The 60948-nt window shown below is 32.2% G+C and overlaps 4 protein-coding genes, 3 long non-coding RNA genes and 1 pseudogene across 12 annotated transcripts; 4 read left to right on the top strand and 4 right to left on the bottom strand.

The window, feature by feature from the left end:
* The first annotated feature begins 1129 nt into the window (after positions 1-1129).
* Positions 1130-2770, top strand: LOC122601070. The gene is made up of 3 exons (XM_043773844.1): positions 1130-1417; positions 1481-2264; positions 2361-2770. The coding sequence occupies exons 1-3, from the start codon at positions 1130-1132 to the stop codon at positions 2768-2770; spliced, it is 1482 nt and encodes a 493-aa protein (XP_043629779.1).
* Positions 2771-8400: 5630 nt separating this feature from the next.
* LOC122601069 lies at positions 8401-10608 on the top strand (annotated as a pseudogene).
* A 6391-nt stretch (positions 10609-16999) lies between these two features.
* On the bottom strand, positions 17000-17648 carry LOC122598950. The gene is made up of 3 exons (XR_006323797.1): positions 17583-17648; positions 17298-17485; positions 17000-17211 (listed from the first exon to the last, which is right to left on the bottom strand). It is a non-coding gene; the product is annotated as an uncharacterized LOC122598950 (long non-coding RNA).
* A 4058-nt stretch (positions 17649-21706) lies between these two features.
* Positions 21707-24308, bottom strand: LOC122600603. 4 transcript variants are annotated; one of them, XR_006324071.1, is made up of 7 exons: positions 24144-24308; positions 23867-23958; positions 23394-23444; positions 23247-23292; positions 22544-22657; positions 22183-22298; positions 21707-22055 (listed from the first exon to the last, which is right to left on the bottom strand). It is a non-coding gene; the product is annotated as an uncharacterized LOC122600603 (long non-coding RNA). The 4 variants fall into 4 exon arrangements; XR_006324069.1 differs by having other exon boundaries at positions 22183-22266; XR_006324070.1 differs by having other exon boundaries at positions 22183-22266; positions 23247-23281.
* A 122-nt stretch (positions 24309-24430) lies between these two features.
* Positions 24431-26902, top strand: LOC122602198. 3 transcript variants are annotated; one of them, XR_006324177.1, is made up of 4 exons: positions 24431-24609; positions 24757-24992; positions 26007-26080; positions 26518-26902. It is a non-coding gene; the product is annotated as an uncharacterized LOC122602198 (long non-coding RNA). The 3 variants fall into 3 exon arrangements; XR_006324178.1 differs by lacking the exon at positions 26518-26902 and having other exon boundaries at positions 24903-24992; positions 26007-26491; XR_006324176.1 differs by lacking the exon at positions 26518-26902 and having other exon boundaries at positions 26007-26491.
* A 2379-nt stretch (positions 26903-29281) lies between these two features.
* On the bottom strand, positions 29282-31254 carry LOC122601067. The gene is made up of 5 exons (XM_043773843.1): positions 30831-31254; positions 30612-30727; positions 30118-30187; positions 29465-29991; positions 29282-29383 (listed from the first exon to the last, which is right to left on the bottom strand). The coding sequence occupies exons 1-5, from the start codon at positions 31252-31254 to the stop codon at positions 29282-29284; spliced, it is 1239 nt and encodes a 412-aa protein (XP_043629778.1).
* Positions 31255-47167: 15913 nt separating this feature from the next.
* Positions 47168-47934, top strand: LOC122601066. The gene is made up of 2 exons (XM_043773842.1): positions 47168-47749; positions 47824-47934. Exons 1-2 carry the CDS (start codon positions 47168-47170, stop codon positions 47932-47934), a joined length of 693 nt encoding a protein of 230 aa, XP_043629777.1.
* Positions 47935-49476: 1542 nt separating this feature from the next.
* Positions 49477-53400, bottom strand: LOC122601065. The gene is made up of 5 exons (XM_043773841.1): positions 52744-53400; positions 51911-52645; positions 51768-51833; positions 49927-50049; positions 49477-49605 (listed from the first exon to the last, which is right to left on the bottom strand). Exons 1-5 carry the CDS (start codon positions 53398-53400, stop codon positions 49477-49479), a joined length of 1710 nt encoding a protein of 569 aa, XP_043629776.1.
* Positions 53401-60948: the final 7548 nt, after the last annotated feature.

Genomic DNA, 60948 nt, shown 5'->3' with positions numbered 1-60948 from the left:
TCTTTTATTTTATTTTTCTTTTTTATTTTGTAAGCAAAGACAAAATGGACCCACAAAATGAAATAGACGCGCGTCTGAAAATGGAACAAACAAAAAAGACATAGCATAAGATGCACTAATGCTAATAACGTCCAAAATGTTGGTGGCGTCGAACGTGGTCTAGACGTTCTTATAAGGACCGTCCTTAGAAAACCCGACACTTGAAACTTAAATAAAGTAGCTCATATAAATTATAATATTATGTATATCAAAATCACAAAATCACGTTTAATTTTTTTTATCTCATGCAACGTTCAATTTACTTGTGAGCATAGCATATATGAATATATGCATGAATTGAATGAACAACAACAAAAAATATTACATTTTGATCTATTAATCGTCAAAGCATAATGACTAATGAGTTTGATTAGTTATATCTTGATTGTCATCAAATAATTATTTCTACAAGTAATAAGTGTAGCCAAAGAGATAATGAGAAATAATACCACAACAGTAAACACAAATGTGTAGTTAATTAATCTCGTTTGGCGACATTTTTCATAACCGTGTGAAGTTATGAGAAAGCTAAGACATCGGGTATATCAAATGCAATCAAATCAGCCCCAAACGGTCACAAAATCAACATATAGGCACACACAAAATGACACAAAGATAAAGCTTTTAGTGTAGAAATATTGAATAATATAGATTAGAAATATTAGAGTTGTTTTTGTTCAAGTTGTAACTGTAGGGGTAGAAAATGTAAATATTAGTTTAGACAGTTATTTCATTATTTAAACTTGTAATTTCATTTCTTAATTCAACTAACAAAAAAAAATATTTCCCCAAATTATCATTTCTCTCTCAAATATGATTCCGCTTATTAATCTTCTATATGGTATCAAAGCACATAAATCATTCGATTTTATTTGATCCGATTAGTTTTTCGATCAATTTAGTCACCGTCGCCATTAATTCCGGCGAACGATCTTGAATTAGCTTCAATTTGATCAATTTTAGGTCAAATTTGTTGTTTTTTTCGTTTTCTTGGCGGTTATTGATCCCGTATTTTTCGAATTTCTTAATTTTGTGTGTTAATTGGAATTAATCGATCAATTTGATTGATTAGTTCATTTTCTTACCTTCAATGGCCATTCCAGATCATGTTGTTGATTCTACAACTGCTAATAGTCCTAATGAAACCCTAAATTCTATTCTTAATTCTGTTAATGATTCGCTTTTCTTGGCCAGTTCTGATCATCCTGGCATGATGCTCACTAATACACCATTTAATGGTGGAAATTTCTTTGGATGGAGCAGAACAATCAAAATGGCTTTAGAAGCAAAACTCAAATTAGGGTTCATTGATGGTACTACTCCAAAACCAGTGGTTACTGATGGTAATTTTGGAAGATGGACTAGGTGTGACTATATGGTCACTTGTTGGATTCTCAATTCTATGACTGCTAAATTGGCTGAAGCTTTTCTTTATGTTTAGTCTGCTCAAGAATTATGGAAAGAGATTGGTGAAAGGTATGGACAGAGTAATGGTCCTCTCATCTATCAGGGTGAAAGAGAACTTAGTAAGGTTAGTCAAGGAGATCTTTCTGTTGCTGCTTATTATAATAAAATGAAAAGATATTGGGATGAATTGACTAGTTTGAATGGAATTCCTACTTGTGTTTGTGGTAAAATTCAAGAGTGTACTTGTGGTATTGCCAAGAAATATCAAGAAATTGAGAGTAAGACTAAACTGATGCAGTTTTTGATGAGGTTGAATGATGGCTTTGAATCTGTTAGGAATCAGATTATGTCTATGGATCATCTTCCTAATATCAATAAGGCATACTATATTGTTCAACAAGTTGAAAAACAGAAGCAGGTTACTACTAGTGTGCCAGATCCTTCTGCTTATTTTGCTAAACAAGGATATAGGAAGGATCATAAAACTAGTGATCAAATGAAAGTGAAAAACTGTACTTACTGCAAACAAGATGGCCATTCATATGAGCAATGTTTTGAAAGGGTGGGATATCATGAATGGTACAAAGGGAAAAGAAATAAGAAAGGAAGTAGGATGGCTGCTCAGGTAGGAGTCGATCTAGGCATCAAGGATTCACCATTTGATTGTTCTTATGAGAATGAATTGCAGAATGATAAAAAGGGTGAGTTTGATCAAAATTTGGTGGCAGCAGTGTGTGCTGAAATGATGAAAATGTTGATAGGTAAACAGATAGAAGTTGTCAATACTGAGGATGTTGGTACTTCTAAGCCACATGCAGGTATTGATATTTCTTTTTAAGAAAAACTTCATGCTTTGGCTTGTCATGTGTATATTGATATTGAGAAGTACTGGATGACTGATAGTGGTGCCACAGATCATATGACTCCCCATTTGCATTTACTTGAGTCTATTAGAATCCTTCCTGTTCCTATTAAGGTGAAATTGCCTGATGGTACTACTAAATTTGTTACTGAAGTTAGGAAGGTCAAAACTAATCCCTCTCTTACTCTTATTGATGTCTTCTATGTTCCTGAGTTTCAAATAAACTTGTTGTCTTTTGGGCAATTACTCAAATCTAACCCTTTAATTGCTATTTTTGGTCCAAACTGGTTTGCTTTTCAGGACCTTTCCACTAATCAGTTGGTGACAGTTGGAAAAGGTCACAACAAGCTTTATGTATACAAGCCTTCTGAAAGTCTCCCTTCTACAAATTTCTCTGCTTCAGTTTTACCTTTGGTTAATATTTTTGTCAATAATTGTAACAACCGTCACAGAAATGCTTAAATAAATTCCTCGAATCGTGCTGTCGCCATTAGAACAAATAGACGGCTCAATTTAACTTAAGTTCTTGATATATTTTAGACTCAAGTATGTGTTTACATGAAGGCCCACTTGATCTTAAACCTTGAATTATTAGACGAGTTCATAATTTATTATGATAAAATACTAGATTTCGAGTCGTAAACGATCGTATTTATGAAAGTTTTAGCCCTAAAATATTCACAAATAGTCCCTACATTTATTAAGATCATTATTATTGGAAAAACTATAAATAGAAGAACTTAGTGAGAGAAACTCACTCCTTCATCTTCTTCATCTCACCTTTCTCTCTCTAAAACACACACTTGCAGCCACATTCACACACACAAAATTCATCTTTTGATTTTGGGTTGTTAAACCAAAATCATTTGTACTTTTAGCATCCTTGTGCTAATCAAAACATATTTCTAGAATCAAATCTCAGGTAACAACAACAAATTTTGAGTTTTTGATCAAATTAAAAGTGTACTTTTTCAAGTTTATGTTCTTGATGATTTGGTCCAATTTGAATGAAAATTGTGTTAATAGTTAATGGGTTTGTGTCTAAATGTGTTTAGTAACATTTTTATAAACAAATTTGGGTCATAACATGCTTTAATCTACAAAACCCATTTTTGAAAATGAAGGGAAACTTGTTCTTGATGTGCCACACCTTGTTCATGTTATAGATGGTTTTGAAATCGTTTAAAGTGTTAATGGTTAATGTTATTGTGCATATATGTACTAGTTCTATGTTCTAACAAGCCCCGAAATCGATCTAAGCCTTTTTGTCGAACTCGTGTCCGTCCTTGAAGTGTTGGACGATCTTGTTCATGAAGCACTAGGACGATCTTGACCCCAAGACCGTCCTAGGGCTGCCATCTTGCACTTCTTTGTGGTTGCTCGTTTGATCTTGCATTGTGATGTTGTGTTGGTACACCTCTTGGGTAACTAATCTTCTAGATTGGTTTTGTTCAAACATTTTTTCTTGGCGCTCGGAAGATCTTGCCAGGAAGATCTGGCAGGAAGATCTTGCCAGGAAGATCTTGGCCAGGAGGATCTTGCCAGGAAGATCTTGCCAGGAAGATCTTGACACAAAACGATCTTGTTTTATAACTTGGCATACTTGAACTTAAATCAATCAGGTCTTGTTCATGTTCGTGTTCTTTAACCCTTAAGACGATCTTGGTCTATGTAACCTTAAAACGATCCTGACCTAGCTTGAGCCATAAGACGATCTTGAGCTTGCTAACCTAAAACGATCTTGAACTAGGATCAGCTAGGACGATTTTGCACCAGAGGGACGATCTTGAAACCCTAAAACCCTAGGACGACTTCGTGCAATCATAAAACAACATGTACATGTTCTATAACACACCATACTTAATCATTTAACACCAAACCAAGTTCATAACATCATTATCATTCGATTAAACACATTTAAAGGCTACTTATTAACATCGAGCTAGTTCATGAGTCGATCTAAAACAACGAACAAAGTGCAAACCCTAATTGAGTACACATAAGACATGTGCTAACTAAATTACTAAAGAACGAGTTCTATGAACAGTTAAATTGAGTTCTCAAGGCTAAAGATCATTATTTAAAGTCACATTCAACTCATTAATGCGATAATTACTTATGTGTGAGTTCTAAGATGTTCATATCAAGTCCAGTACGAGTACTTAAAGTTCATTTAAACACTTTTCGAGTCAAAACGATCAAAGATCATCAAAGAACCAAATCATCAGTTCATCAAGGTTATTTCAGTGAATAATTAAGCACACGAACTAATACATGTGTTCATCTATGATCAATGACTTGTGATTAGGCTTACATCAAGACGTACTTGGATTCAAATAGATATATCTTACTTATATCTGTGCTTGTTTTCTGTGCTTGCAAACTACGTTTGTACCGGATCACTGTGAGTCTTCGTAGCCCCTTTTTTTTTACTTATGTTTTGGGGTGAAAGGAATACTACACATGCTTTTATATGCCGTAACTACTTTTATTATTCTATGGTTGTTTGACTACTTTGTGACATACTAGCCGGTCATGTTGATGACTGTGAATGCTCGATTGATACATATTAGTCGGTCATATTGATAACTGTGAGTGCTCGATTGATACATATTAGCCGGTCATGTTGATGACTGTGAGTGCTCGATTGATATACTTGCCGGTCATGTTGATGACTGTGTGTGCACGATTAACATATGCTAGCCTGGTACCGTAAGTGCACGTTTATACTCAAACACATACTTATGTGCAAAGTTAGTCTCTAGCCACATCATACTACTTTATTCTCAACATTCTATCGACGGCATAAACATATTTATACGACTTGTTTATGTACTCAAACCTACGAACTCACCAACCTTTGTGTTGACACGTTTAAGTATTTCTTTCAAGTAATCAAGCAAATCGTGGCTAGGGTTGGTAGCATGGGACTTTTAGCAGACCGCAGGCTAGGTTTTGAAGTTTGCATGCTCTTGTTTATGCTTGATGGCAATGTGCCTAACCTTTTCCCCTGCGTGAGAACTTATCTCATATCTATTTGAATGCTTGTTTTAACTTGTGTGTGATGATTACTATTATGCTTGTTTGGTTATGAAATTGACTATTTATGCTTAATGTATGCACTCATTTAGTATTCCTATGTAACATCCATGTGCGCGTGTGCTTTATCTTACATTCCGAGTTTTCCGCCGCTGTCGGGGTGTTACAATAATGTTGCAAAAACTTCAAATAATGTTTCCATTGATCTTTTTCATACTAGATTGGGTCACACTTCTGTATCCAAAATGGTTCATGTGGAAGCTTATAAACATGTGAATGTTTCTGATTTCTTTTGTGATACATGTTTGTTATCTAAGCAACATAGATCACCATTTCCAATTAGTCAGTCTCATTCTTTAATCCCTTTTAAACTCATTCATGTTGATCTCTGGGGTCCTTATAAGGTTCCTGCTCTAAATGGTGCACAATATTTTTACACTATTGTTGATGATTTCAGTAGGTGCACCTGGACCTATTTGTTGCACACAAAAGATCAAGTTCTTTTTGATTTGTCCAATTTCATATCCTATATTAAAAATCACTTTGGGAAAACTCCTAAATTTATGAGGCCAGATAATGGGACTGAAATAGTGAACTGGGAGGTTATGGATTTATTTAGGACTCATGACATTGTACATCAAAAGTCTATGACATATACACCCCAACAAAATGAGAGGGTAGAAAGAAAATATAGACATTTATTGGAGCCTGCCAGGTCTTTAAAGTTCAATGTTGGTTTACCTATAAGATTTTAGGGGCATTGTATATTAGCAGCTACATATTTGATAAATAAAATGCCTGTTAAGGTTTTGGGTTGGAAATCACCCTTTGAGAAATTACATGGTAAGGTACCCAATTATGATCACTTGAGAGTTATAGGTTGTTTGTGTTATGCTGCTGTTACTAAGCCTCATAAAGACAACTTTGATCCTAGAAGTGATATAGGTATTTTATTGGGATATCCACCTGAACAGAATGGTTATCTTTTGTACAATTTGGTCACCAAAGAAATATTTTCAAGCAGAGATATTAATTTTCAAGAGAATGTTTTTCCTTTTAAGGAAAAACAAAATGCTACTTTTGACAAGCCAAACAAACAATCATCTCTTATGGTGTCTTTTGCTACTGATGAAGATGAGCTTGAGGTTATTACAAGAGTTTCTACTGAGATTCCTAGTGTTCCTGATCACATGGACAATTTAGAAAACCAACAACATTCTATTACCCAACCTAGTATCCCTCAACCTATTGTTGTTCCACCTTTAAGAAAGTCAAATAGAACCACTAGTACACCTAATTGGTTACAAAATTTTGTTGTTCCAAAACAAAGGAATTTTGTTGCATCCTCTGCAACAGGCATGGTTCCAAAATTCTACACTACTAGAAACATGACTATCCTTGACCCGTTTTTTATGACCCATGCTAATAGATGGCGCGCAAAGTGAGAAGTCATAAACATACTATCATAATTTTTTATGACACACATTTTTTAATGTCATAAAAAAGGTAGGGTAACACGGGACTACAGTGTCTTCTTATTATACAAAATCGCCTTTATTGCTAAAATAACCCAAAAAACCCCAAAATCGAACGCCCCTTCAATCTCTCTCTTTCTTCAAACCCTAGATCTCCGATCTCACATTTCTTCTTAAAAAAAATAATATTAAAATCAAAATCGGTGAGGCCAGAATCCAAGTCGGTAATGCCTGTTGGGAACTCTACTGCCTCGAGCATGGCATTTCGGTATATCATTTCTTCTTCATTTTCAGGTCTATTGCTATATATATATATATATATATGTTTCTGTATCTGTCTGATCTATCGTTTTTTATAGGCTGTTATTGTAATTTGTGTTCATATCTCTCCAGATTTGATGCATTTTTAGCTTTTACTATCGTTTTTAATCTGTATTTATCTGTATATGTATTAATCTGTATTTATCATTTTTAGCTCCAAAAATCTGCTCCAAAATCGATCGATATGTTATGTGACTTTCCCATTGGCTGCCACTTCAAGGGCCTTCATGTAAGTAAGGAACCTTCCGTAATGGTTCTCTAACCTTCCAAAATCGATCGATATGTCTGTTTCACCGCCGATATGTCCTGGGTTGAAGCTGGCCCTGAGGTACATATATTTATCAAATCCTATTTATATCCTTCTATAGATACACACAATTAAGAACTAAGAAATTATATATAATTACTTTTATAAAATATTTAATATTTAATTTTGAAATTGTGTAGATATATTTATATATATGTATGTATGTATACATAGGTAGCTGAAGCACAAGTGAGTAGTTTGTGTGTGCAGGCACAGGAATGTATGGTAGATGGTTTGATTTGGCTTCATTGATGCTTACTTCTGCTGATTTGGTCTTCTCTAAAGCTTCCGAGAAAGGTTTTTATCTTTCGCCATTATCTATTTGTTTTGATTTTTTTTAATTGAATTTTGTTACATTATAGCGTGGTTAATGGTTAATGATATGAATTGATTGTATTTATACTGTAAATTAAGTAAGATGATGCGCGTGAGATAAAGTTTGTGTCGTGATTCTACGTGCTGTTGATGCTTAGTTAGTATTGGAACTCTGAATAAATGTAGGACACCATAAACGTGCTTTAGACCAATTCTGATATCCTGAAGTAGTAACGATAGTTCATCAACATAAAGTAGTGTACAATATAGTTTATATAGTTTTTTGATCTTATGTAAGTAGATCTATGGATCTTAAGTTTTTTGCGATCCGATTTGATTGAGTATCGTGATTTGTATGTAAATCTGTAGCTATGATGTGTTTGTTTGAGGTAGTTTTAAGATTTTAGCATGTAGGATGATTAATTATGTTAAGTATAATTTCGAATTGTAAATATAGTTGACTTAAAGTTTTGTAGGAGATAATTGTTGTTATTCTGCAAAAAGTTGGTTGGATTGATCTTTTCTTTCTGCAATTAATTCCGGATAACTCATGTCATGTTCACTACTTGGTTTGATTTGCATTTCAAGTATGGTGTATTGAAGTTTGATTTTTATGGTGCTACAGTTTATAAAAAATGGTCGATACCGAGGATATTCAGCCCCTTGTCTGTGACAATGGAACTGGGATGGTGATGAAGGTTGGTTCTATGCTTTTTAATGATTAATTTGACCGGGATTGTTACTCTGCTATCTATGCATTCTAAAATTGTTTTTGGCTTGTGATTTATATTAATAGGCTGGATTTGCTGGTGATGATGCACCAAGAGCAGTATTTCCAAGAATTGTTGGTAGATTAGATATACCGGTGTTATGGTTGGTATGGGACAAAAGGATGCTTATGTCGGAGATGAGGCACAATCTAAGAGAGGTATCCTTACTTTGAAGTATCCTATTGAGCATGGTATTGTCAGCAACTGGACGATATGGAAAAGATCTGGCATCATATGTTCTACAATGAGTTTCGTGCAGCTCCCGAGGAGCATCCAGTTCTTCTCACAAAGGCACCTCTAAATCCCAAGGCCAATAGAGAGAAGATGACACAAATCATGTTTGAAACCTTCAATGTCCCTGCCATGTATGTTGCCATCCAGGTCGTGCTTTCTTTGTATGCTAGTGGTCGTACAACAGGTTAGTATATATATACGCTTTTGTTTGGTTATGATTTGCACTGTTATCAGATGATACTTAAAGCAAATCTTTTATTGCATAGGTATCGTGTTGGATTCTGGAGATGGTGTCTCACATACAGTTCCAATTTACAAGGGTTATGCACTATCGATATGTAATTTTTGTCGTTAATTAACTTGTGACTTATCGTGAATTAGTACTTGAATTAACCTCATTTTTTGGATATATATATATATATATGAAATGCGTTATTTTGATATTTGTGTTTTTAATTTTGTATTATCAGGTTTTTAATTCTCAATTAATAGAAAATTAGGAACTGAAAAAAATTATTATTTTAAAAAAAAAAAGGTTATGACACGCAAAAACGCACGTCATAAATGTGTGTCATAAGTGCGCGTCATAGACGGATGACGCGCAAATGCGGGTCATGGAGCTTTATGACTGGTCCTTCCTTGACTGGCATTTGCGCGTCATCTGACCCCTTTATGACGCGCATTACGCGTCAAGAATAGCTGTTTTTCTAGTAGTGCTATATCCTTTATTTAGGCTTTTAGAGATTTTGATCAATATGATCAACATTATGTGGCTTCTTTGGCACATGTCCTAAGTACTGTTGAGCCTTCTACTTATAAGCAAGTTGTTAAGGAAAAGGAATGGGTGGAAGCTATGGAAAAGGAGTTGGCAGCATTAGAACAAAATGAGACTTGGGTTTTAACTAATTTGTCAGAAGGATATCAGGCCATTTCTTTCAAATGGGTATATAAAGTCAAATATAAATCAGATGGGTCTGTAGAAAGATATAAGGCTAGGTTGGTAATAAAAGGTTTTAATCAACAAGCTGGTGTTGATTATAAGCACACCTTTTCTCCAGTTTCTAAGGCTCTCCAGTTGCTAAGGCTGCAATTGTTAGGGTGCTAATTGCAATTGCAACTGCCAAAAATTGGCCTTTACATCAACTGGATGTAAATAATGCATTTTTGCATGGTTATGTGGATGAAGAAATTTATATGAAGCCACTTGAGAGATATACAAAAGCTTTGCCAGGCCAAGTTTGTAAGTTGACAAAGTCATTGTATGGATTAAAGCAAGTTTCAAGACAATGGGATTAAGAATTATCAAAATTCTTGATTTCCATGCATTTTGTTCAATCCAAACATGAGTATTCTCTATTTGTCAAAGCAAATGACAATGGTTTTACTGTTGTCCTTGTATATGCGGATGATATATTGATCGCAAGGAATTCAGAAATTGAGATCAAGATTACTAAATTGTTGCTTGATCAGAAGTTCACTATCAAAGATTTAGGGTTGGCTAGATATTTCTTGGGTATTGAATTATGTAGAAATGAGTCTGGCACATATCTAAACCAGAGAAAGTATACTCTAGACTTGTTGCAAGATGCAGGCCTCACTGGTGCCAAACCTGTTTCTACTCATTTGCCCAGCCATCTACATCTTGCCATTGATAAAGGAGAGTTGTTATCTGACCCTGAATCATACAGGAGATTGATGGGTAGACTATTATATCTATCCATGACAAGGCCTGATATCTTATGCAGTCCAACATTTAAGTCAATTTGTTTCAAGTCCAAAATTACCTCATATGAAAGCTGCTATTCACCTATTGAGATATTTGAAGGGGTCAATTTCTAAGGGATTATTCTACCCTGTTCAGAGTAATTTGCAGATCATTGGATTTAGTGATGTAGATTGGGCCTCATGTATTATGACTAGGAAATTTCTTACAGGATATTGTATTTTTCTGGGGCATTTATTAATTTCATGAAAAACAAAGAAACAAGCCACAATATCGAGATCTTCTACTGAAGCCGAATACAGGAGCATGGCAGCTACTACTTGAGAGTTAATCTGGTTGACTTATTTACTGAAGGATTTGCATATTGAAGTTCAGATACCACTAACTCTGTTTTGTGACAACAAAGCTGCTCAACAAATCGCAGCTAATCCTTGTTACCATGAACGAACAAAGCATTTAGAAATTGATAGCCATTTTACAAGAGATAAGGTTCAAGAAGGATTTCTTCAAACTGTCTATACCAACGAATTTACAACTTGCAGATTTGATGACAAAAGCTTTGGGATCTTCTCAACATTCAATTCTTAGTCACAAGTTGGGTTTACAAGAAGTTCCAACTTGAGGGGGTATATAGAAAAATATAGATTAGAAATATTAGAGTTGTTTTTGTTCAAGTTGTAACTGTAGGGGTAGAAAATGTAAATGTTAGTTTAGGCGGTTATTTCATTATTTAAACTTGTAAATTCATTTCTTAATTCAACTAACAAAAAAAAAATATTTTACCAAATTATCATTTCTCTCTCAAATATGATTCCGCTTATTAATCTTCTATAAGAAAACCTCTCAAGACTAGAGTAAAGAACCATGGAACCTTTAGGTTGTTTATAATCCATTACCAACTATAATAGAGCAATATAATCAAGTCTTTCTAGATGTAATAGAAGCATATAACAATCAAACATTTATCAACCCTAACTTCTAAGCTATTGACCAAATATAAGAGATCCAATGGTTCAATTTGCAAAGATCAACGGTTTTTTGAGTTGTTGTAGATGAAAATGGGAATTGAGGTTTTTGCTTTTTTATTATGAAAAATGATTAATGTGCCTAAAATGTAGGCTTAAAGGTATACTTAAGAAAGAAAGATTAACATATAGCAAAATCAATGATAAATATTAAGAAAGAGAAAATGTAAAATCTATGTGAAAGAGAAAATGTAAAATCCATGTGTCAAAAATTAAATGAATTAAATATATTTTTAGGCACATTTATTAAGCATAATTATCATTACTCTTTTATTATTGTTCTATACTTTTAGTCTTCTATTAAGGTAAGTGGCTGTCATCCCCATCCCCTTTATAATAAGGAGATGATCCATACACAACACAATTTTGCCATACACAACAATATATGCATCAGACAGTTGTACTGTACAACCATTTAATCCATATATTATTGTGTATGGTAAATTTGTGTTGTGTAAGGATCATTTCCCTTTGATGGGCTTATTTGATGGGCCTATTTTAAGGGCAAGGAGAAAACAAACTCAACAAAAGAATACTAAACTTGTTTTCTACAATATTGAAACCAGATAAACAAACAAATATTAATGTATCCGGCCAATTTATCTTATGAATAAAATAACAAGTTTGGGGGTATACTTTGATACCACTAAGAACCTTTTTTGGGCCTAAAACTCGATACTAATTATTCTAGCTATCTTTTTTTTTCTAAATTTTTTTTTTATTTTTTTTTATTAAATAGATAATTATATTTAAAACTTTATCATAAATCTTTTTACATCAAACAGATCTTTTTAAATTTTAAAATATATACTATCCTAAAACTCCCCAAGTTATTATATATACAACCTAAATTTTTCCATCATTACTTTCTTTTCTATCTTTAAATAAAAATCACGATCACATAGCTTTTGAACAAAAACATACGTTTTTTTATATCACTTTAACTTATTTTTTGGTATTTTGTTTATGTTTGTTAATTATTTAATATTTAATTGTTATGTTATTGTTATTTTTTAACTCTTTTAATTTATTTTGTTGTTAGTTGTAGGTTGATCATGACTACTTCTTCAACAAAATGTTTTATTCTTTTAAATTTATTTTGCTCTTTAATTTATTTTCCTCACTATTTACGTCGTTCTTTTTTAAACTTAAAATATGACATATTTTATTATTTTTTGTTAGATGAAAAAAAGACAACTTTGGTTTATATTGAAGATTTGAACCCAACACATGTTAATCATCATCTAACATTTGTTATCATTTTAATATTTACCTTTGATATTTATATATTGAAATTAACCGTCCATCAGACGAGGCTAAAGACTAGTAACCCAATTCATCAATATATAAGATAACATTGTTTAATTAACTAGATTTTAATAGTTAGATGAACATATTAAAATTGCTTTTTAATGCGTGATATTTTGACCATACATATATCTTTTGTAACTTTAAAAAAATTTCATTTTCAATTAAATAAAATATATATAAGAAAAAAGTGAGTTTATGGTTATTATGTTACTAATCTAGATATAAAACTTTCTTATATACCAATATTTTATTATTTACTAGATTAAACTTGCATGTTGTACAGAAAAAAATATATTATTTTAAACATAAGATACAAATAGGATACAAAAAGTTAAGAAAAATTTATGTCAATTAAAAAACCAAAACTTGTAAAGATAAAAGAAAATGTAACATTAAGGATAGATAGATTTAAAAGAGATAATAAAATCATATTTCATATCATTTGTAGCGTGTATCTCATATTATGTACTACATTACTGAATTAACTTGTAATTTTAAGGATAGTTGAATCTTATCATCCTCTAATGACAAAGTTTTAATGCAAAAATAAAACATAAGAAATAGAAAAATAAAAAAATAAAAATGAGACTAAATATCACAAACCTCAATAAATGACATAACCGCATGAGTTAATCCATTCTTGACATTTTAATGTGGCATCTATGATTGTGAAAAAAAAGGAAAAAAACTAACTATGAACATGACATTACATTTTATAAGTGTTACATTGTTAGTAATGATAATAACAGTAACAATAAATATAAATATAGTTAAAAAGGCAATGAATAAATCTATGAATAACAACGAATAAAAGAACGTATAAAATTTATGAAACATAAACAAATGATTTTTTTAAAGGTTAAATCATTGAATAAACAATGCATTTTCCCTCATTTACATAGTTGTACATTGAACTGGATTATTAATGTGTATCACCCATATATTTTTTAATTTTTTACATGCTTGACTAACTGATGACCTGATGACCTGCTATAACAGGTTAATCTCTATTTACATGGTTGCCCATTGAACTGAATGATTAATGTTCTTTCCCTTATTTACATGGTGGCTTATTGAACTGGATTATTAATATACATCACCCACATACTTTTCTAATTTTTACATGGTTGACCAAATTTTGACCTGATGAACTACAATAACTAGTTAATTTCTATTTTTTTTCTTCAGAAACTTGTTAATTCTTGCTTCATCCTCTTCATTAATTTTCAATAAAAACTCATTATATAACTATATTATAATATTATATAATAACTGTACAATCATCATATAGTAGATATGTTTTTATTTTTAATAATATCATAATAATATAATTGATAGCAATATAAATTAGTCTATGATTTTCAACCTTAGAAGCTTTAACAACCCAACAATCAACTCAATCCGTTATGACCCGTACTTAGAGGTGCAAAAAGCGGTTAACCGATTTCCGTTATTAATTTTATTAACCGGTTTCGGTTATTTTTTGAAACAATAATAACCGGTTACGGTTGACTTGTACCGGTTAATAACCGGTTTTTAAGATTTAAAACTGAAACTATCTAACCGATTTCGATTATAATAACCGGTTAACCTATTCGGTTTTCTTTAACCGCCCATTATAATATATTAATATTGACGAAGCCATATTCCAAGTGACGAAGTCTAAGTGACGAAGCCATATTCCAAAAAATCCATATTCCAAATAACATCACTTTCTAAACACAAATCAAAATTCATCATTCCAAATCTCAAAAATAACCAAAAGTTGATGTTAGATCTGATGAAAGAAGCATTAATTTAAATATAGTATAGATATATTGAAAGCTTACAAAATCGTCTTATGGTGCGATTTTTCCGGTTATATACCAATGTATGTATATAATATGATTGATATATATATATATATATATATATGGGGGATGAAATATAAGGCTCTTAGGCACCTAAGCTTAGATGCCGGACACTCACATGTTAATTTTTTAAACCATGAAAATCATGGGGGCCTAGACATTTATTCATTAAATAATAAATAATAAAATATTAGGATGTAAGGGGTTCCACACCTAAGCTTAGGTGTTAGACAGCCTTATATTCCCTTTTCCATATATATATATATATATATATATAATGGGGGAAGTGAGTATAGGGTTGTCCCCCCATTTAAGCTTAGATGAGAAACCCCTCACATTTGGTTTTTATAATCATGAAATCATGGGGGGCCATGTATTTGTTTTAAATTCAAACAAATAATAAAATATTTGTATGTGAGGGGTTCCCCATCTAAGCTTAGATGGGGAACAACCCCATACTCATTTTTTCCCATATATAATATGTATATAGTATGTGATTAACTGGTTAACGGGTTATTATTTGCAATAATTAACCGGTTATGGGTTAACTAGTTAATAGTCGGTTTTGGTTTTGAAAAGAGTAATCAGTTAGTAACCGACGGTTTTCAGTAAATTATAATCGGTTTTTACTATTCTGGCTACTAACCGATTTCGGTTACTGGTTACAAATCAGATCGGTTCAGTTAATATGTTTTTTTCTTGCACCTCTACCCGTACTTTAGGATTTTACTTTTCCTTTTAATTAATAATATCTCGCCTGAAAATATTTAAAGTCCAGTATCATCTAAATTTTTGAACTGACGACCCAGTGTGACCCAGTTCATGGACGTTTGGGTCAATTTGAAACGCATGATTGCCAGAATTTTTACCGGAATCTTCGCCTATAAAATTGATGAATATGATGAAGATAATTTCTAGAAAAATAAAAAGTAAATAGAGTTTAACCTGTTATTGTATGTCATCAGGTCAACATTTAGTCAACCAAGTAAAAAATAGAAAAGTATGTTGGTGATATATAGTAATAATCTAGTTCAATGGGCAACCATGTAAACGAGAGAAAATACATTAGGCATCCAGTTCAATGAGCAACCATGTAAATAAAGATTAACTCGTTATATCAGGTCTGCACTTGGTCAATCATGTTAATAGTAGGAAAAACCTAAGTGATTATGTTATGAGATTTGAGATCAATATATATGTTTTAGGTAAAATAAAACAAGTATGAAAGTAAAACAAATAAAATAATAGGTTTATCTTCACTAAAAATCACCGTGCATCATGAAAATCATTGTGCATCAGTTGCTTTGTGAATTTTCGTGCATCAATATAACCATGATCTAAGGGTCAAAATCTTGTCTTATTTGTTTTACTTTAATAGTTGTTTTACAATACACAACCCCTCAAATATATATATCTGCCAGTTAAATGATAAACACTCAATTATCCCATCTCCAAATTCAAAGATTTAATATTATATTTAAGTTTTCAAATATGTAACTATCTACGCCACCTTTTTAAAAATTAGAATTATTTGTCGAATATTGAACATATTAAATTTTGAATTGGATATGCGTGTATATGATTTTTGACTTATGAAATTATTAGTATTAACACTAGTATAATTAATGATAAAATCCTGTATAATAAAAAACAAATATTATGAAGAGATGACAACTAAGCCAAAATCCAACATGACAATCAAAGATTAATGTTAAATAAGACTAAAACTATCTTCTTTTAGTTATATAAAGAGATTCTAAATAAGACTAAAACTATCTTCTTTTAATTATATAGAGAGATTATATAACCAATAAATGATTATATAGAGAGATTATATAGCTCGGTACATGACAATCATATTTTCTATCTCTATATATTGTAAGTGAGATAATCTACGTTTTACCTCTGTAATACCCCAAGAAAATTGGATATTTGTATCCATAAAATATCCAATCTTATACTAACTTATATATAAACTAAAATGATATTTTGAATCTATTTATAAAATAGGAAACACGTAGGTTTTGGAGAACACTTAATTTGTTTTAAAATTTTTTTTAACGAGTTAAAAGAAGTTAGGGACCCGTACAATAACATTTAATTGATAATATATGGAGCTCGAACACTCATGCCTAAAAGTACACTTAAATTAATCATAACAGATTTTATATACCAGTATTTTTTTCGATAAAAAATTATAATTAGAGTTTGATAAAATCACACATTTATCAACCAAACCCTGCAAGGTAGAATGGAAACACAACTTCAATAAAGGAATTTGCTTGAAAGTAACAATTCAATGAAATGAACAAATTATCCGATCTTAAAGATAGCAACAAGTCGCAAGAAAACAGTAAAATAGGTGCCATAACAAACTAGAAGATAAAACTGCTCAAAGTCTTGATAAGCATAGAATTGTTAATGAAAACTAATTATTAGCAGCAGATAAAAATTACTGTAAAATGTTTCTAATTAACCAAAAAAACAGAATCCGGCTCATGTCATCATGATCACTCTCTTCCTTGGGCTCTTCCTGCAAAAATATTAAAATTGTAAAGAATAAAAAAACACGTAAATTAATTTGATAGAGTATTAAAATTGTAAGTAAGTAAAATTTACCTTCGGTAATTTATTCTGCATAAGATCCTGATGAATATTGTTTTTCTTGGTAATATTATTATGTTTCAACCATGCTATCCTTCCATCATCATCCGGCATACTTATAAACATTTCTCTTTTTGCGGGATCTTCAAACAACTCCGTTGCAATGCACCATAATTCACCGCCTTTCGCAATCAATCGATCATCTACCATGCGTTTAAGCACACCAAGAGCTATCTCAACACTAAAAAATTTATGGGATGATTCTAGTAAATGTAGAATAGCGTTTTGTCGATTTATAACCTCTTTAAGCAATGTAGGTTTAGAGACAACTGATGATGAATTCCAATCTTTATTCTTCATGTTCACATAAGCCAGTGCACATTTCAATTCAGAGTTATATGGATCAAATTCTAGACCTTTCTTATATGCTAAAACGGCGTCGTCATATTGTTAACAAACAGTGCGAAGAAGATTTCAATGATGATTTTAAAATCTTCAAACCCTGCACAAAACACATAGCTGAGAAGGTCTATATATTAAAAGTAAGATATATTGAATACAAAAATAGCTTTTGTATTAATCGTATCTTACCTCTTCAATGCCGATACTTAATTCATGTTCCTCAATATCGTTGAATGGAACTTTCAAATTATTTAATAAAGCAATCATTGAAAAAGAAGATAAAGGTGCGACAACAAGATCATCCATCAACATAAACTTCGCATATGCCTTTAAAAAATTCTCCTTGGGGATCTTTAAATGTTAATTGTTGAAACCGTTCTTGATGGTAACTGTCATGTTTAATATTAGTAGATGTAACATAAGCATGAAATTCAAAAAGAGACCTATAGGTTGCGAAAGATACTCTTGCTCCAACTGAGGTTTAAGAAGCACATCTTTGAAGGTTTCTGACTTTACATCTTTTCCTACTTTCATAATGGAAATACTTGCATACAAGTTGTCCAAACTTTCAACACAAGTGTAACCGTTCATTAACTTGCCAATTATTGTTCCTAAAGGGATTTTAAAGAGGCCAAAAAGAAATTCAACAAAATCTGCTTCAGCCTCTGCAAACAAAAATTTAGAAGTTGACTTTTGCAAAGTAACTTTCAATGCCATCCTCTTTGAATTTGGTCTTGATTCAATACCAATGGAAGACTGAACCAAAGTAGTCTGACTGTGATTATCTTGACTTATGTGAGAAAACACAAAGTAAGTCAACCCACATTTGGATAAAATGCGGAATTCAAAAGGATGGGAATCTGAAAATGGAAGATAAAAAAATTTATTGAAAAAATTATAGAGAAATATGTATTCATGTAAATCTATCTTGAGTTCTGTATTTGAAGAAAAGACAAAAAAGTGATGCGATGAGATTCGAAGATATTGAATACTTTCATATCATCCCAAAAGAAAAATTTAATACCTGTTCAAGACCGATAGTCAAGGTCCGCTCCTCCAAATGGGTAGAGTCAGTAATTCCATGCTCACTGAGCAGTTGAAGGACGAAGCTTGATGTATTTGGCATCACACGAAAATCATCCGTGACTATAAAAGTTATCACCTTAGAAACAAATACATCACTGTCAACACTAACGCCTCCGACGTCAGTAGTTAAATTCTTAAAATAAATTTCGTGACTCATCAAGTTTGAGCATTTACTGCACGTAGCAAAACTACAGCTGCTAAATTCAAATTTATAAGATTGAGTACAATTCGAATTTTGACAGAAAAAGTATTTTGGAGGGTGAGTGTCATCTATGTTGAGTTTCAGCTCATTTTAGAGATCATATGATGAACTTCTCGGATTCAGCATCAGATCTTTGGTTTCTTCCGACGACAAGTAACCAGTAGGAAGATCCACCAGACTCTTATACAAGTTTTTTAAGCTTCCAAGCGCCTCGATCTCTTAATCTTGACATTTTCTTAAGGCTCTGACAATTGTACCTAAAGGCAGTGTCATGAAGCTGAAGAGAATGTCAACAAAATCGCTGCCAGCTTCCGCAAATATCACTTTCTTTTTCTCTTTGTCCACCATTACCTTTTTTGAGATTGTGGCATTATTCTCATCAGTAGGATCTGCCATGATGGATATATTTGAAGTACTACAACTTTAAGATACCTGATCAGTTTCTGAGATTTAACCACACTTATATACTAATATGGTGGGGAAGCGAAGAGGTGTTCTGTTATTAGACTATACAATAAATACGAATTCTAAACATCTTTTGAAATAAATGGGATAAAATGGTGCTTTGGCTATTGATATTCCCTGAATAACAAGAAATAAAAATAAAAATATAACAAGTGTTGTAGAAAACGTACTTGATTTTGACTCCATAGTTATTATAATTTATAACCGGATCATGACACGTTGTTATTATAAACTAAATTAAATCCCGCGTAATATGCGGATAGACACCTTGTCTAACATTTTAAGTTTCAACATTTACTTCCCTAAAATGTCCCTTCTATCAATTTTATATTACCAAACACCATTTCTCTCTCCTTAAATCTCAACCAATCATTTTTTTCTCTCTCATTTATAAATCATTTATTCTTCTAATTTATTCAAAATCCTTTATCACACAAACCCTACATCGATAAATTTTAAAATTTCATGTTCTTTCATTAGATATGTCATTCAATATATACTTTCGACAAATTTTTAAATCCGATAGCGGAACCCGTACGGTTAAGGCATTTCGCTATCACACTTTATGACCTATCACCCCACCATTTCACCACCGTAACGCGTGGCTACTTACTCTCGTAATTAATAAAATACTAATGTTTCACCATATCGTAAATTGACGAATTGTAAGGTATAGAAAAAAATAATGTTATATTTTTTCTTACATATAATTAAATAAGTTTAAGTAAATATATAGAAAATTAAAGAAACAACCAAACTGAAACAAAAATTTATAATGTTTACTTTATTTTATATTTATACCATTTTACTAATTTAGCAAACATAAATCAAAGATGTTAAAAAATGGTAATGTTGTTATTTTTATTATTTTTATCTTTTGATTATTTGAAATATCTTTTGTTACGTTATATGATAAAAAGATATATAAAGACAAAGTTTGAAATAACAATAAAAAACATTCAATAAACTAATTTTAAAAAAGATAATATAAATTTTAGGATTTATTTTTTATTATTATATCATTAAATTAATTAGTTTCTATAAATATAAATTGTAGACTATTATTTTCCATAACTAAAACGATACTTGAATTTGTTAAATTAAAATTAAAATCTAAAAAAGTTATAAAAGGTATATGACATCAGCAATATGATCTAATGGTTCTAGTTAAATAATGAGTTTTATATAAGGGTTCAAACTTATTTATTTTGAATTTAAGGTTCCTTTTATATATATATATATATATATATATATATATATATATATATATATATATTTAGAGATTATAAAAGTGGCCATGATTCCGGATCTCTTAAAATTCTCTAGTAAACCATTCATAATCGTTCACCTTTTTTCTGTTGTATCATCTTTTCACCTGTTTCATCTTCACCTTTTTATAATTAAAAACTAAATACATTTAAACTGAAAATAATATATTTCAGTTCATTGATATATAAAAAAAAAACTAAATTAAATTACAACCATTACCTTCTATAATAAGACAATTGAATGTGAACAATAATTTTTGTCTTTACATGAAATTTATGAATATATATTTGATTTTTGGTTTATAAAACATAAAAGGGATTAGAAGAAGTGGCTTGGGCGCCACTTTAAACATTCAAGGAGACTCCCCTCTCCCCCATTTTTAAATTTTATTTGCTTCTTTTTCAAATATTAAAAGTTACATTTTGCACCCCTATTTTGTTGTTCCTGAACGCATAACCCTCTAATCTTTTTGTTGTTTCCTGGTTTTAGATTCAAAGAATTGTCTTTTTCCCTCATTATTCTTTTGTTTCTTTCTTTTGCTCTTTGTTTTGCTTTTGAAACACTTTTTTTTGTATTTTAAAAAAAAATTGTTTTGTATCTTTTATTCTTTTAATGTTTTGTAATATATTATTTTTTATTTTTATATACTTTATAACATTTTGTTTGTTTTTTAAACATCAATTTTGTAACTTTGTGGGTGTATTTTATATTTATACTTTTTAACTTATTTGCTTTTTAAATGTATTCGTTTTATATATATCTTTTTGACTTTTTTCCTAATGCTTTTTTCTATTTTTTTTTTTTTTTGCTTTAGCTTGATAGTTGGGTTTTTTGTTTAACATTTTATTTCTTACTGCCTTTTTCTTGAGTAAACATAGTTTTTATTAACTTATTATATCGAAGCTGTGGTATGATTTTTTAAAAATGAAACGCTCAAAAATAATACGGCCCCGCAACACGGGACATTATGAACCACCTAGTTATTAAATAAAGAAAGAAATAAACAAAGAATCGTAGATTGTTATTAAAAATATTAGCATGGTACCCGCACGTTGCAGCGGATACCATTGACACCGCAAAATAATACGATGTACACCTGAAACAATTTCGCTAAAACTACTCACAAATTTTTATTCTAGTCTTGTAAATCATCTCAAATTCTCATTCTAGTGTTGCATTCCATGTGATGTAGTGCATTCTTAAATTGTTAACCATAAGGTGTAACTTCATGAGCATCTCATCGGCCATCAACTCAATCTCCTCTTTCAAACACTGCCGCAACTCCCATACCAGAACATGCAACATTGGTACTATTAGTTTGATTGGCATCTCTAGCGTTCAAACAATATCTGTGAGAAATACGGATAGTATTGGTAAGAAACATAGGTTGATAAAGCGGCTAAATGATAATAAAAACTATTATTTCTCATAAACATGTAGAAATTGCCACCTTTAACTGTAAAAGAAGTAACTTACCTATGCACAAAAAAACAACCCCAGAGTGACTATCTTATCCACGATGCTTCATCTCATGAAGTGAAGTTGCGACACAACAAGCTCCTGATATTTTAAAATATACGAGTCCATTAGATCTAACCACAAATGAATACAAAAAGGTTAGTTTAGGATCATAGAAGTAGCCTATCGCTCCTAAAGGATGTCCTATAGCTATGGCTTCTCCATTGACATTAACTTTTCGAGAATTAAGTTGTAGCTTCTTATGGAAATTTACAATATGTAAGTTAAAGGCATGTAACAATGTAGGTGAACATTAATACTACTTTTGCTGGGAAGATAAGCATCGTAACTCAAACTTATAAGGTTGTAATAATTGTACCTCATTTGATTTAAAAAGATCAATGTTATGAAGCTCTAGAGTCTAGACGTGGTGACTTCACTGCAAGTGGAATTGCAACAGCAGGACCTATGCTCATTGTAGCAGGATCCATATCTACATCCTCAAAACTCTTGTATAAGTTAATATTGTGAACACACATCAAAGTCATGCTTGCAACTCCATAACATCAAGAAACAATATAAGTACATTTTACCTCTAAACTTCAAGAATAAACCCAGTTACAGAGAATGATAGAAATCTTTATAGTTGCAATAGTCTATTAGTAGATGATTTTACATATTTTATAAGAATGAGTTTTTTGGCAGAGGTGTAGTAGCTTGTATGCAATTACCTAAGGATATGCCAATAGTTATAACAAAAGGTTTGCTCATCTATAATAATAAATAACTCCAGTGATGTACTTGAAATTTGGCCATGGTACTTTGAACTTTCATTACCAACTAAACTCATAACTCATAAGTGACTAATTTCTATCTTAATCTAAAGCTCCAAATAAGAACTGGTAGTTGACTCAACTCTAGAATCATTACTTTTATTATAACTGGAGTAGGTAGTTATGAGACTTATAATAACACAATTTCAAAATGTATATATGAAAAATATAAAATTCCTAAGAATTGTTTGTCATCTTTTAGTGCTAAAATATATCCACAAATAACATCACTATAGCAGCTTTTATTACCTGCATAGACTCTTTAGTCATGCTGCTCCTTCATACTGAAAATATGCTAAGCATTCAATAAATTCAAACTTCATATAAATTGCTTTTAAACAATAGTCGTTGTGAGAATAAATATTGCATTCACAAAATAGCATATAGTTAGCTAACCTGCTCTGTCAAAGCTTCATACTCAAATCCAAGCTGACTTGATGTTTCATACTGAAAATAAAGAATCATAATAGTAGAGTTACCATCAAATCCATAATAATCAAGTAAAATATACATGAAACCTCAAGGTAAGGTCGATAGATAATATCGATAACTACAATTCTTTCAAGTCTCGTAAAGAATACACACCCAAAAAAAGAAGCAAATTATATTAAAAAAATGTACATTTCATTCATGTATGGTAAAGATAGAATCCGTAAAATTATATGAAAAAGTATCAGCCATAGTGATCCCCAAAAACCACTAATTAATTCAAAATCATAAATCCATCGTACTTAGTAGTATATCATTGCAACATGATGATTATCAAAAAACCACTTATCAAAATAAAATTATAAGAGCTATTGAAAAGAATGAAAAACCCTTGGACTATAAAATACCCGAATCATAAGAGCAAAAACCCAAAAAATTACCGAAATAAACTTCAAAATGAGTGTTATTGCTGTGTAAGAATCTCTGCAATTAACATCAACCGAGTTGTAACAATATGCTTCTATAGCCAAACCTGAAAAACTAAAAAGATCAGATTAAATAATATATATAGAAATGTGTTTTTTGGAATCAATGATAAATAGAAATCCACATAATATAGATTTTTTTTTATCAAAATAACACAAACCCAGGTGGCATCAATGATAAATAGAAAATGGGTCAATTAGAAGCAGATTTGAAATAAAGCTTTATCTTTACCATTTTGTTGAAGATCGAGGAAGAAAATATGGGTGGTGATGGAGGAATAAGCCGATGATGGTTGTGATTAGAATTAATGGGATTAGGGTAGAGAGAAGAGAGGGGGAGACGGATGATAGGCGTGCAAAAGAGAATGGTCAGAATTTGCATAAAGGCATTATAGGCAATTCGTCATGCGTAACATTCAGCAAGGTGCTATTTTCTTTATTAAATAGTATAGATAATATTAGTTTTATTTAAGAAATATTGTTTTAAATCTTTTCTTTTTACTTGATAAAAGAGGATCCCAAAACTAATTATCTTTTAAAAGGTTTACACGTGGTAGCCCTTACCCTCTTCTTAACACAATCTTCCATCAAAAGATTTTCACCCCTATCATCAGGTTTATCTTTAAGAAGTTTCAATTTCAAATAATAAAAACCTTCCCTTGCCAACCATCTATTTGAAGGTTGAATCCAAGTTTAGAGTAAGAAAATTTTGCCTTAAATCTGATTTTATTTATTTATTTATTTTTTTGCCTTGAATCTGTTTTTTTTTTTTCTTTTTATGATTATTATTTGTATTTCAAGTTTATGTTTGCTAAAGAAAAAAATAAAATCTTTGTTTCCTATAGCCAAGGGTTGCGTGACCTGGGGAATGGTCGTTGTAGCCATTTATGTGAGAATATTTAAGATGGTTTGTACAAGGATTTACAAAATTGTTACAAAGTATGAAATCCAAAAGTTATTATTCAAGAGATGTTGATGGGATATTGTATAGGAGTGAAATTGATATCTCGACGATTGGAAGGCACATACAAAAAATAAGGGCTATAAAGTTACTGATCCCCAAATATACTAGCTCTGGAAGGTATATCCTCTCTCAACTTTCCTTTGTTTTCTCAATTTTTCAACATTTTAAGTTATTAACTGTTGTCTCAAAGAAATAGATTTTCAAGATATGATTGATATTACTCACGAGGTTGCTGAATATAGCTTTAGTTTCTATCATATACTCATAAAGTTTTATGTTGCAGAATTGGCATTCGATTTGGACTTATGAGATGGTTGTAAGATGTATGTACAAAGGGAGAGTCATGCTTATTGAGTAGAAGTTACATCGAAAGTTTTATTCTACAAAGGCACGAGGACGAAACAAGTCTTTCTTTTATAGCTACAATCTCTTTCGTGTTGTCGTATGTGGTGTTGCATCATACTAATTATTAGATGCTATTTTTTTTCTTAACTTATGTCCCCCCCGCCATAATAAGCTACAACTTTCCCATATAACTTAAAAAGCATAATTGATCATTAGTGGTATTCTTTGTGATTTTTTGTTGTGTCTTTACAGTTTTTCAGCTACTATTTGGAGCTTATTTCATAGTTGTTTTTACTACTGTTGTTTGCCTAACCCGTTTCGCGGCTGTAAATTTTGAGGTTTGGCACCATTTCATATATGTTATTGCTACTATATGGAACTCTTTCGCAGCTATTTTTGCTTCTACTAGAAACATGTTTATACTTTTATTTCTGTGTGTGGTTATTAGTTTTAATTTCATGATGTCTACTCATTATTGGTACAAGTTTCATCCATTTTAATTTATACTAATTAGGGTTTTAAATTCTTGTGCACTTTTACTTTTAATTCCACTTCATCTCAATCCCAATCTTCTTCAAAAATAAATTCGGAACCGAAAGTATATCTTCTAGACTTGAGTTTCTTTAGGCTTTCTGGTTATGTATGTTACAAGATTTCCCAAACGAAATAAAATTTCTCAGGGCAGGTTTGTTTGTTTTTCCGTTTGTTTAGGCTAGCTTATGGTTTGTTTATGTTTCTATGTTAATCTTCTAAAGCTTATTGTTTTCTGTTTCTTTATTATGTAAGGAAGAATTGGTCAGTCAAGAAAGAAGGTTACCACGGTACAACTGATATGATCCTGAAGAACAACGAAGTTGCAGGTGATTAAACTTTCCGAGAACAACGTTATGTGCTCGGAAAACATAACCCTTTTGATTTAAAAGTGGTTTGAGGGAATTCTTTAATGATTTAAAATGACATTTTCTTGGTCTCAATTTCAAATACTATGATAATCTCATGTCAACAAAAAGTTCGTTACAATTGATGAAATAGCATTTTAAGCCACTATAACAACATTTTGTCGCTCTAAATGTTTTACAAGTACATCTGCAATCATATGTATACAATCACGATGTCACTTTCTTAATCTTGCAATGTTGTTTTCAGCTAAGAAAGTGTGTGTATGTTTCACGGCATATTAGCACGATATGTCATTGGTTGATGGTTTACATGTTTTCACATATCATGCCTAACTTTTATATATGAATTTATTAATTTAATTCATAGTATTATTATCTCTCTTACAATTTCATTCCAGACGATGTTAGGCTCATCTTTTTCGTGTGCACTGGCTGCAAACATTTACATTGTGGGTTGATTTATATGCGATACAATTTACATGACCTTTAAATTTTACCCGTACACTCACAAGAGACTAAATAGGCCTAAGGCTAGCTCATGATGCCGCAATTCTATGAAATTGGGATTGGAGCATGGACACGAGACAATGATAACGCAATAATGGTGCCCAAGTTGGCGCATTCATTCAACGGAATTTCACCTATCGTTACTTTTAATCATTATCTTTTGTTAATAAATTGACTTTTGGTTGATGATGTTGGATATGTAGGCATTTCATTTAGAATTTATAATGTGTGTTATAAGGTTTGTATTTGATCCTAAATAATGTGAATTTTTGATCATATCTCCTTCATTTACATTACTCATTAATTTATTTATAATAGATATGTTTATAAAAGGTTTGAGTTTCTAATTTTCTAATCATTCCCGGATATTATCCGGGTTTATGAGCTAGTATAATATTAAAACAAAGATCTTAATTAAAAGTATAATATTAGTTTTATTTAAGAAATATTGTTTTAAAGCTTTTTTAAGAGAAAATATCAATAGACAAGGCATATAATAATATAAAATACTGTTCATGATTTTTAAATTCATAAAGAATCGTAGATTGTTATTGTGATATATATAATGAAAAACAAATGTTAAACTCTAATGAAAATAGTGTAACAATAAAAGAGGCATTAGTCATGAGTGCAAGCAGAATGGAAACACAACTTCATTAATGGAATTTGCTTGAATGTAACAATTCAATGAAAAGAAACTAATTATTCGGTTTTAACAGTAGCAAACAAGTCGCATAAAAACAGTTAAATCGGTGCCATAAACAAACTAGAGACGATAAAACTGCTCAAAGGATCGGATAACAATTAATAAAAATATAATATGTTTCTAAATAATCAAATAAGCAGAACCCGGCCCATGTCCTCATGATCACTCTGTTCCTTGGAATCTTCCTGCAAAATATTGAACAAAATTGTACATAAACACGTAAATTTGATACAATAAAAAATGTAAGTAAAATTTACCTTCTGTAATTTCTTCTGCCGCTGCAACTAGTGCACTACCACTGCCGCCGCCACCACCAACATTTGCGATAATATTCTGATCAATATTGTTTTTCTTGTTTACTTTATTATATTTCAACCAAACTATCCTCCCATCGTCATCGGGCATACTTATAAAGATTTCTCTTTTTCGGGCATCTTCAAACAAATTCAATGCAACGCACCATAATTCACCACCGTTCTCAATCAATCCATCATCTACCATTCGGTTAAGCACACCAATAGCTGTCTTCACACTAAAACTACTATCGACTTGATTAACGTTAAAGGCATATTTTTGGGTCTCTAATAATTCTAGAATACGTTGTTTATGCGTTATAGCATCAGAGGCTGATAATGAATTCAAATCACCAAGCAGATTGTTAACAAGATCAGCCCGACTAGTACTAGTCGCATGATCAGCTTCCTTTTGGTAGTTCATCAAGGGTCGTCGTCCAACACTTGACCTACGCTCAGCGATATAAAGTGCACCTTGCAAGTCTCCGTGATCCGGATTAATTTCTAGACCTTTTTTATATGCCAAAATAGCCTCATCATATTGTTCCAAGCCGAAATGGGCTTGACCCATGACATAAATAGCCCAGGTACCATTTAGGGTCCATATCAACAGCTATTTTAGCGTCTGATAAGGCATTAGAATAATGTTGTTTTTAGCAGTAACAACTGGAGAGGCTATTGTAATAGGTCACGTAGTTTCACAGTGACTCCAAAATCACAGAGCGTAAATTAGGAACGAGATTCAACCGAGGTTATGAATAAATCCCAATGGCAGATCAAAGCATTTGATTTCTTCACTCAAAGTAATTCACAAAAAGATTCACTAGACTCTTGTACAAGTTTGTTAGGCTTCCGAGCCCTTTAATCATTTTATATGGACATTTATCAAAGATTCTGACTATGGTGCCCGAAGGCAGGGTCATGAAGCTGAAAAGAATGTCAACAATCAAAGCAGATAAACAGAAAGAGACCTTGTCCAGGCTACCAGAGAATGTCGACCCTTTGACTCTTATGCATGTAGTCAAACCGGTAATTTCCATAACCGTTACTTACAAGTTTACCCTGCCCGTGCCAAGATGTTTACCCAACTTTAGCGAATATCACTCTTCTATTTGAACACCATTACTTTAAGGGAAACTTTTGTTGCTTTTGGAGTGGTAGCTTCCATGATTATTAAGCACTAAACAAGCTAGAACTGAACGCAGTATTTATACGGATTGATTAGAATCAACAAACAATCAAAGAGGCATTCGTCACCAGGTATTTAAATATACTACTGTATCTTTTAGTATCTGTCAGAATGATCAAGTTTGTTTTGTACCTTGCATTCAACCTTTTCATTCTTTAACTTTTTCAAAATGTAGTTTGTGTCAATATAATATATAAAAACCAGATTCTTTAATTCATTTGTGTTCCAACTGTCACTTTATCTTTTAAAAGCTTAAACACAAAACAAAAAAATCACCCCAAACACAACAAATAAATTAAGTCTTAGCCCTTTATGGTTATTTATTACTGGCAAAACCACAAGTACATAATATTGCAAGAAACTAGTGAGTAGTACCCACGAAAACATGGATAATGTGTTCACTTAAACACAATAGATCCAACTAGGCAACTACTATTACCCACTCCACCCTTTGGTGGCTACTAATTTCAAGATTTTCGTTTGCGATCATTTCCTTTGAGTAAATCATCTGTCAAAGTCGAGAAACAGTGTGACGAAGATTTCAGTGACGCTTTCAAAATCTTCAAACCCTGCACAAAAAAACACAGAGCCGAGAAGGTAAAATATAAGATATTGACTATAAAAATAGATTTTGTATCATCATTTCTTACCTCTTCAATGCCGATACTTAATTCATGTTCCTCAATATCGTTGAATGGGACTTTCAACTTATTTAGTAATGCGATGGTTGAAAAAGAAGATGAAGGCGCTACGACAAGATCATCCATCAACATAAACTTCGCAGAAGACTTCAAAAATCCTCCTTGGGGATTTTTATAGGTCAATTCTAGAAACTTTTCTTCTGATCTATAATAATCACGTATAGTAGTAGATGTAATATAAGCACAATAACTAGAACGAGTATAATAGGTATAAAGGTATAACTTAAAGCCGTTTGAAATATCAAGGGGAAAAATCTGGTTCTGTGGAAGATTCTTTTGCTCCAATAGAGGTTTAAGAAGCATATCCTTGACATCTGCTGACTTAAAACCTTTTCCCACAATCATATTCGAAATACGTGCATACAGGTTGACCAAACTTTCAACACAAGTATTACCATTCATCAACTTGCCAATTATTGTTCCTAAAGGGATAACCAAGAAACCAAAAAGAAAGTCAACAAAATCTTCTTCAGCTTCTGCAAACAGAAATTTAGAAGTTGACTTTTGCAAAGTAACTTTCAATGCCATCCTTTTTGAATTTTCTCCAATTTCAAAACTAAAGGAAGACTAAACCGAAGTATTCTGGCTGGGATTATCGCTACTTATGCGAGAAAACACTAAGTAACTCAAGCCACATTTGAATGCTAATGCAGAATTCAAAAGGATGGGAATCTGAAAATAGATGATAAAACGATTTATTAAAAAATTATAGAAAAATATGTATTTACACCAGTTGGACATCTAGAGGAAGTCTATGACATGAAAGAAAATAATAAGTCTTGACCACACAAACGATAAACGAGAACAAAGATAGAGGAAAAATAAAGCGACACAAGAATTTTACATTTTATAAATCGAGTTAGATATATGAATACGCAATGACATACAATCCATATTTTCCATTAAAAAATAATTTCCTGGCCTAGGGTATTACAATGAAAAGGGGTTAATATATATATAGGACTAAACCCAAAAAAGTCCGAGCAAACATAGCGTAACAAAACTATCCTCATCCTCAATAATGTTGGTGATGTAGCAAGTATAAAAGAAAAATTAATACGGAGTAACATCTAAACGAATTGATATAAAAGAATACCTGTTCAAGATGGATAGTTATGGTCCGCTCCTCTAAATGATTAGAGTCGGTAATTCCGTGTTCACTGAGCAATTGAAGGATAGAGGTTGATGTATTTGGCATCACACGAAAATCATCTGCAAATAGAAACAAATACACCACTATCAACACTAACACCTCCAGTGACAGTAGTAAAATTCTTAAAATCAATTTCTCGGGTCATCAAGTTTGAGCAGTAACTGCATTTAGCAAAACTACAACTGCTAAAATATGCAATACTATAAGATCGAATACAAATCGAATTTTGACAGACAAAGTATTTGGGAGGGTCAGTGTCATCTATGTTGAGTTTCAGCTTTTTGTAGAGCTCATATGATGAGCTTCTCGGATTAAGCATCAGGAATTTGGTTTCTTCAGACGAAAAGTAACTCGTAGGAAGATCCACTAGACTCTGGTGCAAGTTTTTTAAGTTTCCAAGCGCCTCAATCTTTTGATCTTCACATTTTCCTAAGGCCTTGGCAATTGTACCCAAAGGCAATGTCATGAGGCCAAAAAGAATGTCAACAAAATCGCTCCCAGCTTCCGCAAATATCACTTTCTTCTTCTCTTTGTGCACAATTACCTTTAGTGAAATTTTGGTTTTATTCTCAGTAGGATCAGCCATGATCGATATTTAAGATATCTGATCAGTCCGTGTGATATGACCTACTTATATAGTACTATGGTGGGGAGGTGAAGAGGTGTTATTTAGTACGATAAACTATTATTGGACTATACAATAAGTTACCGAATTCAAATCATCTTTTGAAATAAATGTGATAAAATCATAAAGTGGACCTTCTGGACTTCTGGTCATAAAGTGGACCTTCTGGACTTCTGGTTATTCATATTCCCTGAATAACAAAAAATTAAAAATAATTTGCACTAAACAAAGAGATCCAGTTTACAGTATAGTAATCTAATTATAAGTTTTAAAATACGGAAGTTTTTAAAATATTCAAAATCTAGGATTAATGTAGTATGATTATAGATAAACTTTATAACATAAGAGTCATAATAGATATTAGCATGGCATCTGCGTTTTGAGAGAAGGCGGTGTAATATTGTACATCGTGATTAAAGGTGTTGGTTGTCAATAATGAGCGTATGCAGATTCGTATTTTTTTTTACGTGAGCCACATCACCCAATACCTAGTAAGAGGAAAATAACCCTATTAATAGTTTATGCAGATCGTGTTTGAAGTTTTATTTTTTTCGATCTCATAATATAGTCATTGTCGTTTATACACATTTAATTTGACGTATTTTAACCTCAATATCCGTTAGTCTTGTTAAGTGTATCGTTACACAACATTACATGGAACATACTCATTAAATATAGAGTAAATAACTTTTTGATGTTCTATTCAAACCATATCCCAACTTTCAAATTTCTACTTGAGCCATACGTAAATTCGACGGCCGTCTATTTGGCTGTTAAGCACAGCCATGTGACGTGCATGTACGGGATATTTTGGTCTTTTCACACTTATCTCTTATTTAAGGTATTTAACCAACAACTTTGTATGGACTTCAAATACTATCCGTGTGATTTGTATCCAATTTAGTTATACTTTTGAACTAAAAATTCATAACAATTTAACAAACTTAATATATCATAATTACAAACCTTCAATTTTTCACGGCAAGACTAAGAACCGAACTATTTAGAACACAGACAACCGAACGAGTATGTTGAACTCATAACTAAACCAAGTATTAACTCAGAACCGTGAACCGAGCCAAGTAGTTTGGTTCTGATCACTCAGCTCAAAATAGAACAAGTAAGCGAATAGGATGTTCAGTTTTCACACTTTTTCCAAACTTCGAAGACAATCTTTCTAAAGCCGAATCAAGAATTACAAAAGTTGCACATAACTGAACTACTAATGTTGCACAGGACCAAACCAAACGATCACTTGAAACCAGAAGTGAACCAACTAATCCCACTAAATAAGGAACTGAATTTGGTGGTTCAGTTTTAACACTTGGCTCACAAAAAATGAACCAAACTAGTGAATTTTGAAACAAAAACAGGATACAATATAACTGACCCATAATCGAACCAATATGAAAACAAACTATCAGTTATAGCACTAATTAGTACCGAACTGGTAAACAATCTGAGAGTACTCAAGATGGAATAAAAAGGAGAAAACAATTAATTGGAAGAAACAAACCAAATTGGGAAACCTAGAACCGAACCAAACACACTATTACATTTGCAAAACTTACACTCATGCATTTCATCAAACATGTTCGGTGTAGTTTTGCAAAATGAAAATCATGAACTATACTCGAGTAATTAAAACCAGTAACTAGGAAATTACAGTATTATCAAACTACTAGCAGCACAAAAATTGCAAATCAATCACATTAATAAGACGAAAAAGATGATAATAAAACTGAAAATCAATTTCAGTATGAAATGTGTGTCTGTGTGTGTATTGACAGTTACTGGGAGAGAGTGTGGGGGTAATTTATATTTGATATACACTTTTACAACTAAATTCTCTCAAGTATGAAAAGCATTATAAGCTTAAACACAAAACGAAACAAATTAACCCAAACACAAACATGAAGTTTTACCCCTTTGTGGTTTCGGATAAACTGTCACCGCCAAAACCACAAGTACATAATATTGCTACTAGTAGTAGTACCCATGGAAAATGGGTAAAATTTGCACAATGTGTTCACTTAAAACACTAACATCCATTACCCGCCCGACCCTTTAGTACTGCTATTTTGAAATATATCACCTCATACACTTCCGTTTTCGTGCACTTCTAATTTTGAGTAAATCATAAGCCAAAGTTAACAAACAGTTCGAAGAAGATTTTAATGATGCTCTTAAAATCTCCAAACCCTGCACAAATAAACAAATAGCCGAGAAGGTAAATTTATGAAAAGTAATTGAGATATTGATCAACTAACTAAATAGCTTTTATATGATTATATCATCATATCTTACATTCTTACCTCTTCAATTCCAATACTTAATTCATGTTCCTCAATATCATTGAATGGAACTTTCAACTTACTAAGAAAAGCAATGGTTGAAAAGGAAGATAAAGGCGTTACAACAAGATCATCCATCAACATAAACTTCACGGATGCCTTCACAAATCCTTCTTGGGAATATTTATATTTCAATTTTTGAAACCGTTCTTCTGCTTTGAACGTGTTATATTTAAAAGTATAATAGTAAGAACAAATCTTATAGGTATGAAAGAAATATCAAGGGGAAAAATCTGGTTTTGCGAAAGATACTTCTGCTCCAACTGAGGTTTAAGAAGCACATCCTTGACATCTGCTGACTTCACACCTTTTCCGACAATCATAATGGAAATACTTGCATACAAGCTGTCCAAACTTTCAACACCTGTAGTACCATTCATCAACTTGCCAATTATTGTACCTAAAGGGATTACCAAGAAGCCAAAAAGAAAGTCAACAAAATCTTCTTCAGCTTCTGCAAACAAAAATTTAGAAGTTGACTTTTGCAAAGTAACTTTCAATGTCACCCTCTTTGAATTTGGCCCTAATTCAAAACTAACAGAAGACTGAACCGAAGTATTCTGGCTGAAATTATCGCGACTTTTGCGTGAAAAGACAAAGTAGGTCAACCCACATTTGGATATTAATGCGTAATTCAAAAGGATACGAATCTGTAAATAGACAATAAAACAATTATTTAGAAAATTATACAAATATGTATTTGCATACATTTAGAGTCTACAACAAGAAAGATCTGCAACAAATAGTGTTAGGGTTTTATGGCTGACAACACACAAAAAATTATAACTCTTGCACCACGCGAACATTAATAAATGATATACGAGTACAAAGATAACAGAAAGAAAATCGACACAAGAACTTTATGTGCTTATGTCCACTCAGGGTGAGGTTTAACCCACGGTCAAACTAGAGATATTTCTTGTATTAAACTTGTGACGCATTACAATCAATAGGGGTTGATCTATACTTTTTTTAAGTGGATTACATCCTTCTAAGGGATGCAAGCTGCTAAAAAAGTTTGCACATTTTTTGTGCTTTTCATCCCTGAAAAGGATGTAAGGTGCTAAAAAGTTAAAAATGAACACGAAATCCACTAAAAATAACTTTGGGGGATAAAAACCACTAAAATGGAAAACCACAAGGATGATTTGTACAATTCACTCATTTAATAACGGTTTGATATGTTGGAATACCTATTGAAGACCGATGGTTAAGGTCCGCTCCTCTAAATGGCTAGAGTCAGTAATTCCATGCTCACTGAGCAGTTGAAGGACGAACCTTGATGTATTTGGCATCACACGAAAATCATCTGCGACTATAAAAGTTGTCACTTTAGAAGCAAACACACCACTATCAACACTAACACCTCCGAATATAAAACTATTAGCAGTAGTTAAATTCTTAGAATCAATTTCTCGATTCATGAAGCCTGTGCTGAACTACAGCTGCTAAAATATGCATAACCACAAATTTGAGTACAAGCCGAATGTTGACAGAAAAAGTATTTTGGAGTGTCGGTGTCATCTATGTTGAGTTTCAGCTTCTTGCAGAGATCATATGTTGAACTTATCGGATTAAGCATAAGATATTTGGTTTCTTCAGACGAAAAGTAACCCGTAGGAAGATCCACCAGACTCCGGTACAAGTTTTTTAAGCTTTCAAGCGCCTCAATCTTTTGATGTTTACTTTTTTTTAAGCCCTTGACAATTGTAACCCAGTAGCCACCAGCCGCCACTTTCCAAGAGAGATCCTGGGTTTAAGTCTTACCAAAAACAAACTTGAGATAATTAGAGGATTACTAAGTGGCCCAGATTCACCTGAACATTAACCTGACCAGAGTATTAATGAGTCCCGATCCAATTACATTTTTTTTAGATATACACAAAACCTAAATCTAGCAACCAACTACGAAGATAATGCAAAATATAATTTGGAGTAATTATCTCAACTTGAGACATAATACATTCACAAACAAATTACAAACCAAAATGTATAAACTTATGTCACCAACACACATGACAAATGAATTTGTAAACATTTGTTAATAATTTGTTTTTCAATATAAAATTTCTTGTCTTTGAATTAAAAAAAAAAGGAAAACTCTCAATATTTCTCATTTTTCAATTAAAAAAGAGAAAACCCTTACGCTGCATTATCAAGTTATTTTTAGATTGGAAATGATAAAAAAAAAAAAAAAGAAAAGAAATAAAACAAAAATGACATTCTTGAGTTTTTCTTTTAAATGAAAAAAAGGAAGATTATGGAAAAAACTAAGCCTTTTTGGATCCCAAATCTTCCAGCCAAAAATGGCCTGATTTGGAAGGAAAAGTCTATAGTCTTTATGAAATTATTTATTTGTCCTCTCAATTAAACCAACCTTTCTTCTCCAATTAAAGGTATAATTGTAAAATTGTATTTTTCTCTTTTTCTTTTCCTTTCTTATGAACTCAAGAATATTATTAAATTTCTTTTTTCTTTTCTTTTCTTTAATTTTCATTTCAACTCAAGAATGCATTTTTTTATATAATTTCTTATCTTTTATTTTCATGTCTAATTCTCTCCTTTCTTTTCTTTTAAAAAAGCTGGAGAATATATAGTGTTAATATCGGATAAAAGAAAAAGTATTTGTACTTTTTTTTTTGTCCCGAAGGACTAAAAGCAAGAGATACTTAGGCGTGAAATTTGACTCATAAAATTTTCGAGTAACTTTTGGAATCGCGATTTAATAACCGAGTCATAATATCTTGTGAGTCATTATAGTTAGTCTGACACTTTTTGGGCATGTTTTGACTCTACTCGTAGGAGTCGTCTTTTGAGTCTAACAACTATGTGTGAAATGATTTAGTATACCACTACCACCCATACATGTTTACATCATCTGTTGAGTCTTGGATTCAGTGACCAGACTTGGTCACTGACGTTTGTCGTCAGCAAGTCATCAGCAGTCCAGTAACTCTTATCAACGGGTGGTTTACTTTCCAATTGTGTGTCAAGGCGGGAAGTTTTCAAATCACAAGAAGACAAAAAGTCATATGGTGGTTCTTCCAACTGTATTTTACCTCTTAAGGAAAAGATGCAGTTGGGACCAAAAGAAGAGTTTTATCTTTCATACCCGTTTTGGTAAAGAAGACAAAGGCTCTTTGATCCAAGTACGATGAGCCAATGGGACGTCGACAACTACCATTCTATCTCTAGATATCATTGTAAGGTTGTGTTGCCCTAATTCTTCCTCTATAAAAGGCAACACGGCCGCAACACAATACTTTGTGTTTGTCACCACAAGTGTATGTCACTTTCTTTCTCTTATAATTGTTTAAGTTTTTAGTTGGTCTAGACTTAGCAATTATTTAGTTCATTTGTATTCTTGTAAGTGAAGTTATAATATCGATCATGTATTCATCGTTTAATCAATGATACATATGATTAGACTTGCTTAGATCTTTTGCATTGGAACTTGTTCTTGTTCATGTTCTTTACTTTATATTCTTTATTTTCTTGTCTAGATTAATTTAAATTCTTAAGATACATACAATTTCTCATTTATTTTAATTACCTAAATTACATACACTACTCGTTGCCGCCACTACCATGATGTGGCCACGGCCACCGCATTGTTACGAGTACCACTCTCGTATGACATTTAGATGAGAAGACATATGCGGGAGCTTGGGCCCTGCCAGAAACATGTAGAAAAATATGTGGTCATAAAGCTTGATTTAGAAATAAATCGAGTTAACGTAAAAGATTGATTCATGTTCCTTAACCAAAAATGAGCTCCACAAATAAACCTTTTTGCTGAATCGATTTAAAAAAGTCCATAGGCTTACTTTGTTTTTTTATTATTATTTTTTAAAACAACGTGTTAGTTGGTTAATGACTCGAAGCCAAACAGTGATATCCAAACAGACAGTATTTTAGATGTTGGAACCCAAAGACACCCGTGGAAACCAGAGATGCGATAACACAGCTCGCACGCATCCAAAGTGGTAAATGTCTGAAACCATGAAGATTTAAGGTTCAACCATATCCGGGGACTAGTTTTGATGAAAACCCGTATACCTGTGACCCGCCCGAACCCATATACCCGTATATGTTCAATTACATGATAATAATATTTTTATTTCCGATTGGTATAATTTTTTTTTTTTAATTTTTTTTTTTTTGAACAACTAGTTAGTTGTTAGTAGTTAGAAGTTAGCATTCAAGACACCACAGTGACATCCAATTGGGCAGTATGCGGAGCTCGAATCACGCAAGCCTGGGATGGAACCCAGGACTCTCGAAAACCCCCTAATAATCTACTCCTACAAATGTCGGAAATGAGATTCGAACCCTGGTGAATTTCCCCAAAGTCAAAGAACTTACCAATGTGCCACCAACACATTGGCTCCAATGGGTATAATTAATAGAGTAGTTATGAAATGCGTACAATTTAATGGTGTATAAACATCACAAATAAGCATATAACTAACTTGGTGTGAACAATTCAATAAAATGGATATCTTTTTCTTTCTTTTTTTTAATTCTTGAACGACAAATTTGAGCTTAGCTATATGTCTCTTCATATACCCAACTCCAATTAATCCAGAGGAAACTCATAATGGGAAAACCTCTGTCGTCATTCCTGAGAGCTCACACTAAAATTTGAACCCAAAACCTCATCTCAAGTTTTACCACATACCAATTCATTTGTTGATGATTGGTCAATAAAATGGATATGTAAGAAGGTATACATGAATGAATTGGAGCAAAACATGTGTATAATTTAATCTTCGTCAGAGCTAAATACTAAAATTGGGTTCTAGTCTAGCCGAAAGTAAATAATGGTAAGGAGTACAACATGAATTGCATGATTCGTTTTTTAAAACTTGGATCTCTAGCTAGAGGCAACATTTTTTTATTTTTATTTGTTGTTATAGGGAATATGAATAACCAGAAGTACCATTATGTTACTCTTATTTCAGAAGATGATTAGAATTCGTTAATTTATTGTATAAAACTATAATAAACATTTAGTAACGAATGCCTTTTCACTTCCCCACCATATATATTACTATATAAGTGCGGTTAGATCTCAGGAACTGATCAGGTACTTCTAATTATCGATCATGGCTTATTCTACCAAGAATAAAGCCAAAATTTCACTAAAGGTAATGGTGGACAAAGAGAAAAAGAGAGTGATATACGCGGAAGCTGGCAGCGATTTTGTTGACATTCTTTTCAGTTTCATGACACTGCCTTTGGGTACAATTGTCAAGGCCTTAGGAAAATGTCAAGAACAAAAGATTGAGGCGCTTGGAAGCTTAAAAAAATTGTACCAGAGTCTAGTAAATCTTCCCACTGCACGAGTTACTTTTCGTCTGAGGAAACCAAAAATCTGATGCTTAATCCAAGAAGTTTATCATATGATCTCTGCAACAAGCTGAAACTCAACATAGATGACACTCGCCATCCAAAATACTTTGTCTGTCAAAATTTGGAATGTCCTCGATCTCATAGGTATGCGTATTTTAGCAGGTGTAATGTTGTTACATGCAATCACTGCTCAAACTTGATGAATCGAGAAGTTTGTTTTATGAATAATTAAACCACTGCCAATACTAGAGGTGTTAGTGTTGATAGTGGCGTGTTTGTTTCTAAGGTGACTACTTTTATAGTCGCGGATGATTTTCGTGTGATGCCAAATACATCAAGCTTTATCCTTCAGTTGCTAAGTAACCATGGAATGACCGACTCTAATCATTTAGAGGAGCGGACCATAACTATCCATCTTGAACAGGTATTCATACTATACATATCAAATTATTTAACAGTTATTAAATTTTCTTTTATACTACTTACATCATAAACATAGTATTGATGTATTTGAGGAAGAAGATAAACGAACCAAGATTCAAGTAGACTTCACAAATTTGCTAAGTAATTTTGCGCTGTCATGAACATTGGTCAACAGACTTATGTTTTGGGTTTATATAGGAATCCTGTGGACCAAGTTTATTGGTCCTATATAAGTATATATACTAACCCCTATACATTGTAATACCAAGAAATACCTCTAGTTTGGCCGGGAATTAAACCAATCACTCTGATTGGACATAAGTTACATACCAAATGGGAGAACACAACCCAAATTTGTTTCCCATACAACTGATGTGGGGCAAGTCCCATACCTTGCAATTGTTTTGATCCGTAATTAACAACATAGTTACTTAATTTTCTAGACTATGTAGATGAATCTGAATACATATTTTTCCCTAATTTTCTAAATAAATCTTTTTTTTTTTCTCTATTTTCAGATTCCCATCTTTTTGAATTCAGCATTCATACTCAAAGGTGGATTGACTTACTTTGTCTTTTCACGCGTAAGTTGTGATAATCTCAGCCAGAGTACTTCGGTTCAATCTTCCATTAGTTTTGAGTCAAAACCAAATTTGAAGAGGATGGCATTGAAAGTTACTTTGCAAAAGTCAACTTCTAAGTTTTTGTTTGCAGAAGCTGAAGAAGATTTTGTTGACTTTCTTTTTGGCTTCTTTGCAATCCCTTTAGGGACAATAATTGGCAAGTTGATGAATGGTACTACAGGTGTTGAAAGTTTTGACAACTTGTATGCAAGTATTTCAAATATGATTGTAGGAAAAGTTGTTAAGTCAGTCAAGGATATGCTTCTTAAACCTCGGTTGGAGCAGAATTATCTTTCGGAAAACCAGATTTTTCCCCTTGAAATAAGTCGTTATACCTTCTTACATTTAAGCTTTATTCTAGCGCTGTTGACTATCAGGCTTATCTTACATCTACTATTCAACATAATCCTAATAGAGTTAAAGAGATGTTTAAAGTATTACACTATAAAGATCCCGAAGGAGGATTTTTGAAGGCTTATCTTATGTTGATGGATGATCTTGTTGTAACGCCTCTATCTTCTTCTTCAACCATCGCTTTACTGAACAAGTTGAAAGTTCCCTTCAATGATATTGTGGAACATGAACTGAGTATCGGTATTGAAGAGGTAAGAAATGATAATTCAAAAGCTTATTTCTTCTGTTTGAAAAAACTAAAATAAAATACGAAAGTTATTTTCTTATTCATTATTTTTGTTTTTACCTTCTCGGCTATGTGTTTTCTTTTGTGTGTGTGTGCAGGGCTTGAAGATTCTGAAAGCATCATTGAAATCTTCTTCAAACTATTAGTCGATTTTGACAGATGATTTACTCAAAGGAAATAATCGAAAACGGAAATCTTCAAAATAGTAGCTACTAAAGGGTCAAAGTTAGCTTTATATCGAATTTACCTGTTCTAAATGGGTATTACTTAATAGTTCTATGTACTTCAATACTTGTGGTTTTGCCAGTAATAAACAACCGTAAGAGTTAAGACTTAATTTATTTGTTGTGTTTGGGTTGAATTGTTGTGTTCAATTTGTGTTTAATTAAGCTTTTACAATTAAAATTGACAATTGGAACACGGACAAGGGAACATGGCATACGTCCCTTCAGGGACATTTGATAAAATTGAACGATTCAGAAATTAAGGAAATTAAAATACTAAATGTTAACTAAATTAAAAGTTTAATGCTGTTTAAAAAATAAAATAAAATAAAATATTTTTTTTTTATTATAATCAGAAATTGAGAACATGGAATACGTCCATTCGGTTATTTTTCAAAACTGATTAATATGCATTGTTTATTGTTCAATGGTATTATATAGAGTACACTTGTACATAATTTGTTTCCCAGTTGGTGATTTTTGCTCTTGATCATTAACATGCATTGTTTATTGTTCAATGGTATTATATACCAAACAATCTTGTACTCAAATTTTTACCAGCAAGGCTTTTGAACCATATATACATATCTAGTCACTAAATACCTATGCGACTTATATGTGGTAATCTTGTAAAATTATTCTTGGTCTTTCTGGATATTTGGACTTGTTGCTTATGTGGATTCTAATTGGAGAAAATGTCTTTCCAAGCCAAAAAGAAAAAAAGAAGAAAAAAAAACCTATATCAAGAATCTGCTATTTCTCTTGGCCTCTCTTGGCTTTACGGAAACATAAGAAACAAAACCATAGAAATAAAATAAGATCACTTTTTCAAGATTTTCAAAAACTAAAATATAATTGTGCATAAATACGGAGTATTTATTTTTAACGAAGAAAAATTAAAAAGTTTAATTAATACATTAAGCCCATTTGAAAAATGGCCTTCATCTCCAAAACTAGCTGGACATATGAATCAATCTAGAAAATGGACATCATGGGCCCATAGTAGTCTAAAGAATTTGACAATAATTAGCGGCCCATATACAAAGAAATCTCACTCTTTGCCCGCCCCATAGAAAGTTGAATACCATTGAAACGGAGTAACGGACCCTTATTGTTTTTTGGTCTTATGGTAAATTTGACCGATTATATCTGTAGGTATGGTCCGAATAAAAAACTGTTAGTTCAGGTATCGTCTGAAAAGTTTGTATTGAAAAGTAATTTGCAATATACTTTAATGTAATTTACTCGTAAAAATATAAAAGCAGAATAACTTAAATATATGACTTACTTGTAAAAATAAAAAGTTTGAAAAATATATATTTAAGTATTATATTTATTAAGATTAAGATTTAAATTTTGAATTGAAATTATTGTGTTACTTTGTTACTTTCAACAAAGATGTTATTATTTTCACAAAGAAGTAATAGCATAGTATTCGTGCAATGTGACATAGTAATTAACAACGATGGCGGTGTGGTCGTAGCGGCGGCGGCGAGTGGTGTTGTTAATTGGAAACACAGAAACAACAAAGTTTTCAAAGATAGCAACTTGTTTAGCATAGATGTTTTTCGTGATATCGTTTCTTTCTCTCTTTTTTTTAGATAAATTATCGTAGTAGGAAAAGTAGTTTAGTATGGCCATTGTGGCAGATGTCTCCTAATTACTTGATGTAAGTGTCTTTCAATATTTCGCCGAAAGTCCGTTTTATTATTAATATAACTTGTTTAAAAAAAAAAATTTGGTTGTGAAGGTATTTTTGAAAATAAGAAGTTGGTGGTGTAAATAGATTCAATAAAGGTATAAAAGGTCATTTCACATCTAACTTTTTCAAAAGAAATGGTTTATTAAGAGTATTTTTATAAATTGTTGTGTCATAAAGCATTTAAAGAGAGACTTAGGTCATTCTTTTTTAATTATTAAGTGCTAAATGTACTAAGTGGCTGAACAAAGAAATAATGTCTGTATAAGTAAAAAATAGGTAACTGACGGCTATTTTGTTTATTAAGTCAAAATAAACATGAAATTTGATTAAATGCATTAATTTCTTTATTATTATTAAGTATATTAAGTAAAAAAATAAGAGGGCTTAGTTTTTTAATTTATTTTAAACTTCCATATGTTAAAACGTAGATTACTATAGAGTCAACTGGATCGATCCCTTTGTTTAGAGCAAAATATTTTTACTTTTAGTTTTGTTACTCGTATTATTCTTGGAATATCAATAACCAGAAGTCCCATTTTATAACATTTACGCCAGAGTATTTCAAAAGATATTACAATTCGTTAGTTAATAATTGTATAATTAGTAACGAATGCCTCTTCCCCTCCCCACCATATTAGTATATAAGTTTGGTTTTATCTCCGTAACTGATCAGGTATATCTTAAAGTTAGTAGTTCTAAATATCCATCATGGCTGATCCTACCGATGAGAATAAAGCCACAATCTCACTAAAGGTAATGATGGACAAAGAGAAGAAGAAAGTGTTATTTGCGGAAGCTGGCAGCGATTTTGTTGACATTCTCTTCAGCTTCATGACATTGCCTTTAGGTACAATTGTTAAGGCCTTAGGAAAATGTCAAGATCAAAAGATTGAGGCGGTTGGAAGCTTAAAAAACTTGTACCAGAGTCTAGTGGATCTTCCTACGGGTTACTTTTCGTCTGAAGAAACCAGATATCTTATGCTTAATCCGAGAAGTTCATCATGTGATCTCTGCAAGAAGCTGAAACTCAACATAGATGACACTGACCCTCCAAAATATTTTTTCTGTCAAAATTTGGCTTGTACTCGATCTTGTTATAGTGCAAATTTTAGCAGATGTAGTTTTGCTAGATGCAGCAAGTGCTCAAACTTGATGAATCGAGAAATTGATTTTGAGGAAAAAAAATAAAAATACAGATACCGCCAATACTGGAGGTGTTGGTGTTGATAGTGGTGTGTTTGTTTCTAAGGTGACTACATTTATAGTCGCAGATGATTTTCGTGTGATGTCAAATACATCTAGCTCTATCATTCAATTGTTCAGTGAAGAGAAAATTACTGACTCTAATCATTTAGAGGAGCGGATCATAACTATCGATCTTGAACAGGTATTCACACATATCAAATTTCTACGCTTTTTTAAAATTTATCTTATACTTGCTACATCATGAAATAAGTATTAATGTATATGTTGAGGATGAAGATAAATGAAACAAGATTCATCTAGACTTTACAGATTCGCTAAGTAGTTTGCTAGTTTGGCCTTGGATTAAACCAATCACCCCGATTGGACATAGTTACTTGAAATTCTTGTATTGGTTTGTTTTTCTGTTATCTTTTATTTTTCGTATCTTATTTGTGTGGTGCAAGAGTTATTTTCCTATGTGTATGTTGGCCCTAAAACTCTGGCGCTGATCTTTCATGTCGTAGACTCTAGATGTATGTGAATACATATATTTCGATAATTTGCTAAAACATCGTTCTATTGTCTATTTTCAGATTCCTATCCTTTTGAATTCCGCATTCAAGTTCAAATGTGGGTTGACATCATTTGTCTTTTCATGCATAAGTCGTGATAATCTCAGCCAGAATACTTTGGTTCAGTCTTCGGTTAGTTGTGATCAATTAGGACCAAATTCAAAGAGGATGGCATTGAAAGCTATCTTTCAAAAGTCAACATCTAAATTTTTTGTTTGCAGAATCAGGAGAAGATTTTGTTGACTTCCTTTTTGGCTTCTTTGAAATCCCTTTAGGAATAATAATTGGCAAGTTTGATGAATGGTACCACTGGTGTTGAAAGTTTTGACAACTTGTTTGCAAGTATTTCGAATATGATTGTAGAAAAATGTGTGAATTCGCTTCTTAAACCTCAGTTAGAGCACAAGTATCTTTCACTTAACCAGATTTTTCCCCTTGATGTTTCACAGGGCCCTACGTTATACCTTCAAACCTGTAAGATTAATCCTCAATATTGTATTGATTTTACTACCTATTTAACATCTACTAGACGTGATGTTTCTAAAACAGATGAACTGTTCCAAGATTTAAAATATAAAGATTATACAGATCCCCGAGGAGGATTTTTGAAGGCATCTGCGAAGTTTATGTTGATGGATGATCTTGTCGTAACCCCTTCATCTTCTTTTTCAACCATCGCTCTACTGAATAAGTTGAAAGTTCCATACAATGATATTGAGGAACATGAATTAAGTATCGGCATTGAAGGGGTAAGATATGATAACGCAAGAGCTATTTTTATAGTCAATATCGTAGTTTTTACCTTCTCGGTTATGTGTTTTTGTTGTTTGCAGGGCTTGACGATTTTGAAAGCATCATTGAAATCTTCTTCAAACTGTTTGTCGATTTTGATAGATGATTTACTCAAAGGAAATGATGGAAAGAGCAAGTCTTCAAAATAGTAGCTACGAATGGGTCGGGTGGGCAATGGAAGTTTGAGTTTATTGTGTTTAGTTGAACACATTAGCTTATAAAATTTAAATTTTATCCAAGGGTGCGACTACTTACTAGCAATACTATATACTTGTGGTTTTGCCATCAGTAACAGTTTATCTAAAACCAGAATAAGGGTTAAAGTTAGACTTTATTTGAGTGTGATATCTTCAAAATAGTAGCTACTGAAGGATTAGTTGGATTATTATGTTTGAAGTGAATACATATACTTAATAACTTATGCAAATTTACCTTTTCTTCATGGGTACTAGTGTACTACTAGTTACTAGCAATATCATGTACTTGTGGTTTTGCAAGTAACAGTTTATCCGAACCACAGAGGGTTAAGACTTTATATTGTTTATGGTATTTTGAAATGGTATTTTCTAATAGCACCCCTTACATGATAAAAGAGTAATTTTCATATAAAAAGGGTAGTGATAAACTTACAACAAATATACATATTACTTTTAAGATATAAATTAGTTACTACCTTCATTCTATTTAATTTAAATATCTTAATTTAACTATCTATATTATCTTATAAAAAAATAGCCTCTAAAAGTTACTTGGTAAAAAATGTCTAAAATACCCTTAATGATTAAATTATTATCAGTTCTTTATTTTCATTAACTTTTTACAACAATTATCTACACCACTCGACGCTGCCTCCACCACCAACGGTCGTCCACCATCAACACACCGTCGTCATTAGGAGAACTGCCGCGTTGCGCGGGTACTTAGCTAGTATCAACACACCATCAACACTCCGTCGTCATTAACTTTCTTTTTTTTTTTTTTTTTTGACTAAAATCACCATAGGCTGATCCTACTGTGAATAAACCCAAAATCTCACTCAAGGTAATGGTGGACAAAGAGAAAAAGAAAGTAATATTTGCGGAAGCTGGCAACGATTTTGTTGACATTCTTTTCAGCTTCATGACATTGCCTTTAGGTACAATTGTCAGAGCCTTAAGAAAATGTCAAGATCAAAAGATCGAGGCGGTTGGAAGCTTAAAAAACTTGTACCAGAGTCTGATGGATCTTCCTACTGGTTACTTGTCGTCGGAAGAAACCAAGTCTCTGATGCTGAATCCGAGAAGTTCATCATATGATCTCTGCAAAAAGCTGAAATTCAACATAGACGACACTGAGGCTCCGAAATACTTTGCCTGTCAATATTGTGCTAGTAGTCGATATTGTGATATAAAGTATTATAGCAGTTGTAAGTTTGCTAAATGTGGTAGCTGCATGAACTTGCTGAAACGAGAAACTTATTTTCAGAATTTAAATACTGCAAATACTGGAGGTGATAGTAGTGTGTTTGTTTCTAAGATGACAACTTTTATGGTCACAGATGATTTTCGTGTGATGCCAAATACATCAAGCTTTATCCTTCAATTGCTGAGTGAACATGGAGTTACCGACTCTAATCAATTAGAGGAGCGGACCTTAATTATCGGTCTTGAACAGGTATTCATACATATATATCAAATTTTTAAGCAGTTAATATATTTTCTTTTATACTAGCTACATCATAAACATATAGTAATTTTTAGTGTCGTTGGCTCTAAGAGCCTAACAGTATTTGTTGCAACTCTTTCATGTCGTAGACTCTTTTATACGTGAATACATTCTATATACTATAATTTTCTAATAAATCGTTTTATCTGTCTATTTTCAGATTATCATCCTTTTGAATTCTGCGTTAATATTCAAATTTGGGTTGACTTAGTCTTTTATCACATAAGTACCGATAATCTCAGCCAGAATACTTCGGTTCAGTATCCCATTAGTTTTGAAATAGGAGAAAATTCAAAAAGGATGGCATTGAAAGGTACTTTGCAAAAGTCAACTTCTAAATTTTTGTTTGCAGAAGCTGAAGAAGATTTTGTTGACTTTCTTTTTGGCTTCTTTGCAATCCCTTTAAGGACAATAATTGGCAAGTTGATGAATGGTATAACTTGTGTTGAAAGTTTGGACAACTTATTTGCAAGTATTTCAAAGATGATTGTCGGAAAAGGTTTGAAGTCAAACAAAGTCAAGGATGTGCTTCTCAAACCTCAGTTGGAACAGAAGTATCTTTCGCAAAACCAGATTTTTCCGCTTGATATTTCAAACGGCCCTATGTTATACCTTTATACCTATAAGATTGATTCTGATTTTTTTGCTTGTGTTACATCTGGTACTAAGTATGGTGATAAAGCAGAAGAACGGTTTATAGAATTACTCGTAGAATATAAACATCCCCAAGGAGGATTTTGGAAGGCATCTACTAAGTTTATGTTGATGGATGATCTTGTTGTAACGCCTTTATCTTCCTTTTCAACCATTTCTTTTCTGAATAAGTTGAAAGTTCCATTCAATGATATTGTGGAACATGAATTAAGTATCAGCATTGAAGAGGTACGATATGATTATTACAATAGCTATTATCTTTTATAAATTTACCTTTCTCAGCTAGGTGTTGTTTCGTGCAGGGTTTGAAGATTTTGAAAGCATCGTTGAAATCTTCTTCGCACTGCTTGTCGACATTGACAGATGATTTACTCAAAGAAAATGACCAAAAACGGAAATCTTCAAAAGAGTAGCTACTAATGGGTCGGGTGGGTAATGGAATTTAAATTTATTGTGTTAAGTGAACATAATATCTTATGTTATAAAATTTATGGATTAATCACTGGATGATTAATATATTTTCCCACTTGTATATGGTTGCCCATTAAACTCAAAATATATAGTATATCATTAACAAACTTTTTAATTTGTACATAGTTGACCAAATATTCAAGCAATATTTATGGCTGCTTCTCTCTCGTCCCCATATCTTCAAAATTGATTCTTTTTCATCTAAAAAAATCCAGATTTTCATGTACTTATAATCATCATCAAACAACAACTTTCTTTTGCCATATCTTCAAACAATAAGTTAAACAAAGTTATCAAAATTAAATCTTCATATATAAAAATGTATATGTATATAGCTATCCGAGCAAACACTGATAATAAGTGAAATCAGTGCTACGTAAGTAGAGATATATCAATTCTTCCCATCAGATACAACCTATATAGATAGAGATACATAAATACAATAATATACTTTTTAGATGAGAGACCAATTAAGGTGCAAAAATTGGGAAATCAAAACGGGATTTATTCCAGCCGCAATAAAAAAGACAACCGACCCACAATTAGATTAAAGCCACCAGAAAAGCAAATTAATTTAACAAGCATGGCGATCTGATGTATTAAGATGTATCTTGTGTCTTCGGGTTTGATGTATTCCGCCATCGCCGCCTCACCTTTCAGATCCACTGTTGTCGCCCTTCAGATCTGCCATTGGAGACCACTGTTAACCGCTGCCTCCATCGCCCTTCAGATCCTCCACCACAACCACCGTTCAAAATTGTTGCTGCCACCTTCAGATCTTCCACCACCACATCAAATTATACTCTTGTTTAAGCTTTTTTCAAGTTAATGGTAATGTTGGTCATGTTTTACCTCAGTTTTTGTGATTAGATTTAGGGTCAATTTATTGTTTTATTAAGTTTTAGGTCAAGATGATTGATTATTATTGTTGGTGATATCGAAAATCTGGGTTTTTATTGATGAGAGATAATCAGTTTTGAAGATATGATGAGGGGGAAATATATAATGGGTAACCATATATAAGAGGGAAAGTCCAGTGATTAATCCCTAAAGTTTATTTTTTCTTCATGCATGGGTACTACATGTTACCAGCAATATTATGTATTTGTGGTTTTGCCGGTAACAATTTCTCCGAAACCAGTAAGACTCCTTTATTTTGTTTGTTGTGTTTAAGCTTTTAAAATTGAACATGACAATTGGAACACAAATAAGAGAACATGAAATACAAATATACACATTGGTTTTCCAATATTGACACAAAAACTACATATACTTTGATTCTGTTAGAGAATGTAAAGGTTGAATACTAGATACTACAAAGAACATGGAATGCGTACTTCATCCTTCTGACAGATAGCTAAATTATTTATTCACTAAAATTACTATGTTAAAAACCTATTCATGAATGCCTCTTTGATGGTACCCGGCCTGTCCTAATCGATTGGTTATAAATAGTGTTGGGTTCTTGTTTAATACTTAACAAGTCATTTGCCCACGCAATGCAAAGGCGATGGTGGTAGCGGTGCAGGGTGGTGGCGAGGGGTGGCGGCAGCGGTGTTGTCGACAAAGGTGACGGTGACGGCTGGCGGGGGTGGCAGTGGCGGTGGTGTCACCTGTGGTGGCCGTGTGAAAGTATAGTAATTGATGTAAAAGTGGTTGTGTAGTTATTTTCATAGTTGAAGGATGTATGTTATAATTTCATCAAGGGTATTATATATATATTAGGTAGAAATATTTAAATGAATGAATAAAAGAGATAGGTAATTTGGGTTTATCAAGTTTCTTTTTGAGAAATTTGAAAAGAATAAATGGTTTATAAGGTAATTATTGATTATTGATTAGCTACTAGTCTAAAAGAAACAAAAGTTTCCTAAATTTAATGGTGCACAAACAGGAGGGTGATATACGTAGGAAACGGCTATGGAAATTAATACCGTACCAGTTAGGCTACGTATATCAGAGTCAAAGGTTCGTTTCTCCATGTAGCTCAACAGGATCCCTTTCTGTTTATCCGCTTTGACAGCAATCTTGTTGACATTCTTTTCAGCTTCATGACCCTGCCTTTAGTTTATTTAGTTTTTTACTTTTGGGCACAATAGTCAGCATCTTTGAAAAATGTCCAGATGAATTGACTAAGGGACTTGGAAGCCTAACAAACTTGCACAAGAGTCCAGTGAATCTTTTTTTGAGTTACTTCTAGTGATGAAATTAAAAATGCTTCTGCCTTTGAGATTTGCTCACGCTCTGTGATTCTGAAGTCACTGATGCCGGTTAATTGGACTATTGAGAGTGACCATCTTCACATGAGAACATCTTTCATCATGCAGTGATGACTATCTTAGGAGTTCCCCTCCTTAATTTTTGGTGGCAACTCCTCATGGAGGCAACTCTTGCATTATTATTTATTTTTATTTTTAAAATTTTAAGTTTTTAACAATAGATAAGAAACATAAATATATAAGTAAATAAAATACATAAATTCATTATATAAAAAACAAAATAGATCCATTTACACAAATAAAGCTAGACAAAACTTACTAAAACTAAATAAACCTTAACGAAACTAAATGAAAACTAATAAAACTAAAAAAACTTACCCATACATATCTTGTTGTGGAGGAAGGGGGGAATAGGCCCACTGTCAAAAAAAACAAGCCCAACTAAAGGAGAACGCTTAAAGATGAACTTGAATTTTACCATCATAATGTACGAAATGATGAAAGTATTGACAACTTAAATGGTATTACCGACCTTGCTAAAGTGACGGTGGAAACAAGCAAACATAGATCTTATCCATTGGTCCGTCAATTGTTGAAGCTAGCATTGGTGTTGCGTGTTGCAACTGCAACAATTAAGAAATGTTTTTCAGCAATGAAGCTTGTCAAATCGGATTTGTGTAATCGAATAAGAGATGAGTTTTTTAGTGCTTACCTAACTTGTACTATAGAAATGAAGCTTTAACCACTGTTAATAATGAAAATGTCATGGTTCGCTTTAGCAAATTGGGTACTCGTAAAAGGAAAATTGTACTTTCTACCTTGTGTTTATCATGGTTTAATGAAAGAAACATTGTTTTTGGGCCATATTTTGCTGCTTATACTCTATTTTTTTACTGCTTATCCTTCTGGTTTGCACTTATTTTAGTGTTCCAGAAACTGTTTGGAAGCTGTTTTGCAGCTGTATTGCTGTTGTTTCAGATAATTTTCTGCAGTTGTTTGGGAGCTGATCGTAGATGGTGTTTTATGAATTTTTGGGAAGCATTTTTTTCACAGCTGTATTGCTACTGTTTGGAAGGTTTTTCGCAGCTTTATTGCTGTTGTTGTGATCCTTGGTTGGACATGTGCCTTCAGAAAGTGTGAAACCAGAAACAATTTTTGGTTCCTTGAAAAAAACTACCCTATTGGCCATAAAGGCTCTACTTCTACTCATAAGTCAACTAGCACAAAATTACCAAAAAAAACATGGAACATTTTCATGCTCATTCTTAATCTTGTTGAAACATGAAATAACTTATTTCTTAACAAGCACGATTAATTTTTAAAACAGGAGATCCATTCGATCTCTTGAAACTTAAACAAACAAGAAGAAAATTCATCATATTGACTAAATAATTCGATTCATACTTCATCCGACTTGAATCAAAGATATATGGTAACCCAACTGACTTTCAAAAATAATTCAAACCGACGTGTCAACTAAATGACATTGCAGACTACATGTCTACATATCTCGGCACAAGAAAAGTTCTTATAAATTATTTCTTGGACTGAAGTACTTTCTCAAGTAAGGCATCGGTCAAAGTTGAACTAGATTTGAACGAAGCCTCCAACAGTTTCAAACCCTGCAAAATAAAATCAGTGAACACAATCTTACAGAAAACCAAAAAAAAAACTTTGCCTAAAAAAATTGTAATCATACCTCTTCAACTCCAATTGTCACAGTGTGTTCCTCAACATCATTAAGAGGCACCTTCAACTTTCCTAGCATAGCAATCGAGGACATAGCTGATGACAGACTGATGACAAGATCATCTGTTAACATAAACTTTGCAGATTTATTCAAATAACATCCTTCGACCCTTGGATCTTTAAGAATTATAGAGGTGAACATTTCATCTTTAAGAACTTTACGCATTACATGCTCAGTCCTATATGCACAGTAAGTTTCATTCTTCAAATAGCTATGACAATAACTCTTGGAAGCACTTGAAACATACAGCGGAAAGATCTGGTTTACTGAAAGATGTTTCATCACCAAATCAGATTCGAGAAGCATACTTTTGAGATAACTGGACTTCACGTATTCTCCAACGCTCATGCTAGAAATGCTGGCATAAAGGTTATTCAAACTCTCGAACGGACTAGCACCATCCATTAACTTGCCAATCATTCTTCCTAAAGGGATTTCAAGGAATCCAAATAGGAATTCCACGAAATTAGAATCTGCCTCAGCAAACAAGAACTTAAAAGCCGATTTTTGCAGTGTCACTTTCAATTTCAATGTTTTTGAACCTGTGGTTGTATCTTTACTCGTTTGCTTAGCAGAAGCAAGTTTTTCGGTATTAACCAACTCTGTAGCAATACCGGTTGTGCCAAAAACCATATACGTCAACGGATACTTGCATAACAGTGCCCCTTTTAACAGAATTAGCATCTAGACAAAAAAAAAATGATACATATTACAATGTAATAACTTTTTACTAATATTTACTCGTATCATATATGAAGAATAAAAATCATAGACCAAATTACCTGATCACGGCCGATATCAAAGGTTCTGTTCTCCAATTCACTAACATCATTAATGCCAAGATCACGGAGTAACTGAATAGTACATCCAGAAGCATTTGGCATCACACGAAGATCATCTGTGACAATAAAACTTGCCACATCAGAAACAAACACACCACCATCAAGACGATCACCTCCACTCTCATCATCTGAATCCTCATCCTTGATTTCCCAATCCATCCTCGATATTCCACATCTATTGCATCTAGCAACATTACAAGTACTAAAAAGTGCACCAGAACGTCGACTACAAATTATATTATCACATATATAGTATTTCAACGGCTCTGAGTCATCTACATTTACTTTAAGCTTTGTGCAGAGATCATATGCCGAAGTTCTTGGATTAAGCAAGAGCCATTTGTTTTCTTCAGAAGAGAGGCAATTTGTTGATAGATTAGTTAAACTTTCGTATAAATTGTTTATGCTTCCGATTTCTTTAAGGCTTTCATCAGAGTGTTTTTGTAAGAGTCTGAGAATTGTAGCCATTGGCAATGTCATGATACTGAAAAGAGTGTCGACGAAATGGCTGTCGACTTCAGCAAAAATAACTCTGCTTTCACCTTTGTGAACCATTAGTTTTAATGAGAATTTTGATTGGGAAGTTTTCAGAGCCATAGTTGTTAGGTTGTAAACAAGAAGTTCAAGTTGTATCTGTCTGGTTAAGTTCCATGTGAATATATAACAGTGCTATTTATACAAATTATGTGCAAATCAAGAGGCTTTCATTAATTAGATTGCAGCAAGCTAAAGAGACCTTAATTAATTATTTGTTAATTACATTAAGTTTCTATCTGACCTCTTGGTTTCCAATTTTACACATTGAACGATTAGATTAGCAACACAGTTTGCTAGTCTGTCACCTCATTATTTATACGGGGTACTTTATTTAAGTATAAATATATAAATACGTACATAATACGTTCTAATGTAACAATGTAAGATAAGAAGGGTGAACTTTCTCATTATAAATATAGATGATTTCTTGTGCCAAGAACATAGGTTTTTTTTTTTTTTTTGCAAGTCAATGGGCCATTAATAACTAGTGGAAGGATTTTTATTTTATTTTATTTTTTAAGTTCAACAAAGCTAGAAACCTTTCATATGTGTGACCACGACTCGTGTTACCATAGGTCAAATATCGAGGACCAAAACTACTGTGACATAAATAGCTATGAATACAACTTAGAACCATTTGAAACATTTAGAGGAACACTCTTTATTTGCAAAACATATTTCCATCCATAATTAATACGCAGATGGGTTATTGTTTTTGTGATGTTATCTTACATTCTCATGTACTCGTAATTTCTATGATGAATCTGTTTTTAATTAGTTTTTCTCTAATATGAAAAATTATTCAAAAAAAATGTCCATGAAAGCCCAATTAAATGAATGAGAGTTCAACAAAATTAACATAGAAGCCCATTAAGTAAACTTTCTATACGATCCCATACATTTTGCAAGCCCAACTCTCAGTTTCAAGTAACATCTTCAATTCCAAATATAACATTAGAGCCCGTCTCCGTTTTATTAAACAAACATTTTTTTCCTGTGATTATGATTTATGATTAACGCATAAAATAGTTGTAGTTGTATTTTTATCATAAAACTTAAGGTGGACTTATTATTTGAAAGGTACATTTCTTATATATATATATATGAAAAAGTGAGTATGAGGCTGTTATGCACCCAACTTGGGTGAAAAACTCCTCACATACTAATATTTTAATATTTTAAATAAATACATGGCCTCCCATGATTTTTACCTTTTAAAAAAAGTATGTGAGGGGTTTTTCACCCAACTTGTGTGTCTAACAGCCTCATATTCCCTTCCCCCGTATATATATATATATGTATGGACAATCAAATAAGAACAACTTTAAATTAGAACACGGTCAAAACACTTAAAAAAGTACATTTTGATGTATTAAAAGTCCATAAAACTAATGTAATGTATAACTAATTATCATTATTTAAGTGTTTAACAACACATTGGTCTGTCAAAATCGAGAAAATCATGTTTTTTGTTTTGTGCATCCATCTGGGATGCATATTTATCAAAATGATACATCCAACAAAAAACATGATTTTTTCGGTTTTGACGGATCAATGTGTTGTTAAACCAATGAACTCTGCAAACTGGATTCGAACCACTAGCACTCACTTTACTTAAATAATGATAATTAATTATGCACTATGTTAGTTTTGTGGACTTTTAATGCATCAAAATGATGTTTTTAAGTGTTTTTACCGTTCTTATTTTAAAAGTATTCTCACCGTAGTGTTATATATATACACACACTAGTGACAGCCCTAAGGTTATAGTTAGCATTTTCAATTCCTTAATTAATATAATGCATTTTCATTAAGTATACTAGCACGTTACCCGCGCAATGCGGCGATTTTTGTTGTGGCGACGGTGTGGTGGGGGGGGGGGGGGGGTGGTTGTTCATTGTAGTGGCGGCGAGTGATGTTAGATAATTGATGTGAAAGTAGTTGATATAAAGGGTTAATGTGGATATATTTATAAAAAAAAAAGAGTTGATAGTGTTAAATACTCATTAAAGGTACTTTAGTCATTTTTTTCTATGTAACGTTTAACATGTGGCTATTTTCTTTATTATATAATATAGAATTATAGATATAGTCATATAGATATAGATTAAAAATGATTTTTTAAAAATATTATGTGACCAAAAATATCAGATTTAATAGCAAGTTAAAGAAGCTGGGTTAGTTTCATATTTCTATTGGACGGCTACAAATCGCATCTTTTCGAAGATAAAAGCAGGACAGACTTCTATCATGATCTAGCTGACAAAGTAGAAAGTACAATATAAACTTATTGATTTCATCACAAGTTTGAGACGGAACTAGAATTTAATATTAAAAAAGTCGGTTGTTTGATTAAGTACGTCGAATGAAAAAATTCATGTTAACTTAACATTTTAAATAAAAATTTACATAAAATGTTGTGTTAGTTAAAGAGGATCGAGTTATTTCTAGCTCATAGTCATGGTGCCCTTTAAACTTTAAAGTGTTTGATTTTTTTTTAAGCATAATTGTTACGTACCTACGTGTTACCTGTTTTCGTTAGATATAATCATTACAATAGGACGACCATGGAAGTCTTTTGTGCAATAGTTACACGTTTTAGGGGTGTCCTCCATTAATGTCGTTCAAAGTGTTTTAAAGGGTGGTGGCTTTATTGACTAAATCAAACAAAATTCATTGTTGGTATGTTTACTTAAAAAGTCAACCTTTTTTTTGGCCAAGGTTTAAAGTAACGTCCTTAGGGAATGTTTTGTGACCACTTTGAGTGAATTATTAAAAAGCTACTTTAGAAACTGCTACATTTCGGCTATAGTGATTGTTTGCTTAAGTTAATGACGCAAGAAACGTACTTTCGGTTTAATATATGTCAGCGATAATATAGAAATTAAGAGGGTTAAGGGTTTTATTAGGACAAATTAGTCCTAATACCCGTATGATGTACGGTAGCTATATAGATTATATTATAAAAAAATTCAAATATTATGTCTTATACATAATTCGTGAATATGAAATAAATTGTGGTTAAATAAATCGATGATCGAAGCTAAATTGTAATAGAAATTTATGATAAATATAATATATGTTTAGTTAGAGTTTTGGATTTACCTTAAATTTTTAGAATTACATCATAATCGGAACTTGTAAGCACAGTGGATGACGGCAAAGCCTAGTGATTTCGGATTGTAAACTCAAAATTTTGAAGTCTTCATGTTAATAATTTATTATAAGTGATATAAGTATTAGGAGTTAAAAAATTGAGAAAGAAAAAGAGACAATTTATTAATGAGAAAATGATCACTCAAATAAGATTATGATGTTTTTTGTATTAATAAGGCAAGAGTTGGAGTTTATTTCTAAGTCTAATAAGGAAATTGAATATACATACAATTAAAAAAGCTAACTTAAAAAAACAAATAAATTAAAAGGATGCGTATCAATCAAGGATTACGACACGTGTCGCTTGAAGAACATCTCAATCATGTTTTAGTTTATTGGTAGATAGCATAAAAAGATATTAGATTTTGTCAATTTTTAAATATTTGATATCTTATGCTTTTTTCAATAAAAGTATTAAACTTTTCTTCAAGTTTCACCGCTATTTATGTAGAATTGTACGAGTACGAAAGTTTCAAAGTTATATTCACAAATAAATATATTGCGTCTAGTCAAGTGAAGCATAGTAGCATACTATATGCACCTTGAGCTCGCATCGTATGTTTGACATGTTCAAATTTCACGTTTAAGCCTGTCACATGTATATCTTTAACATTTGCAAACAGTCTTTTTTAATGATAAAAATTTTAGTCATAAAACACTTAATATTTAAACTGCTAAAACGGCCCAGATAAGGGGAAGGGAGTGAGGGGGCGAGATGGGAGGGAGCTCGTAAGCTTGAAGGTGTTATGGCCGCCACTGCAGCGAGATGGGCAGAAGGTTGGAGGTGGCGAGTTGGATTCTCGCTGAAGGTTGGAAGGGAGATAGGGGAAGGAGGACTGAAGGTGTAAACGTTTTTGAGTGTTGCATAGACCAATAGTGTAAGTTTGCACACGCCAAGGACCAAAAGTGTAAACTGGGCTAAACGGTGTTTTTTTTTTTTTTTTTTTTTTTTTTTCTTGAGCTGCTTATTATTTTAGTTAAAAAAAATGAATTTGCTTGACCACATGTTTTTTTTTCCTCCAACCTTTTAGCTATTTTTTTTAGCAAAATGAAATTGCTTATGATTTTTTTTAACTCGCTGTAAGTTTTTTATTTTTGCTTTTTTTTCCCAAACCTTTTTTTAAGCATAGTGTAAATTTTTTTTTTATGTAATGTTTTTGTTTTTATTATGTAATGTATTTTTGTATATATTACGTAATGTGTTTTATTATTAATAAAACATATAAGTTAAAAAAAAAAAATTAATTATGCAAAGTTTATAATGTTAAGGATAAATTATGAAAATTTAAAGAAAAAAGGTTGAAAGTAATAATTGTCACTAAAAAAAGTTGAAAAAAAGGTTAGATGGTTGAAATGAAGTGTAGTAATTTGATTGTGTAATTTGAGGGAGTTTTGGAAAAATGGGGATATATATAACTCCCGACTCCTGCTAGAGAATATGGTTTAATTTTTTTCTAAAGATTTGTCTCAACTTTTTAAAGCACGTATTAAAACCCAGCTTTATTAGTGAATATAAAAACTCAGCATGCAATGAAAGTGGACACTATATGCTCAACCTTTTACAAGTGTACCCAAAAGGGCAGGTAACTACTTTCAAGACTTTTTAGTTGATTTTCTCACACACCAAAAGTTAAATGCTTGTGTGTAAAGCATAGGGGTTGATTTGAAGCAATGAAGTGAACCATAATTCCATACTTTGTTAGTGCACAAATTGAAAAAGTAGCTTTCTTTGGTCTCTTTATTGAGTGAAACTTTCAACTTTTTTTTTTTTTTTTTTTTGAAATCAACGTATTAAGAAAATGATAGATGCCAAAGCCTTTTCAATTAAGCAAAAGTCATGCAAGGTGGAAAGTTTGGCATGGCCTAATGACCTTTTCAAATTACTCATAAATTGTATTTTATGTTTCGGTGTCTTCTTTTTATGATTGGTTTTACTTTATAAGAAGAAAAAGTATGCAACTTTTAGACACCTTTGCTCGTAAGAGCAATACCATAAAATCATATTTTTCACGATTATAAAATATCGAGTAAGTCTTTTCATTAAGGGGGTTGGCAACGGATGTAAGGAGAGTGAAAGATTCTTCCTTACCATGCAGGAATACTACCGCCACCGACAGTGAGAGAGGGCAGAACTGGCTTAACTTTTTTGGTGGCCTTAAACGAATTTTTTTTTTTTTGCCTTTTTCAAATGTATACAAAAAACCCCTTCTCTACTGTTTGGAATCAAAGCCTCAAGTTCTAACACCTTTTTAATGACCAGATTGAAATGACGGATTCAATTTGACACTAATAATCAAACACATTTTTTTAATCCTAAATCTTTTCAAACAAACTTTTTATCCAAAATAAAACAAAATATTTATCCAAAACTACTTTCCAAAAAACTAAAAAAAAATCAAGCCATAATAAAGATCAATTAGAAAATTTAAGGGATATCATCAAGAAAATAACTTATAAATCACATCAGTACTAAATAATAAATTTACAAAATATGCGTTTTCCAGTTGATGAGTTGCTTTATAAGAATCGAGATTCATTACTAATAATAATTTTAGTATATAAAGATCTCACAACTCTAAGTAATAACAAACTCCCATTTGACACTTCAGCTTTAATAAATCATTTTTTAAAATGAAACTAATCACAAAATATGTACAAAACCTAAGATCGAGTACTAAAATAAAAAAGAAAATTTGATTGTTAGTAATGGTGACACTTGAAACCACCTATTGAGGTTTTCATTTTGACTTACTGTTGTGGTGGCGTGGTTTTCTAAATCTAAGAGCTTATGAGCTTTTCATTTTTTAAGTTTTTTTTTTATTATTATTCACATCAGTAAGCTAGTTTTTTTAACAAATTTTTACATGGTTTGAGCTAAACCCATAATACTCAAAGCCCGAAAATTATACATTTTGGGGGGCCAGGGAAAATGGAGGCCATTGCCTGACCCACTAACCATATTGAGTCGGCACTGGAGGGGAGGGGGAGGGGACGACATAAACGAACAATTGTTCACAAACAAATTACCGAACGTTCATGAACATAAATAAACAAACGAGAGTTTTGTTCATGTTCGTTCATTCAACTAACGAACGAATCTCAGTGTTCATGAACAACCAAAAATAAACTTCTTTTCGAACGGTTCAGTTCGTTTATAGCTCTAAATATATTACCTAACAAAATTCCATGTGTGTTGGAATAAACATGATTCGATTCGAGTTATAAAACATCCCAGATCGTCCGGTGAAACCTGTAAGAGCATAAAGCATGATTGCTATTGATTTTGGGTTCCCATAACAAGGTGATTGAGTAATAATGGGATGAGTAATTCGGCTGTAACTTGATGGCGAATTTAGAGAGGAGAGACACACAAAAATTAAGGTATTATGTGTGTAGGGATTAACATTAACTTAGGGTTAATGACTCTCTATATATAATGAGAGTATTTACACTTTAAACCCCTTTGGTGTTTAATGTGTGCACCATTAGTCCTCTTAGTTACAATCACCTAATGGGAAACCTTATACTAGGTCTTTAAGAGTAGTAAATAAGCCCATTATATATTTACTAGACTTAGGGATTTCAGTTATCGTCAACTATCATATCAGGAATGATACATGATTAGTGACGGTCACACTAACGTGGTTCCAATATTCTCCCACTTGACCAAGCGATCATTTATCTATGAGTATTCAATAAGTCCGGCCGGGATAATACTCATTTTGTTTTAAACTGGAATCATAGCCAACAAGTACAGTCATAGAGAAGAACATCAAATCATGACCCCCACTAGTCAAACTATGACTTAAAATTAAAACTAATAAATAATTATCAACTAACTAAGACAAATTTTGTTATATAATGTCTTTACACTATTGTGAGCTCAAAATATAACTAATAGACAAACAAATCTGAATAAGGAGGAAAAATTTTCATTAATAATAATGACCAATAAGTACAACATGCTATCATAATAGGTCCTTTAGTAAGCCTCATCTTCGACACGTGTCCTACAAAGATTTTAGGAGGAAGACCTTCGGTTATTGGATCCACTAGCACATTATGTGTACTTATGTACTCAATACAAAGAACATTTTCCTCAATTTGTTCAGATAAAATGAATACTTTGTATTGAGATACATCTCAGCGCCAGTTAAAAAGTTACTGTTCAAGAAAATTACAGTAGCTAAATTGTCACAGTAAAGCTTCAAAGTTCTAGTAATAAAGTTGATGATTTTGAGTCCACTGACCAGGTTCTTTAACAACATCACATGACATGGTAATATAGATGACAATGCATTCAAACATCATGATGGACATTCTAGTCAGTTTATGTTTATGACTCTGTCAAAAGTTAGGTCTGCCAGCTAATCATAAATATAAATCCAGAAGTAGATTTCTTATTGGACTTAGAACATCCCACTACTTCTAAGTTGTCACCTCTTCTATAAG

This window comes from Erigeron canadensis, chromosome 5, assembly GCF_010389155.1.
Source record: "Erigeron canadensis isolate Cc75 chromosome 5, C_canadensis_v1, whole genome shotgun sequence".
Taxonomy (NCBI): Eukaryota; Viridiplantae; Streptophyta; class Magnoliopsida; order Asterales; family Asteraceae; genus Erigeron; species Erigeron canadensis.
This window is presented reverse-complemented; position numbering and strand designations above follow the sequence as displayed.

What these genes read in the sequence shown, in the direction of transcription:
- LOC122601067 (XM_043773843.1), bottom strand. Translation starts at nt 31,254, where the DNA reads ATGGCTGATCCTACTGAGAATAAAACCAAAATTTCACTAAAGGTAATT. An exon ending in CTTAGTGTTTTCTCGCATAA is followed by an intron (nt 29,992 to 30,117) that starts GTAGCGATAATC and finishes TTCTGTTTGCAG; the next exon opens with AAGCTGAAGAAGATTTTGTT. An exon ending in TAAGTATCGGCATTGAAGAG is followed by an intron (nt 29,384 to 29,464) that starts GTAAGAAATGAT and finishes TTTTTTGTGCAG; the next exon opens with GGTTTGAAGATTTTGAAAGC.
- LOC122601066 (XM_043773842.1), top strand. Translation starts at nt 47,168, where the DNA reads ATGGCATTGAAAGGTACTTTGCAAAAGTCAACTTCTAAATTTTTGTTT. An exon ending in TAAGTATCAGCATTGAAGAG is followed by an intron (nt 47,750 to 47,823) that starts GTACGATATGAT and finishes TGTTTCGTGCAG; the next exon opens with GGTTTGAAGATTTTGAAAGC.
- LOC122601070 (XM_043773844.1), top strand. Translation starts at nt 1,130, where the DNA reads ATGGCCATTCCAGATCATGTTGTTGATTCTACAACTGCTAATAGTCCT. An exon ending in GGACTAGGTGTGACTATATG is followed by an intron (nt 1,418 to 1,480) that starts GTCACTTGTTGG and finishes CTTTATGTTTAG; the next exon opens with TCTGCTCAAGAATTATGGAA. An exon ending in TACTTCTAAGCCACATGCAG is followed by an intron (nt 2,265 to 2,360) that starts GTATTGATATTT and finishes GTGGTGCCACAG; the next exon opens with ATCATATGACTCCCCATTTG.
- LOC122601065 (XM_043773841.1), bottom strand. Translation starts at nt 53,400, where the DNA reads ATGGCTCTGAAAACTTCCCAATCAAAATTCTCATTAAAACTAATGGTT. An exon ending in CCGATGCCTTACTTGAGAAA is followed by an intron (nt 50,050 to 51,767) that starts GTACTTCAGTCC and finishes AACTAAAGGCAG; the next exon opens with GGTCATGAAGCTGAAAAGAA. An exon ending in TACGTAGCCTAACTGGTACG is followed by an intron (nt 49,606 to 49,926) that starts GTATTAATTTCC and finishes CGGCCACCACAG; the next exon opens with GTGACACCACCGCCACTGCC.